We start from the raw sequence: 72,089 nt of genomic DNA, 5'->3' as shown, positions 1-72,089 counted from the left end.
ACACACCTCTGGTCTGGCACAGAATAAACTTTTTCAATTTGTGCATTATCAAGGACATTTTCTGCTAGCCTGTTCAATCAGCCCCGCCAGACAAAATCTACAAGATCACTGACCTGTAAGACCTGTTTTAGTACAGCTCCATCAGCTCCTTTTTGTTTTAGATTATCAGGGAAGATATTCAGGGAAGGGACTGTATCTTCCACTATGTTTGTCCAGCACTTGGGACAGGAGGCAGCCAATACGAACTGGCAAGTCTATGAAGTAGTTTACTTCATCTTAAAAAAAATAAAATAAAAAAATAAATAATTAAATAAAGAGAATGATGAGATTAAAGAACAGACACTTCACCATCAAAGCCCAGCCAAATTTGGAGAACTGAAGAAGGAAAAGTAGCATTTTGTCCTGGTTTGAGCCAGGATGAAGCCACTTTTCCTTTTATTGATTTTTTTTTTTTCCTTCAGGAAGCTCTCTTTTATTCCAGCTAGTGACCTGATAATGCTGGAATGTTTATGTTATTGCTAGGACTCCAAGGTCACGTCTTTGCCCTGCTTGCTCAGGCACTACCGGGCGATCTATGATCCCCCTCCTGTAGCAAAACTGGCCAGAGATATTCCATTCCATATATCTATGTAAGCTCAGAGGAAGGTCAGAGATCACAGAAGACAACTTCCTTTCTGCTTCTTCTTCTCTTCTCTTCCATCCATGGCCGGCGTCCAGGGAGGACTCCGTCCATCCATCACCATCGACCCCCAGGCTTGAGCTCTCCTGACCCTCATCACTCTGCAATCTCTCTGGCAGCTCTGGGACATTTTGGGACTGTTCACAGCTCAGGAGGTGCTGTGGGAGTTGCTGGGGGCGGGGGGCAGCAATAGGGTTTTGCACATACCTGCACACATTTGTATATAATTGTACATATTTTCTTTCATCATTAGTGTTTAATTAAAGCTGTCTAGCTTAGTTTTCAATCCAGAGATTCTCTCTCTCATTCTCTCTCTCTCCTTCCCTACCTGGGTGGGAGGGGGAGGGGATCAAGAGTATTGTTGTTGCTGGTTTAATTGCCGATCCTGAGTCAAACTGTGACACATTTTAACTTCTAAACGGAAGAAAGTTGACTGTTTACATCACTAGCAACATGTACAGGAAATGCAGAGAACGTTTTTACATAGAGTGTCACTATGCTTTAAAACTCAAGCTTGTTTTAGCATTGCCCTTTTAAAGATCACAAAGAGAATCAGCTTATTGAAATGCACTAAGACCAGTGGTTTTCCATTAACTACTTCCAATAGGATGAAAAAAGTAACTGAGAAAAGGAAATCTCTTGTAAGGAAACTTAAGCCTGCTGCCCAGGGTGTCTGCCTGTTCACTGGAGAATGTTTAGGTATGTTGAAACTGGAAAAAGTTGAAAAATACTGCTAGGACAGTAGGCTATTCACCTGAGAAAGGCATGCAGAGATCTTCAAATTCACTAAATATTCTTAATGCTTACTTTTTTAAGCCTTAAAGCACTTAGAAAGATAATGAGCAAAACCTTTGGGTCCTTACTTCTGTGATTTGTCTTAGATACCCCATTTTCCAAATTAAGAGCATCCAGAATTTGCTAGCAGTAGTGGGGGCTTCAGCTCATCTGACTGCTCTGGGGTAGGTACTATCTTCTTCTTAACTGTCTTCTGTAACATGTCCTGAGTTTGCTGCCCTTTCAAGAACACAACCTTACCATAGAGTTAATACTTGAATGACTAACTCTTGAAGAAGATGCTAAAGACACAGCAGGTTTCCAAGCAACAGACTCTCCTCTGAAGGGCACCTGTTTTGGTCTTGCTTGATGGCTACAGTCTTGTGGCCCTAGAACTGGACAGATAACACTTGGCACCTGACTCTATATTGAAAAGGGCTCAATCTTCAGATATGAAGGAACAGCAACCATTCCACTGAAGTCAAACACGGGGTGCTTGCCACTCTGGATGGGCATTTTTATGTTATTTTACTGTGAGGGAGGTGAAACACCGGACCAGAGTAGTTGTGGATGCCCCATCCTTAGAAGTGTTACAGGCCAGGTTGGATGGGGCTCTGAGCAACCTGGTCTAGTGGGAGGTGTCCCTGCCCATGCAGGGGGGGATGGAACTTGATGACCTTTAAGGTCCCTTCCCACCCAAACTATACTGTGTGTCTGAATCTAGCTAGCTGGACTTTTAAAGATACGTTAATCAAATGTGTGTGTGGACCATTCAAAGAGAAAGCATGTGATTCCTGCAATATTGTCAAAATACTTGCAAGAAGACCTCTAATGAATTTAAGCTCCCATGTGTGTCTTTTTTTTTCCTGAGGCATATTAACAGTCTTGACAGGATGTGTCAATTTGAACCACAGAGAAGGCTTTATCTTTCCTCACAACTCCTCGTAAACTTAAAAAGCAAAGTATCAAATATGAATTATTGACGGGTTGAGATTGAGCTGTCACAAGGGCATTAAGAATGTATTGCTTATTTCTGAAAAGAACAAACAAACAAACAAAACAACTAAGCAAACAAACAAAAACCAAGAAAAAAAACCTGAACAGGCTACTTTTACAGATGACTAAGCTGCTTTTGTTTTGCCAAAAGAAGAAGAAAAAAGACAAATGCTCAATGTACAAAACCTGCCATGAGACTGCATTTCTCTTTTCTCACTTTCTCATGGAAAGGACAGTGTTAAGCTGCCAACCACCAAAAGCAACGATTTTATGCTGAGGTCTACAAGTCAGTGAATTTACATTTCGTAAGAACACCCTGAGGGGCTTTCAGCTACTTTGCTTAAAAGGTAGACACATTTACAGCAGTGCATGCAGAGCTCCATGTGCTAACATGGCCACATAGCTGCAGATTCACTTTCTGGCACATGTGTGCTAGGGGTGACTTAGTTCTAAGCAGGTAATGCATCAGGACACTTTTATGTGCTGGCTGGGAATACAGTTCAGTAAAGAATGTGACTGTAATTACCAGTAACGAGGGTATAAATTTCTGATCCCTGCTTTGCTGCCTGAATTTTGCTAGTGTTTCTAAGCATTTACATTTTACAATTGCTTTATTTATAGCCTGAAATGTGGTACACTAGTTTTTCATGCATGTGAAATGCTTTTTATTGCATGTGGTAGGAAACTACTGCTTTCACAAACCAGCCTTTCATAAAAATATTACAATCAATTTAGTTTAAAATATGTTGATGATATAATAATAAATTATCAGAGATTTTTAGTTGGAACACATTCATCCTGTAGAACATTTCTGATTGTGACTAAATAAAAAAACATATAATTGTGTTCAAATTCATACAGTTGCTACAGAATAATTATTTGTACACAGCAGAAAATACATCTTTCTGTGTCGTCCCCCCCAAAACTGGGTAATATCTGCTACGGGGAGTTACAACAGGAAATCTGGCATATTAGTTCACTTGTAGATTGTCACCCAACATGTAAGACAGCAGTTTTCCATTTCCACTCCAAAACCATTCAAGCAACTTGCCTGTGCAAACAGTTCCATCCATTTCATCACACGGGTAGAGTGAACAGGTTTTGGGGAGAGGCTGTCATTCAGAGTGCAACATTTTATAAGATGCCTTTCTTTGATGGTTGAGCTTTCCAAGACTAGACACTTGGAAGGTCTGCAGGTTGCTAGGCAAAGATATCTGGACACAGAATAGGTAATCTCCTACAAGTATTGTAATTTTGAACTAATGCCTGATGTTCATGCCTCTGCGCATGGAAAAGTATCTGGGACAAAACTTGTCATAATTCTTTGGGTTTTTTTCAGCACCTACCATATTTGGATCACAGGCCAGGACGAGGCTGTCCAGCCACTGCAGTAAAAATGCATTCCAAAGCTGCTACCTTCTGCAGGTAGAGCAATGTCTGTCTTCAATAATATTTTGCATCCTTTAATGAATAGCTGGAGTTGACCAAAGTCAATGCTTTAGGGGGTCATCTTGCCTCACTAGTCAGCTCCTAAATCAAATTAGCAAATGAATATGTACCTTTGGTGTTGACTTGGCTCTCCTCAATGACAAACAAGATCCTTTGTTGGCTCTTGTTTTCTGAGCCATAAGAGAAAATTTTCAGGCCTTATTTTGGTTTTAGCTCTTGACTTCTGTAGAGTTGCACTAGAATTATACAAATATCTGAGAGAGCAGAGTTTGCCTTTTCATATTTTTCTTTGAAAACAACTTAAGTGGAAATGTCTAAAGGTGGATCTTTGATTCTCTGTTTAAGTGGTTTATCATGAAGTTGTCAGTGATATCTGACTCTCTTGGAAATACTTCCTGCAGGGTCCTTAGGGAGGAAGGAGAGGAAAAAGCAGAAATCATAGCTCCTGGATGAGCTGTTTGTGGAGCAACCTCTTACAGCAGCATGGCCCAAGAAGAGTCTGCTTGTCTTCCCACCTGCTTTAAATAAGAAATGGTATGAAATGAGGCGAAGAGGAAATAGACCACAGTCCTGCTCCCCTCCACTTTGATACATAATGGAGTGAGAGTACAAGAGGGTGTTCCAGACCTGTAAATATGGGTTAAATCATAACTATGCATTATTAATTATAACATAATTTTCATTAGCATGCTACACAACTCAAACATAGCAGAAGCCAGAATCTGGCATTGACTTCAACCCTCTCCTTCCTGTCTTCAAAATGAAGCTAACTTTTGGCTTACACTATAGACATGACAACAGCTGCTACTCCTCATAGAAGAATCTGCACCATCTACAAACTGTGGGAAAAGCACATGAGCACAAATGAAGATACTCCTTGGTAAGCAAGATTTCCCCCTGTGCTCACCCAAACACATAAAACCTTCCCCCTGACTGCTAGTAAGGTCTGCATTTAAACCATGCATGACTGGATCTAGGCTCTGCTGGACTACAGCCTGTTTCATTTTGGTTCTACCTGATGGACAATGCACTTGAGAAGCAATGTCAGGAATGAAACAACTTAATTTCAGAGCAATTAGAGAATAAGTCCAGTTTCAGAGCTGACTTTCATTCAGGTGTCAAATGGTAATGTTTTTAAAAGTGAAAAAGTTAAGAGGGACATTTGGACATATCCACCACTGAACTGCTAATAGCCAGGAGGTCAAGTTGAGTTTATATTAATTGTTCTGCCTTTAACCCTACTGGGACTATGGTCTCTGTCCCCTGTGATGGATACTAGGGATCTAACCACTGGCCTTCAGAGTAACTCTTGGGACCAGAGAATGGTGAACCATTAACACAACCAAACACCTCTGACAAGACTGAGAGAAAGTGGGAGAGGCAGGGAAGTAAGCAAAGGAGCTCTGCTTTCAGGCTGGACAGTACATGGGGTCACCAGTGCCCTAGGTGCTCACACTATTTCACATGTAGTCATTGTCTCTTCTCTTACTTTCCTAGAAACTCCAGCCTAGTCCTAAGAAGTTTTCTCTGAGAAATTTTCATTGAAACCATCACATACCTAGAGGAAACATTTTGTATTTTTGTAAAATGCTGTATTTTGACAGAAGAATGTTTTCTGGAAGGTTTTTTTCAAACAATTGTCATGAGAAGCTCTAATGGATGCTAGGGGTGTTTTTGACAATCCAGATAACAGAGAAACATCAGCTCAAAAAGCAACATCAAATCTTAGTGCCTGATTCTGGTAGAACCCATTGCTCATACTGGCACCATGACTTCCTGCCTCAGCACAACACCTCACACCACGCCTCTGTCATTTTTACCATGTAATAACAGAGAGTTTGGGTTAAAGGACACCACCCTTCTCAGCCATCACAGTACTTTTAAAAGCCAAACTGTCATCCTCAAAATACTTCACCCAAGAATGTAAAATTGATATAAAGAACAGAGAGCTAATGGTCCTGACCACATGGACTACTCCAAGATACCACAACCTACCTACGAGTAATACATTTCTGTGGTACCAGCAGCTGTGTTCCCCCAAAACCTAAGGCACAAATCTGAGGAAGTTTAGAAGGGACAACCTTTCATGCAGTAAAGAACTTTTGAATGTAATACTGGAAACAGAAATCCTTTGTTTTCCTCAGATCTCAAGACAGTGGCTTTTCAACCTATGTTCAGTCAAGGTGCAGCAGAAATATTTAAAAGGAGAGAAGAAAGGCTTTGTTTTTACACAGCCCTAAAGCTGGTTCTCCCTCCTCTTCCTCCCCTGAACTTCTGACAGACATCTAGGCTCCATAACACGAAGCAACCTTTATTAAACTTGGATTCACTGCAATTTTGTAGGCAGGCGCCTACCTTTAGAAAAATCTACTGTGTGCAACTTCACTTCAGTGGATGTGACCTTCTTGAAAAGTCAGATTATTGTCTTATGCTTAATTTCCATGTGGTTTTCACCAGCAGAAGTGTGATCAAAGTGTAATTTGCAATAATCTGAGCAATTTTTAAAGGGGCAGAAACAGCCATATATAAGCTTCCCTGGATTTCAAGTTGACTTTAGATTAGCTTTTTGTGCAGGTATTCTAGGTGTTGCCATTAGTTAGATATTCTAATTCTTGCTTTCTAATTATATAGTCCAGAATTACTATCACCTTCCATTCATTTTTGACATGACATGATCTATTTGTAGATACATTTTGGGTACTCCGGGAACTAGAGCTCCAGCAAGGTATGATGCGACACAAATTGCGTGTTGCAAATTATATGTTCAGGCCTCAGGAGCACAGTTTCATTTGTCAGCTTCCCAGGGGGGCTTGCAAAGTGTAACAGCAACAGTCACTCACCTGCTTGGTGAGAAAAAGGTATGGAAGCAGCTGGGTCTCTTCTGCAACCAAACAGGGGTGGAAGCCCACAGTTTGATGGGCTGGCTGCTGCTGGGAAAGGGTAACACAGGAGACACCTTGAGAAGGCCCTTTAGCTGGGGGAAAAAAAAAAAAGGAAAAAAAGCCAATTCTTCCATCTTCAGTGGTGAGCTGAGTACTAGAAGACAACCATGACCCTCATGAGTGGTGGCAGGAGAAGGGGCAGGCAGTGCTGTGGATACCTTGTCTACCCAGGGCTCCAGGGTGAGTCAGCCATACAGAGAAGACTTGCAATGTCACATCTACACAAACAACATTCAAAGTACTTCCCTCCTCGGGCATCCTGACTAAACACAATATGCTCACATCTCAGGGAATTTTGCTTGTTATTCTGGCATCTAAATAGTATAAGTTCTTGAGGCAAAATGCTGCTATTGCTTACACAGGCCCCTAGCCACCTTCATAGAGCCAAACTACCAATGAAGCAGCATGTCTTCCCATGTGGTAAAGAAACAGCAAGTGCTGCACAAAAGTACAGCTCTGTAATGCTTGCACTTAACATAAATACCAAAATTTAGTACCCTGTAGGCACTAAAAAACACCTCCACGGGGTGACAGAAAGATTTATTCACAGACAGCAAAATTAAAAACAACCGAAATAAAAATTTACATTATTTCTTTTTCATAATAAGTTGGGAGCAATTAATCTCCTGAGATATACCAACACATTTACATCTCTAATGCTGTGTAGTGGTATTGTCACTCTAGAGCATGGCTAAGAACATCAGCAATTTTTTTCCTCAAAAATTTTTTATATTTTTTTATATTTTTTATATTATTTACACCTTTGCTGTCTGAAAAAGTTCAGCTGGGAAAACAACTGTGTACAGTAGTGCAACACCTTATTTCTATTTTTAAATAAAATTGGAACAATTTTTAATTTGAGAAAGCCTTGGCTAGAGATAAGCATCCTTTGTGCACAATGTATCAGTGATGTATTTCTGGTTTTCTCTCCCTTTTTCACTTATAGAGCCCTCTAATAGAGCAAGCCCTTCCTAACTAATTATTCTAAACCTCTTAAAGACATACTATGAGACTACTGTTTACCAGGACTCAAAACAGACCAAAGGACAGCTCTATACAGGTGAATGTTTAGATGCCTGACTCCACAGGTTTCAAGATTGTCTTTAAGGATGCTATTTAAAAGTGACAGCTGTTTTGCAAGAGCACAGATGACTCCCTGTACATCTATCCCGTTCTGCTTTGGTGCAAACAATGCTCAGGTGCCTGAGCACTGGGTGTCCTGAGCGGAGCTGCACTAAGGAGCAAGGCTGCAGAAAGATTCTGGCTCAAACCTCACTGTCTTGTCTTGCTGCTGTGGTTTGGTAGTGCCAAATGAGGGGGTACTGGTTTACTTTAGAGTCATCTGACAATCAAATGAAAAAAAAAAAAAGAGCTGGCTTTCAGTCTCAGGTTGAGCTCAAACTTTTAAACATGCTAACTGCAGGCTCTTCTGGGATCAGGAGCAAAGTTGGGAAGTAGAAGAAGAGGAGGGTAAGAGGACAAGCTCCGTGGGCCACTCTCTGCATACTGTCTGGATCTTCAGTGAATCCAACCCAGGCTCTCCCCAAAGTTAACCTCCATATCTAAATGGTTGCTTAAGAGAAGCAGGCAGGAACAACACAGAGTCTTAGTCATGTTTCCAAAAGAGAATCCAGCCCACCTTGAAAAATGAAGCCTGGAATAAACCAGGTTGTAGCAGAGTGCTATGGATTATATCTACACTGGAGATGTACTGAAAGGAATGTATGCAGCTTGACCAGGAAGGAGGAAGGAAGTATAGCATACATGCAACAAAACATGTAAAAGACCATGGCAGCGATAGCAGGAGAGTTTAATTATCTAGACCTCAGAATGGATTACATTAAGCGGAGGAAGCAAAGCTTGATCTGGTACGGGATTGCTTTCTAATTTAATGCGTACATAAACCAGCAAGGAAGGGAAGAATGCCAGATGTGGTATTAAGCAACACAGAGAATATGACATTAAGGTGTGTGTGTGTATATATATAAAACACGGTAGAAGGAGCAGTGACTGCTAAGCTGAAACAGAAACAGCTCCTGCAGTGACATTCTCTACTCCAGCTACAAGATGTGCATACCCTCCAACACGGAGTGCATAGTGATGGTCCTTCAAACAGGCTAGGAGACCTTTCAGATAAAATACGGCAGTTTTACCTCACCTCTACACTCTCTTGATGTGCTTAATGATCTGCAAAAGCAGGCAAGCAATGCCTGCAGGCTTGGGGGCCTGTTTATGTTTTAGCTGCCTCTGGAAGGTGCTTTCCGGGTCACAGAGCTGTCAGGAGTCACCTTGCTTGCACACAGCAGAAACATCCCTCCCAAGGCAACTCGCTCCATGTCCTCCCTGTATACACAGAGCCTCACAGCAGGTCTTTGCAGTGCAACATCTGTACACGTAGAAGGAAAAGTTCATCAGATGGGGACTCAAGCTCATAATGGCAGCAGGATGGAGCAAGATGCAGTAAATCAAACACAGCCATGTAATCAAACACAAAAATGTATGGAGGTGCTGCAAAATCTCTAGCATAGACATACAGCAATAATAGCCTTCTAGGAAAAAAAAACAACAGGATTTATTTCAGAACAAGGTCAGATTTTTTTTTTTTTTTTCCCTGGGGAAATCTAAGCTTTCCTCCAAAAGGTGTTCTGGCAAGCTTCAGGTTTCTCTGTGAATGCCCTACAAAACACTATTTAGAGCTCTTAACACCAGGCAGCATCGCTGCTATGCCGTGCTAAAAAGCCTCAGGTAATTTATGAGCTATTTCATGTACAAGGCCAGATTCTGGTCTCATGCCACATACTGTAAAACTAGAGCCACTTCCACTTCAATATATCCAGTTCCAGACAAGTTCACCACTAGGGCTCATACCATGGTTTCAGTTTCCTCTATTGCATTATTATTATATTACTTAGCAGGTCTGCCGATGGCATTGCCTTCGAAACAGAGCAATTATAAACACTGGCAGGAAATGCTGGGGTAGCAAATGCTTTTAAAAAAATGACAAGGATGTGAGGAAATTCAATGGAGATCTTTCACTCGATATATGAAAGGCAGAGGACCAGGGAAGGAATCACTGGGGCCATAAAAGGGAATGAGTGAGAAGTCAGTGACAGATGAGACTGATGCTGCGTTGAGACTGAATTAATACCCTTTGCCTGAGTATTTACAGAAGAAGCTGAAGGTCACATCCTGGAAACAAGGATCCATTTTCTTGAGGGGGAAAAAAATTAAATGTTAAAAGGCTTTATGATCCAATCCGGACAGGCAGTTAGTTAATTAGAACTATTAAAAGTTGTCAGGAGCCGAGACTTAGATTAACTGCATCTCTGAAGTTGGAAGGAAATAGAAAGGGAAATTGGCAAATCTTTAGTACTACTGGTTGATAGCTTCCTGAGGAAGGTATATCTGGAGATGCCTAGAAGGTAGCTACTCCAGTTATACTTTTCAAAAACAATAATATAATAAATATATTAAAAAAACCCACCAAACTATTTTATTTTTCTTTTTTAAATCCAGGGAGATTTAGGAATCCACTCACTAGTAATCCCAACTGCAGCCACAGAACAGTTATTGGAAACATTAATACAGGACGGGGTTATGCAACACCTAGAAACAGTCAGCCTGGGGAAGGAGAGGCAGCTGGATTCATGTCATAGCTGTCAAATGTGCTTTAAGTTCTTTCCGTGCTTTCCTCAGTGGAGAGGCAAAAGTAAGGAGACGTGCATAATTTATCCAGATGGAGGAGATTCATTTGGTATCGCACCCCACAAAGAGATTGATCTGTGGAATCAGTAAAGCACGATATAGAAAGTGCAATAGCAAATGGCTTCAAAATTAGCTGTAGGACAAGAAGCAGGGCATCAGCAAAACGGCCTGTTCGGGGTGACTAGAGGGACAGGAACAAGGCAGTTCTCCCAAATTTCAGCACCGTATCCACTTTCATTCAACTTTTATATAGATGGCCTACAGGGAATATAATTTTTTAAGTGGAATTTTTTGCTGATAGCACATAAGTGTAAAATGGTGCACAGAGCAAGCAAATTTAAAATTATTTGAATAAATTAGGCTTATGGACAGATAAAGGACACATCCAGTTCAGTGCAGCAAAGACATAATCACTGCAAGGCATCAAATACTACCACAGACAGGAAAATGGGAGAAGAGGGAATACTGACCAGTGAAGAGGATGCAAGGTAATTACTGATAAAATACTAAATTAATACTTAGAATAACCAGAAAAACACAAAGGCAAATTCTTCATGCTCAAAGAGACAAACAAATTCATCATACTACATGCTGAATTGTCTCCTCAGTAAAGCTGAATTGAAACACCTTTTCTAGCACTCTAAAAATACTGAGATAAAAATCCAAGAATTTTAAAAAGCCACATTGTCTCAAAAAAGATACAACATGATAGGCTTCTAAAATATATTTTCCCCTCCTCCCAGCAAACAAATTACTTTCTTGCACTTTGAATGTTAATTTTGGGTCTATCTCTGTAAAAAAACAAAACAAAACAAAACAACAACAACAAAAAAAAAAACCCAACAGAACAAAACACAACCAACCACAAATAAATGGAAAGGTAGTTATTACCGGTGAAAACAGCCTTTTTACTGCAAAGGTTATGACATTAACCCAGGGAAAAATTCATGAATATTCACAATCACCATTTGTCATTAAGAATCATAAAATGCAAAATGTTGAGTAGGGCTTTAGAAAACTCCTCCAGCCTACTAAATTCCCTCTACACTACTTGCTATTATGCTAGCATATATGCCACCTTTTTTTTTTTTTTGGCAGTGCATTTTATAAACCAAATTCTTGCAAGTTTTCCTTATCCAGGTCTATGAGGAAAAGGGAACAAAAATATGAATCACAAAGACCTGCAGAAACCTGTTAAAATATGAGTGACTAAATTCAGCCAAGGACCTCTTTCAGGTGTTTGTAACCAGAGCCAGAAATTCCCCCAAAGAAATACAGATACTAAAAAAGGACAAAGATATTGGGTTTACCCCTAAATATCTCAGAAACTATCTAGTTTTCACATTTGCACCTGTCGAATTTGTTCGAGCCACCAGGTGCTACACAGTGTGTGCGCAAACAGCAGATATTGTTTTGCAAGGGAATAAAAAGTCTGGAAACCTGACTGGGGGAAAAAAAAAATAGGAGGCAGATGTTTCCCAACCAGAAGCAGCCACAGGCAGGTAGAAGGACTGAATAAAAAGATGAAGCTATGTAAGGCACTTCAACTACAGTTTCAATAGGCAAATGGCTTTGCCAATATTCTGCAAAGCAAAGAAACGACACAGGCATGGAACATAAAAAGCGGGGGGGGGGGGATATTTACTAAGTGTGAGCAAATTCTGCAGATGAAGGCTTTAACACTGGGGGGAAGGGATGAAAAGCCACAGCAACAAATCAAGAGCCATGGCTAAAGCAGAAACCATATGCATTCAGTAAGCAAAGTGGTCTCCCACGTGGACTGCTGCAGACATCCATGTGTAGATACATGCACAAAGAGACACAAAAGTTTCTGAAAGGTTTAGGAAAGCTCAACTGTTTATCTACATACCCATTCACCCTCATACTATGAAAACCAGTGTGCCAGTGCAGGCCTGGCTGTCAATCAGCAAGGAGAATAGCTGTCCCCAGCGCTAAAACATCCCAGGCCATTTGCATGTTTACTGCACTCAGTGGTTAACACACTGACAGGGTGGCAGGGCCAGGATAATCCACAAAAAGAGTGCAGCTACACAGCAAGAGAAATGGGGAAGGTACCCAGGCATTCAGATGGAGGGGCAGGAAAGGGGAAGTGCATTCCCATCTGTCCCCACATTTTAGAAATAAGGTAAAGCCCAGAGCAAGGAGTTCAAATCCTGGAAATCTGAGCTGTGTCACAGGAGCTGAGAAGGGCAGGCTGAGCTCAGCCCCTCCAGAAGCCACAGCAACCGCAGGTTTGTTTAGCAGAGGGAGGGGGTAGCTCTCTGCTGTGGAGCCCTGGAGAGCCGCCAGAGCTTTTAGAGGCTTCTGGCTGCGGGCTGCTCTCTAACCCCAGTCAATAAAGGCCACTCTGACGATATGCTATAACATCTGTCCCCAGCTGTGGCAGAGGCTCAGTACCACTGGGTGTTTTTGCAATGTTAGTTTCATGCTACCTAGTCCCACCACTCCCATCCCCTGCCCTGATCCCTGGGTACCTGGGCTGTCCTTGGGATGCACATTTCCAAAATGCCTGAATAGCCCTTTTTCCCCTGAGAAAGTGAGCAGTGCAATTAGATGTCAAATTCTCACCCGACATCCACATATTGCTGATGATAGAGCTCATCTCCGGTAGCTAGTGTTCCTGTTGCATTCACATCTTCCCTATTAATATATACAGGCACTTGTGCTCATTGGCATGGTGACTGTGCTTATGTCAGTCATGCTTCTTTGTATTCTCCCTGCTTAGCCACTTGCTGTTGTGCAAAGGATGTGTGCATCAGGCTCAACACCTGCTAGACACCTCTGAGCTCTCTGTGCCTTTCCTCTCTTTCCAAGCACTCTGTCCTCATACCAAGTATTTTGTATTCTTTTTCCAGTCTCATTCTCATTTTTATTACTTTTCTCACTCTTATTTTCCAGCTATCTGGCTTTCTTGATATTTCTGCCTTTGTTATACTTGCTGCATGACTCAGGTTTTGTTACATTTGAATTGCAGCCATTCAGAGCCATATTAATGGACAAAAAATTAAAAATAATTTTAAAAAAATCTCAGCTTCTCTTCACTTTTGCCTACCTCCCAACTCCCCACAAAAACAATCAAACAAACAAAAGCTAGCATTCTGCAAGAGCAAAAAGTGAAAGACAAGCAAACTGAAATTGTTCTCTGGCCTGACTCATCAACATGATTAATCCTGAAAGCACTTACACACAATGGCAACCGGACTCATAACTACACCATCACCTTATGCTGATGAGGGTCCTCACTGCCACCATATGGGCAATAGCACCCTGCCCCCTCCAAGGTCTTTGTTCCCACTTGTCCTCTCTTGCTGGGAGCAGCAGTCATGCAACAGCACAAGTAAACCCAAATCCTGATCCAAAACCTGATCCCGCTTAAAATCAAAGCTGATGGAAAGGAACACCTATTTTCAGCCATATCCAATTCTTACCACGATCTAGACCTGACTACAAATGTACCATCCTCAGTCTTGGATAACAGGAATTCACTATGTCAGTAAAAGGATTTTGGCAAAGCCCTGACAAAGCTTAAATGCTCTGCAGAGACATCCAGGATTTTGGCAGTGTTTAAACTGGGAAGGTTTCTGGGATTCAGGGCAGATCCTTGGGTTACTTAAAGGAAGACTCTAATTGAAAACCTAGCCCTTGCAGTGTAAAGCAGATGTTTTGAAATTAAATAACATCAGGAAAACACTACAGTAGAAAAATAAAAATACATTTCAAACCCTTACCACTTATTTTGTACCCTGAATTCTCTGTTCCCTTTTTCCTGAATTAACTCAGGTCCTGAAAGGCACAGTGCTACTGATACGGTTTTATACAGTATATATTGTTATAATATTTATTCCTATTAATGTTTAACATCTATTAACTCTCAAAGGAGAATATGCCCTACACCACAGGATTCCTTTCTCACCACAAAAACAAGGAGCACCTTGCAGATATATCCCTGCAAAGCTTCCCCCCACACTGCCCCTCCAAATTGCCTGGAGAACAACAAGGAACCACAAATCACAGCCCAAGGTTCAAATCTTAACTTTCAGGAATTCACTTTGCACTGCTCCTATCACCTTGAGGAGAGCTGCAGAGGACTGCCCCCCACCCCCACCATTCATAATTTCCTCTTTCCTGAAAGATTTTTCTTTCCTTCGCTTGCTGCGTTATTTCCCGGAGGACTGCTGCTGGATTGACTGGGCTTTAATTGCTCTGCCCTGCCAGGCTCAGGGTGGAATTTCACCTTCGCTTCTCCCCCCCACCCCCATTAGTTTTCTGGAGCTGCCACAGCTCTCTGTGATTTTTGAGAAACAGTGATTAGTGATTCACTAAGTTTGTCATTTCAATACCTTCATGTGGATATGCCTGATGCTGGCCAGTTGATTTGATTTATTCTCGCTATCCCCTCTCTGCTTTCTAAGAGCTGTCTTCCCAAGACCTGTATTACTTTCCAGTTGTTCTTTATTTTAAAATAAGTTTAGCATAATTTATGACTTTACTCATCACTCCTTTCCTCCTCCTCACTTATTGTAGTGTCTATTGTCCTGCTGGCGCATGTATATGGTCAGTTCTCACGCCCCAGACCAGCTTTAGCCAACTTTGCTACTTCGCCCCATCTCTACACACAGCTTTATCCAGGCCATCCTCTTGCTTTTGTCTGCCTGCTTCTCTGTTGACAAAGGGGTACCTTATGCCCTCACATATACAAGTCATCCTTCACGTGTCTACAACAGGTAGAAATTTGTTGCCACATGAATCTCTGGCACAGAGGTGTCAGGAAAACAGGTAAGGTGAACAAGGAGTATATGCATTATCATAAGCCCTGATCCTGATGCCTTGGCAGGATCAGTCAGAAGTTGCTTGTATGCTTTGCTATTAATCATTCCTCACACTCCTCACAATCAGACCAAGTTGGGGGCAAAGGCTCTGCAATGGGCAAGAAGGTGCTCGTTGTGGAGAGAGGTTCCGCTTGTCCTGCCCCAGGACACAAACACTGCCCAGTGACTTTCATTCTCCCAGTGCTACCAGCACAGCATCTCCAACACAGGATCAAGTACGTTCAAGACAAAGGTAACCCCGTTGTGTTTTAAGTTTTCTCATGGTCTCAAAATATGCAGCCTTTAGCTGGAAGCACAGCTTACAGTGTAACTTTGGCAAGATCTTCTCAGAGGGCATTAGTTTCAGTGACTGTCTGCGAGAACTTGAACCTCCCTTTGCCAACTCTTGCCCTTTCCTCTTAGTTTTCCTGAAAGCTTTATCCTCTCTGTGAAGGTATACTGTGCCCGCTAGGGTACATGGGAAAGACACAGGGAAGAGCTCTAAGAACAAGGGCACACCTAACATCAGTCTAACAAATGAGAAGACCAAAGCAAGGGCAAACGCCTCCTTCCTGAGTTTAACGAACAGCTTGTCACCTTTCTGTTCTCCAGTCCAAGCCTGCAAGTTCCCTCATGTAAGGGGGAAAAAGATAGACACTTACTGCTCATGTCCAAGAGGTCTGTGCTCCAAGGTCAGCCCTGTGCAGAGCAGTCTCACTTCCCTGCAGGAACACAAGGGTCTTATGGTTGCACTTGAGAACCTAAGGATGGCAGCTAGATAGCCAAACCCTGGTGTCGTCACATAAGGCTGCATCTGTCACTTGTGTTCAGTGGAGCAGGGGAAGTAGCCAGTGAAGATAAGGAGTAAATAGAAAAGAAAGGCATCTGAATGAAAGCAAAATTCAGCTAAAAGACCTCCAGAAGGCAAAAAATACAGGCTTTGGCCTGCACAGCTTCTGCTGATGAATTTGTACAAAGGGTTTCAGTGTGCAGCAGGTATTCCAGCTCTGTCATTGTGCAGATAATTAAAAACAATAATGAAAGGGAGGTTTTTTATGCCTGAGCTCTAGCCACAGCCACAGCTCCTGAGCTGTAGAAGCTGAGTGGTCCCTCTGCAGCAACATTTGCATTATTGCTAATCTGTAATTGGGATCCCTACTTAGCTCTATGACTCTCTCTGACCATTTTCAGACCTTTACCATTCAAGTCAAGAGGCTCCTTCCTCTAGAAATTACATTAAGATTTGAAAGCACATTTCCTAATTTGTTTTAACAGGCTGCAATGATTTCAGTTCATATCTACATGAGTGCAATATTTTCCCAGCATACAACTGAAAATAAAACAAGAACCTTATCCACTTAATAATTCCTTCTAAAATCAGGTATATAGGATTTTAAAATGTTGATATTGTTACATCTATCTCATCTAGCACCAGAAAGCAATTATGAGGTCTTGCTTTCTCCCTCATACAGTAAGGACTGAATTCACATACAAATCTAAGTGAATCTGAAGTATTCCACCTAAAGCAAGCTATCTGGTATAAGTAAGCTACCACTTACTTCAATTTCTATCTTCCTGCATCCTTCTGATTGCTGCCTTTCTTGCTACACATCTCTTTCAGCACCTTATCATGTAAATTATTCCATGTTAGACTCCTTCAGATTCAGTTAGACCAAGAGGATTAATTTGAGAGCTGATGAGTAAGAAGGTGTAAATTCTACATTGGGGTGTGAGAAGGGAGATTTTCCCTGCAGGTTTTGGCTGTCCTCCTCCTGGATTTACACAAAGAGGAATCCCAATCCCTTTATCATCGTCAGGAAGAGGCTGAGGAATCTAAAAGTAGACAACATAGCAGCTTAGATTTATTCAGGCTCATCTCTTAGTTTGGGCCTGATATGAGTATTGCATACATTTGTCCCTTCCAAATTAAGGCCTTGAATGGAAATGGTAGGAGAGCATTTTCTTAGGGAGGTAATTCTGCAGTTAAACAAGCAAACAAAAAGGACAGATAAGGTTATACTGTTCCCAGTATAACTGAGGACATACTCAGATCTCTAAATGCAAGCCACATGAATGTCCAACGTCACCTAACTTCATTTTTATTCACTTGAATGGGAAGTTCCATAATGAGAGCTGCTGTGTGGCTACAGCTTTTACTAAGCTCTGTCTGTTTACAGCACTCCAGGGAAGAGAAAAATCAAGCCATTTATTTAGGTGACTTCCTATAGATGGAGGTTTGTAATTTTAGTTTTGCAAGCCTGAATGTTTGCAGATGATATAAAAAGATGTGAAACAGATATCGACTAAAATCACCTCAACATTTATATAGTTCCCAAATGTAATAAACTGTCCCTGCCAGAATAGATTGGTTTTCCGTTGGTGCAAATCCAGCCTGGAGATAAACAGGCACAACTTCAGAAATGCCAGTGGAGTTAGCCCCAAGATAAATTTGGACCTGTAAATCCAGTCAGAACACAGATTCCCACCAATATTTCAGACCTTCCCCAGCCTTGCTGAAAAGACCATCCCTTCTGCTCTTATGCTTCACAAGGAAGCGAAAGAGGGATTGCAAACCCTCAGTCTGTTGTCTCAAGTAGAAATTCTCACTGCAATATTTTTGAAATTCAGAAACTTTTTGTCCATTTAATATGCTGGAGCATTTCCCCAATGGGCAACTGAAAGTTATCACCACCTAATGATTATTCAGTGACATCTGCAAAATAAGTTTGATGTTTTTAGGGCCAGTTTCTGTTGGACAGATGTCAGTATTATAAACTCTGCTATTGTTGGCACTAATTGGTGTAATCTTTGTCAGACAACCTGCAGTATGGCAAAAAAATAGAAGCAGCACTTACATTAAGTTTCCCTTTTGCCTTTTTCTTCACATCATGGACACTTTCTCTTACCTCAGTTGTTCCTGTACCTTCAAAAAACAGAAGACTCGCTAAGGTAAAAGCTCAGACTCTTCAAGGAGCATTAAACCCAGTGTTCTGCATGTGGGTCCCCACAGAGAAGACACAAACATTAAATCTCATTCCAAACTATGTTTACGCTCAGTAAATATTTCTTCTTGCAAAAAGCACTGCCATGGCATTGTGCAAAGCTGTATAAACAGCTGTAGTTTTTTTCTCACTTTTTGATCCTTGCAGCTTGCGTCCAGGTTGCTGAATTGTTCAGTTGTCAAGGGCAGGTTTAAAAATTTTATGCATCAGCATGGCATGTGATGTAAGCTCTCGTGCACCTGACATCTCATGCATGAATAAGTCAGGCATGGCCAGTGATTCAGTGTTGAATTTAAAGACAAGTAAGAGTAGCTTTCTGTGAGGATACAACACAGTGAGCTGAATTTTGCAATTAGGAATTAAAAAATATTTTTTATTTCAAATTAGGTTTTATTTTAAAAGTGTTCCCTTGAACACTGAAGATGTGTAACTTTCTGTGCAAATATGTGCACACTGGGTCCTTTGCCTATCATAGATGTGCTGTAATCTACTCCTGATTGACTTGGTTTTCACGTGCCCCTGTGCTGGTTGTGGTGCTCCTTGCTCTTTCTGTGCTAGCCTCATATAATCCTCTTATGTCACACATTAAAGCCCTGTCACTGTGATGAACTATGATTTCTCTTAGGACCTTCTAGGTCTAAACTGGGTATGGTGCTGCAGGACAGGCCAGAAATTCAAAAGCAGTTGCAGAGAAGTTAACACCTGCAGAAAGTTATCAGTTTAATTTCTCCAGGTAAGCAGAAGATCAAAACATGCAGAAAAATTATCTACTATACAGAATTTCCTGGTTCATATTTTTCTGTCACAAAGCTGTAAACAAAAGCATGAGCTAACTTCAGACCTTCAAGCAGCACCCTGTCCACTGCCTTCACAGGAGGCATTCACATTTAACTGTTCAAGTTGGCAAAATCCGGGCTTTGCTAATTTTTCCCAGACAAGCCTCAATTTTGCTCTTCCTATCCTACTGGCTTCAGTGTGAATTATATAAGGATTTCCAGAGGCAAGATAAGAGCCACAATAATTTTTCTCTTTTCTCAGTTTCCAGCCATTTCTTTTCATTTATTCCACACCAACAGTTACAAAAAGTGGTCTGGGAATTGCAGTGCTGTTTGGGCAGTGAGTAATAGGGAATTTGGCTTTGTTAATATGGACAGTCTTCAAAATAAACAGGTAAACTGAAAGATACTGGAAGAAAATTATTATGAGGGGTAAAGAGGGATTTCTGTCTAGCTCTGACAAACTGCTAGTACCAGCTCTCTGAACCAAGCAGTCCACTGCACTCTGTTCCCAGTTTGTTTTCCAGAGAGACATTTCAAGCCAAGCCTCCCAGAGAGACAATCACTCTCCCAGAATAAGAGACACGAAGGATATTAGAAAAACTGAAGGCTGATTGATAAGGAAGATTTTAAAGGGCAGCCAAATTGCTTCCTGTGGCAAACTGGGCCATAGCCGTCATTTGTGCCTCTTTTTTTTTTTTCAATCATCTCTTGAGCTTCTAGTTTAATACTTTAAAAAAAAAAAAATCAGTCTAAGCAGTGAGGATGAGGTAAAGACATATTCATGTCCTTCAAAAAATGTAGTAACACAACGAGTTTCCAATTACTCTTTAATTAAAATATTAATTAATTAACAAAGTGTATTTATGGAATAATTAAATAATTTCACACACCATCGATCATATTTTAAACAAATTCATTTAATTAAGTTGACATGTACACTGCATGCTCTCTGTAGAGTTATTCTTAGAAACCAGTGCATGCCTGCCTTTAAGAAGATTCAGACTTCACGGGGGAAGTTTACAATGGCCCACAGTGGCATTCAGAACAGAAATGAAGCCACTTCATACTTTTAAGTAAATTTAATACCAGTGACTGTATCCCCAAAGGCACAAGTCCCCGATCTGCATAATAGGCAGTGGGAAGGCAAGAGAGGCACAAGCTTTCTCACTACCAATATCCCTCATCCTGACCTGGAGGGGCTGACTTTAATAAACGGTTAATCATTATCCTCTTTGCCAAGCTTGTTAAGCAGCTTAAAAAGCTTGGCATTTCTGCAGTGGGACTCAGCTAAGGCTACCAAATCATTTCACACAGCATGCTGAAAGCCATCACATGCAGATAGCGCAGTGTGCCAGGGCAGCGTTTAAGGAGAGCTCTGGGAACATTTGGCAGACTTCCCCTTGGAGTCACTGGTTTTGTTCTCTCTCCTGCACTCCCATGGGCTTGTGATGGGTTGTGGCCCCAATTCAGGGCACTGTTGCCTTGCTTTTCCTCCAGCAGCTGCAGTCTAGTCTGCCTCTGCATCCTTACTATTTTTAAGATTAACTCAGGATCTCATAACACCCCTGTTAATAGTTTGGGTCTCCTGACAGCCATTACCATCTATTTTTGAACAAAGGATTCCAAATTACTTGTGTGACTCCTAAGTCTTAAACGTGTTATAAAGTGTTTCCCTTTCTCTTGGCATCTCATAGGAAACTAGTATTGTAGCTCCAGAGTTTCATGCTTTCCAACTGCAATATTCCTCACATTTCTGCAATAGTTAAGCAACAGTTTCTTAATTCCTCACTTAGCCTATTAAACAACGTTAGCTTGCTGAACAAGCCGTGCTAATAAAGCTACCTGCCTGTTGCTTTTGCTGTCTTTCAGAAGCTCCACTCAGCTTCATTAAAAAGCGTTTGCTGAACTTCTTTTGGCATTCAGTGCTTTCCAGGAGAACCTGTTTCCTGCTGTTCTGCTGTGTTCTCCACTCACAACCTTCTTTTCCACGCCTCCCCACACAGGGCACCTCAAAGTGTCCTTTGCTGCTTGGTTAAGGGTTACTCTACTCATACTTGGCAGTCTTCTCACTGCACAGCCAGCATGATAGTACTTGCCACCAGCTGCCACCGAATGTCTGTTTAGTGACAGCAGCAACAATCTAGGAGAAAGGGACCGTGAGTAGACTGACCCACACACAATCCAGGAGATGGTCAGTGAACTGCTGCACCACATAGGTATACACAAGTCTACCAGGCCGGATGGGATACACTCAAAGGTGCTGAGAGAGCTAGGGTGGGGACGATCACCAAGGCACTTCCCATCATTTATCAGCAGTCCTAGCTGACCAGGAAGGTACCAACAGATTGGAAGTCAGCCAGTGTGACACCCATATATAAAATGGGATGGAAGAATGATCTGGGAAATTACAGGACTTTCAGTTTGCCTTTGGTGCCGGGGAAGTTGCTGGAGCATAATTCTGAGTACTATTATACAGCACACGCAGGATAACCAGGTAATCAGGCCCCGTCAGCATGGGTTTATGAAAGGTGGTTCCTGTTTGACAAACCCGATTTCCTTTTCCCAGAATCACAGAATTGTCAGAGTTGGAAGAGACCTCTAGAGATCACCTAGTCCAACTTCCCCACTAAAGCAGGAGCCCCTAGAGCACATTACTCAGGACTGCATCCAGGTGGGTCTTGAATATCTCCAGAGAAGGAGACTCCACAACCTCCCTGGGCAGCCTGTTCCAGTGCTCTGTCACCCTCACCGTAAAGAAGTTTTTCCTCATACTTAAATGTAACTTTCTATGCTTCAGCTTGTGCCCATTGCCCCTTGTCCTGACACTGGGAACTACTGCAAAGAGTCTGGCTCCATCCTCCTTGCACCCACCCTTTAGACACTTACAGGCATTAATAATAACCAGTTTCATGACAGGGTGGCCTGCTTATTGGATGAAAGGCTGTGGGTGTTGTCTATCTTGACTTTAGTAAGGTATTTGACACCATTTCCCACAGCATTCTCCTGGAGAAAATGGCTTTTCGTGGCTTGGATGTGCACATGCTTTGCTGGGTTAAAAACTGGTTGGACGGCTGGTCCAAAGAATTGTGCTCACTGGAGTTAAATCCAGCTGGTGGCCGGTCACGAGTGGTGTTCCCCAGGGCTCAGTGCTGGGGCTGCTCCTGGTTAACATCTTTATTGATGATGTAGATGAGGGGATAGAGTGCACCCTCAGTAAGTTTTCAGATAACGCTAAGCTGGGTGGAAGAGTTGATCTGCCTGAGGGTAGGGAGGGTCTGCAGAGGGATCTAGACAGGCTTGATTGATGGGCCAAGGCCAATTGTATGAGGTTCAATAAGGTCAAATGTCGGGTCCTGCACTTCGGCCAAAACAACCCCCAGCAGCGCCACAGGTTTGGGGAGGAGTGGCTGGAGAGCAGCCCAGCAGAGAGGGACCTGGGCCATGAGCCAGCAGTGTGCCCAGGTGGCTAAGAGGGCCAATGGCATCCTGGCCTGCATAAGGAACAGTGTGGTCAGCAGGGCCAGGGAGGTGATCTTACTCCTGTACTCAGCACTGATGAGGTTTGCAGTTTTGGGCTCCTCACTACAGAAAGGAATTGAGCTACTAGATCGTGTCCAAAGAAGGGAAACAAAGCTGGTGAAGAGTTTGGAGCATACGTCTTATGAGGAGTGGCTGAGGGAGCTGAGGCTGTTTAGCCTAAAGAAAAGGAGGCTGAGGGGAGACCTTATCACTCTCTATAACTACCTGAAAGGAGGTTGTAAAGGGGTAGGGATCTGTTTAATGAAGTTACAAGTGATAGTACAACAGATAATGGCCTCAAGTTGTGCCAGGGGAGATTTAGATTGGATGTTAGGAAGAATTATCAGGGTTATCAGGCATTGGAACAGGCTGCCCAGGGCAGTGGTAGAGTCACCATCCTTGGAGGTATTTAAGAGTCATATAGACGTAGTGCTTAGGGATATGGTTTAGTTAAGGACTTGTCAGTGTTAGGTTAATGGTTGGACTCAATGATCTTCAAGGTCTTTTCCAACCAAGGTAATCCTGTGATTCTGTGAAAGTTGTGATGAATTGAAGAAGGGAAGAAAAACAGCCTTCTAATTTCCCTAACCAGCCCCATTCACTTACCCCACTTCGGATTTCTCATGATGTCAGAAGTTAGAACAAGGAGACTGGCTAGAATTTTCAAGAGCCTCTAAATGCTTCCTGGATTCTTTAGTTTCAGCTCAGTCACACATGTCACATTCGGAAATGCAAAAATAAATTACAAGAGTATCAACATAACACAGATGAGAATATAAGCAGTATACAAGCACTTCTCACAAATGGGCAACAGTTTTCAAATAATGCATTAGAAACCAAGATGAAGCTGATTCATAACTAAAAACATTCAGACAGATTCTGTGGTAGCAAGGCTTACAAGAGCTCCACTAACTTTTTTTTTCTTCCCCAATATCTCAGATTTGCCTGTTTTTAAGAATTGATAACTGATATAGTAACAATATATTACAGCAGTAACTCATGCCTTCTGCCATCCAGGTAAGCCTTCTGAATTCCAGACATTTACGCCAGCAAAGGAGGTAGACCAAGCTCCCTGCTTAATTTATTTTTCTTTCACATGTGGAGTTGTGTCCTTAAATCCATATTTATATACTGAGATAAGTGGCCTGAGATTCACTATTCACTATTATCACTATGCAAAGCTCTTAACACTGCCTCTTTGCCAAAGGCCCTTTCCATCTCTCACTGTAGATTTCTGAGCATTTTGTCCACAATCAGACTTTCCCAGCTGAACGATCCTCAGTCCCTCAAAAAGCACGCACATTCTCTTGCTCTCACAGTTAATCTCTTCCTTTCACCTCTCCTTTTTTCTCACAGCCTCTGCCTGCTGATTCCAAACCAGCTCTTGGAATTTCCACACAGGTCAGCTCCGACTGGCCCAGCTTTTCATCTTAATTTATTATCCCAGGATGGCGATTACCTTTTTTACTGTACTTTCCATTTCAGCCCCTTTGTCTTCAGCCTGGCCCTTGAATGCTGCTGTTTCCCCCCTCTTGTCTGTTCACTGTTTTTTCCCTCTCTGCCTTCTCTGGAAGCCCTTAATCACACCTCTGTGTACTTCTTTCTTGCTTCACCTCTTTCCCTTTCTCTTTCCCTCTCTCTCTTTCCAGTTACAGCTCTGCAGGCAGGGTTTACGAGCAGGGATCTCTAGTGATGTCCTACAGGAATACGCCTTGGCACATTGTCTGGACTGTTCAAGCCCTACTGCACCCTCGAGTGCCACAAAAAGCTCTATGCAGAGAGGCAGAACAGAAAAAAATGTTTTACAGCCACTTTTTTGTATGCTATTTATTTTCCTCTTAGCATCTAAGGAGATTTAGAAGGTGGTGGGGGAGGAAGAAGCCTAGATTTACAAACAACGATCAAGTAGGTAAATATTCTGCCATTTAGTTGCAGTCAAGGGAATATAGAGTGTATTTAAGGAAGAATAAGCCAGAGTCCCCTATGCTTATAACACAGCAAGCAATTTCAAATTTTTCTGGTGTGTCACCAAGTTACCTCAGTACTAATAATATCATACCCAGAACGCACTTAGCCCTCTTTAGAACTAGTATTGTCTAGCCCGGTCCAGGATGATGAGCTGAGCATCTGCTGAGAGATGTTCAGAGTTAGGGCACCAATAGCATCAAGTCCCACCACTGAGACCACACACACAAGAAAATGCGAAAATAAATAGCCATGCTCTGCTCTCAGCTACATTTTCTTTGCTGGTTGATTTTAGGAGAGTACTGGTGTCACCAAGAGCAAAACTTGGAGCAAATATTAATACTGATCATACCTGTGTAAGAGGCACAGCTACTCATCAGCCCCTGCAGGGCATATCTCTCTATCCCTGGTGCCCCCAGTGGGAGAACCTAGACTGGGTCAAGCAGAGATAGACTACTTCACTGAGCTGTGTGATCAAGTCTAGTCCACAAGGCACAGAATGACATCCATGGTCTTCCCTCCTTCCCTCACAGTGCTGGTTCCTGGTAAGACAGAAACCAAGAAGGAAAGAGCACATTTTTCCTAATGCATTAAGATATCCGATGCATTAAGATGTCTGCCTTACTCCCCAAAAGGCTTCTCTTACCACCACAGCAGGCTTACCCTTCTCACAGCTCCTTTTAACTTTAATCTACCATCATTGTGCTCAATTTGGACTTTGAAAAGCTAACATTTATTTCTAAAGATTGAGACGTATCACTTATCTTATGCAGCTTCACAAAGCCGACAAAAGCCAAGCCCAACGTCAAAGTGAAGTGGAAAACGCTGGAGCAATCTAGATGCCAAAGATGTACAGAAATCAGGAAAATTTTTGCTCCCAGCAAAAGGCAGTTAGAAAACAGAAACTCTGTGTACCACCTTCCAGACTGAAATTTTTAAGTGTGCTTTACATAGCACTACTTTGCTCTAAAGTATTTTGCATTGCACTGCAGAGACAGGTGGTACTGGCCTGCCACCCGTAGCTGAGCGACAAAAGGCCCTTCACAGTTTACAGAAGCACCCTAGCCTTCCTCCCCTTATTTATCACACTCTCTGAAGTTGTTAAAGATTCATGTGGAGTGCAAAGAGGACAGTTGTTTTGTGTGGGAAGTACCAATGCTGTCATTACAACAGCCTGGAAACTACACCTCCTAGTCACATACACCCATGTAGCAAAAATAACCCGTGTGTTTCCATATGAAACCTGAGAGCCAGCGAGCTCTGGCTGGCACCAAGGGTGGCACTACCCTGCACCCAGCAGCTCTCCTGCCTGCCTGCCTGCATCCACAGTAACTGAGCATCTATCCTAACAATTAATTACCAAGATGAAGATACTGAACCTACTACTTCTCTCCCTCATAATGAATTCAACATTTCTCAGGACAATGAGTCTTTAAATTATTGATCACACAGAAGGTTCAAAAGAGTCCATAACTTATAACAAATAAAAACAGTATAAAAAAATATACTGAAGCCTATGATTTTCTTTTTATTTTGTTTTCTTTCTGGTGACAATACAAGCCACTGGAACAACACCTAGAAGGAAAAAAAAATAATAATAACCCAGCTGTACACTTAAAAGAATTTTATGCAGGGCTTTTTTCCTTAGTAAGTCATGGTTAGCAAGGGAAAAAAGTGCCAAAACCTAGTATTTTAATTAAATGGTGTACATTTCTTCCTGGTTTTGTTTGCTTTTCTGCATATGAATTCCTCTAAGGTTCCTAATGCTAGCAAACCTTAACACTTTTAAAGATGTTCCCTTGCAATATGTAATGGAAATTCCTTAAAATATTTAGAGAGTTCTAGGAGGGAATGTTCTGTAACAATAAATTACTGTGGTATCATGATAGCAACTTCAATGGCACAGCTGAGAGGCTACAGTAGTTTTTAAATTCCTATTCTTAGCTACTTATAATTTTGTCTGTATGCTGACATTTTTTAGTATTAACTCCAAATTGTACCTTTGGAATGCTTTTTTTCTTCCCCTTCTGTTTCCTAATTTAGTTCAGCATTCTAAGCCAAAAGGAGTTTTTTCCTAAAACTCCAAATTTGTCATGCCTAGAACCAAATGAAAAGGGTTTGGTTTGTCTTTTTAAAGGAACAGAAGTTTGAAATATCTCTATCAGGTAAGAGTATTTCTGTACAGCTTGAATGCTTTTGCTCCAGCCTGTGAACTTTTCCAGGTTGAACTTGGATGTGCCTTGGTCTAGCAGGGGTCACACTCTTACCCACCTAACAGAGTAGGAGTCCCACAGAGCTCTACATACGCTCAGAGTCAAACGTTTCACAGGATACAACTCCCATTTACAAGATATTTAATTCATAAGGCTAGACCCCTAGCATTCCTTCTCATTCTGTATTTCTGAGAATAAACCAGTACACAGCCATGCAGAATTTAAATCTTCACTATTATTTTCTGGGCTTATGATTGATGAGAGAAATCTTAAACACATGGAGTGGAAAGTAACTGCTCATCCCCTATACTCATACTCTGAAACAGGAGATCACTTTTTCAGACAGCTTAAGATCTTAGTTATTCGGGGACAGATTTTAAGGTATTTAGGTGCTCAATTCCCATGCAGCTGCTTAATGAGGTATTCAAATACAAGAGACCTTCACAGCACTTAAGAGACCATTCTGTGCTTTCCTCATTTTAATTGTTTTTCAAGTTTTATCTTTCCTTTAGCTCATTCTAGGCTTTTTTTGCTTTCGCTTGCAGATCTTTCCAGGACTTCCCATGATGTTCCTCTATTCCCTGCAATGTGTTTTTATGCATTTTGAAGACTTACTGAGTAGATCACTGCCCTTCATAGGGGGCAATGCCAGCAGCACTGGGATTGCAATAGGGTGTAAAAATGAGGACATACCTTCCATCTTTGGTGAACCATTACCTATTTTGCAAAGATCCCTTCCAACCCCTACCATTCTGTGATTCTCTGAATGTATTCACAGCAAGAATGCTATTGCACTGTCCTTTACTTTTCAATTAGGAGTAAAAATAGAGGGTAGCAGGCATGAAGTGGGTATTTAAAAAAAAAAAAATCAAAACAAAACCTGGAGAGCTAAATGGCCGAGCAGGTAACAACTGTTATTTTCTGCCAAATTTTAAATGATATTTAAAAAAATAAACACACTATGAAGTAAGTTTATATGTATATATGGCTAAGAGGCCTGCAGAGCCAGGAGCCTTACTTTACTGCAGGTAATACCAGCTGGACAGGAAGGGAAGGAAGGCAAGGAAAAGCAAGGCAACAAAGGCAAGCAAAGCAAGCAAAGTCAGTCTTCTCTCATCTTCTAGATCCCTAGGAGGCTGTTAGCAAGAGCACACACAGAAACCCCAAGTGACAAAGACTGCCTGGACTCTCAAAGAGTGTTTGCCATGTTTTCCTCCACACCGCCAGGAGGGCAAGCGAAGGCGTTTTTTGATCAGAAAACGCCGCGGCCAGGGGAGGCGGGAAGGTTTCCCGCAAACAAAGGCGGGGTGGGGATTAAAATCAGTATCTGTATTTCACAATTACTTTTTTTTTTTTAATTCCCCCCCCCTCCCCAGGTCAAAATAAAGTCAAAAGACTATACATAGTGTTTCTTCTTCCTCAGTATCCCATGACACCTCTCATTATACTTAACAGTATCCATAACAACGGCTGTTTCTTGAAGAAATTTTAATTACAGCATTCTTTGGAACTGTTGATTGTTAATTGTGACAAGACAAAGAAGGGAAGAGAAGATTCATTGAGAAACGTGCTTCAAACCAAGTTGAGAAAAATTTTGCTTTGCACTTTTATTTCTGATGCTTAAATAGCCACATTGGGCATAAGATGGAAACAAGATCTTAAAAAAATACCAGGTGCCTCTACCTAGTAAAGCTCTCAGCAAAGTGATCACACTGAACAGATTACAAGGGAGCTGAAGAAGCTGGAACACACTGGTTCCAGATTAAGAAGAAAAGCAGAAGGAAAATGAGTTCTGGAATTTTCTTACTAATACTGAACTAGATTCTTGCACTCTTAACCATGATGAAAATTTATTTCAGGGGTACAAATACTAGAAAAGGGTATTTTTAATGCAAATAAAAGTAAAGACTGCATCACAACATAAGAAGAGCAAACAGAGGTGCAGACTGGGATGCATATTTAAAGGAAAAATAATCCAAGGCAGAGAGAATGAGAAACTGATAATAAAAACATTCAAGGGTGAGTTAAACCAATCGGAAAAATAGGAAAGAAAAGATCAGTTTAAAAGGATGGGCAGATGATTCTTCCTCCCCACCCCAGTAGTGGCACCTGGTAAGGAGAATAAATCCAGCAACTGCTTTCAAAGTGCAATGTCATGGTATCCTTTCTGTGAACAAGGGGTGTAGGCAGAAACCCACATGGACTTTAATGTGTTAACTCCATACATAGGAGCCAGAGTGTGCTCTTAACCCTGTAAGGAACAAACCCAACATGGATAACAGCACAGACTAGAGAAGATACTCAAAGTTATACATGAAAATTATGAATGCTGCTGAATTTATCTGTTGGGGATCACCTACATTTTAAGTAAAGACAGATTTTAGATGACAAGTTCACAGCAGTCCCGAGGTCACTGTTTCACAAAGTGACAGCCAGAAGATCCAGTCATGTCTCAGTGACTTCAGTAGTGTGTCCTCTAGCCACTGAGCCATTGAGTGCAATCTGTAATGTTCAGGCTGTGATGGCTTTAGCAAACTTTGACACCCATCAGAGCAGAGTACAAGTAGACAGAGCTCAGGCACTAAAAAAACAACCCACAAAACAATCCAATGTTCCCTTGTGCCTAACTTTATCAGTGTTAAAATCTCTTTAGGAGTATAATCCATAGGATTCTTCACACTCAAGAAAAATACCAGCTGGGGCTTTGATGTAGAGAACATCTACTCTCCACGCAAGAATCTAGAGTAAGGCATTTCAGAGGGGGAAGAGGCACACTGCAGAAATCTCAGGAAATGGCCTTTCAAAGTGAGGCAAGATCACAGCTTTCCATTCTCCTCTAAGTTAATTACTTAACCTCCTAGAAAAAGCAGCAGAAAAAAATTGCTTACACATGACCTACAAAGAGCAGCCAACATAGGAGTGAAAAAGCAAATCATAACAGAGTGCGCCTTTGCTTAGATGCTGATGGTGGGAGACTCCAAGTTGCAGTGTTTTTAGTGTGGTTAGCACAGTGGGACCCTGATTTCCAAACTGGACCTCTAGACATCAAAACCAGAAAGATAAAAAAACAGACAGATGCTGAGTTTCCATTTCAGAAACAGTCCAGCCACTTCAATTGACCTGCACCATGTTGGAAAGCATGTGTAGTTTAGTCCCCCCCTGCATGCTCCTTGCATTCAGTTTATTTCCTCCTTCATACTCCAAATTTTTCGTTATTTGACTGAATCTTCTTTTCCTGCCTGTGAGCAAACACAGCATTATATTTAAATTCCTGTTCTCATTGGGTTTAGTATTTCAGAGTACACCTCTTGTTTCCAGGCTGACAAGTGTGCTGAGAGGCTAGCGCCGTGGAACACGGCCCACCTACCCGATACGGTGATTTTGAAGAGAGAAAGCTATTTAAGGGGGGGGAGAGAGAGAGGGGAGGGAAGGAAAGGAAAGGAGGGGAGGGAAAGAAGAAAAAAAAAATACACCTATCTTATGTTTCTCATCTCTGTCAAAACTGGAAAACAAGCATCAAAAGCCTTGCCTTGTGTTTTGTGTCAGCACTAATTACATCTGTGCTCTGGGCCAGCTCCGAGTGCGGCTTCCCATTGGGAAGGAGGGGAAGGCCTCCCACCCGGCAACATGCAGACCCCCCTCTCCCGCACTGGGAATGCCTCCGAGGGGGAGCATGCTGCTGTGTTGACAATCCCTTTCTTTGCTGCCTGGCAGAGCTCCATCTCATTTCGGCAAAGGCAGTTATTTCCACGCTCTGTCCTATATTCGGCTTCACAGCATCCCGCACTCTGATACCTTTTCTCATTTTCAGTTATCTCTCATTTTCAGTCCATCCCACTGAAACAATGAAAATGTTAGACCCTAAAAACATTACCAAGCATGGACATGACATCCTGACTTCCCCAAGGCTCACTGAAAATAAGCGGAGTGTGGTTCTCCTCCACGTAAGCAAGAGTGGCAGATTCCGGCCCTTTGGTAGCTGTTGATTTTGAGTAATCCTGGTGGGTACACTTAAATCCTTGTTAAGGGCTCCCACATTCATTAAAAATAAATCCAGTAGTTATTTGACTGTGTAATTATTTGGGATAATTTGCAATTAAGCAATTGGCCTCTGATGAAGGGACAGAAAATTGATCAGCCTGGTTTGGCATTTTAGAATGGGGTGGGGGTAATTAAGTAAATCCAGTCAGCTAAATGTCTGCCTTCCCACTACATCTTTTCCCACCTTTAAATGAAAACCAGACCTCATGCAGCTGTGCAGGCCATGGCAGTCTAAGCCTATTAAAGAAATCTTTTAATGACTGTAAAACTAGCATTAATTGAAATAAAAATATTTTCACACTATTTTCACATTGTGCAAATGGATCAAAAAATAATTCTTAATGCAATACACAGTGCACAAACTGCTCTGCCTGACAAGTGCAGCCTTTAATTTGCACTAATTAGTCCAAAGTGGGGGCAGTGTGAAATTAACATGATTCATTAATTCTGTGGCTTATGTTTTACATATTGTGTGTTTCCATTTCAAAAGTATCAGGTTCTCTACAGCCCAACACACCACACCTGTGAAATCCTTACCAGATTCAAGAAGTTCTCCCTACATCTCTTTGGGTGTATTCAGATTTGATTTCTGAATTCGCAACTTGTTTATTTGTTTCAAAGCAACTGGTTGATTTCATATTGCATGGTTTCTTCCTTTGTCCTAATCTTGGCCTCAGCTCCTTTCTGACAAAAATATTCTTTTGGGTGGCTCAGGTCACTGTGGGATAAGCAGCAGGTGAAGAAGCAATTTTCAAGAAGCAATTTTCTAACTATTTTAGGTTCTAAAAAAATTTAATAAATCTTTCCTATCGACTAAATCTGAAGTTTTCATGATGCTGTTCCAATATTTGCTCCTATAATGATATCAGGAGATGTTCATTAAAGATCTAATCCAGAGCCCAAATAAAGTAAACAGACTTCCACAGGCTTCAGAAGGCATAAATACGCTAGCTTCTATATATGCTACAGAACACAGGAGTCCAATAATTGTAGCACTGGCCAAGTTGTCTTACAAAATAAATTATCTTCATGTGAGCTGTGCTGAAAAACATTTTAAAATATATCAGACACTTCTAAGTATCACATTTCTGCAAATTAAGGTGCAACGGTGTTTACATTGTTGGACATGCAAAGTAAAACTCAGTCCATTGTTTCCTAAGATACAGGTTACATTTCTACAGAGACCCAGAGCAGTATTACACCAAGAATTATTTTAATATCAAATATACTATGAACTTAGTTTACTCATTATTAATAGTGATGGTAACAATGATGTATGTGCTTGGTATTCCACATGAAGCTTAAAGGCATCCCTGTCCCAGGGAGCTCTAAAAATCTGGTTGACACCTTGTAAACATGTCTGCCTCTTGCATGTAGAGGCAGAGGCTGGTCTACCCATACAAACACCTCTTAATTAGTCTCAGAAATACAGTGAAAAGATGCACTGAGATTTACCTGTCTCCAGCAACTGAGATAGAAACTGAAGCTGCTTTCCAAACCTGCACCACAACGGACAAGGTACCTTGAGGCATGAAAGAACAGCTCCTGTAACTGGAGGGAGAATGATAGGGCAGTGTGGCAGAAAGAACACCTGGGTTGGGCCATATGATCGCCTAGACAACAAGCAGACAAGTAGCACGAGATGTCCAGTAGAACCAAGAAGACAGCACAGGCAGAAGACTGGCCACTCAAGTTGGGAGCACAGCAGCAAAGTTAAGAGGGGAAACATTAATTACAAATTGTGAGCTTGCTGAGCCAGAGTTCCTGGAGGAATGGAGTGGGAAGTGGTCATTTGAGACTCCTTCCCAGAAAGGGGAAGTCATGAAATCACAGAATTGTCATAGTTGGAAGGGATCTCCAGAGATCATCTAGTCCAACTGCCCCACTAAAGCAGGATCCCCTGGAACACATTACTCAGGTCTGCATCCAGGTGGGTCTTGAATATCTCTGGAGAAGGGGACTCCACAACCACCCTGGGCAGCCTGTTCCAGGGCTCTGTCACCCTCACTGTAAAGAAGTTTTTCTTCATATTTAAATGTAACCTCCTGTGTTTAAGCTTGTGCCCGTTGCCCCTCGTCCTGTCACCGGGAACTTCCAAAAAGAGTCGTGGCTCCATCCTCCTTACACCCACCCTTTAGATACTTTATAGGCATTAATAAGGTCTCCCCTCAGATTTCTCCTCTCCAGGTTCAAGTGTCTGGAGTGACAGTCACCCCTCCCAGTTTGGTATCATCAGCAAATTTGCTGAGGATACACCATGACCCCTTGTCCAGGCTGTTGATGGATATATTGAACAAGACCAAACTGAGTATTGACCCCTGGGGGACACCACTGGTTACAGGCCTCCAACTCGACCCTGCTCCATTAATCACAACCCTCTGAGTTCTGTCACACAGTCAGATCTCAATCCACTTCACTGTCCCCTCATCCAGCCCATGCTTCCTCAGTTTCCTAATGAGGATGTCATGGGAAACAGTGTCAAAAGTCATACTGAAGTCAAGGTAGATGACATCTGCTGCTCTCCCCACACCCAGCCAACTAGTAATATCATCACAGAAGGCTAGCAGATTGGTCAAGCATGATTCACCCTTGGTAAATCCATGTTGACCACTCCAAATAACTTCCTGTTCTTCAACGAGTTTAGAGAAGACATCCAGAATGAGTCGCTCCATCACCTTCCCAGGGACATCAGTGAGACTAACAGGCCTGAAGTTCCCTGGGTCCTCTTTCTTGCCCTTTTTCAAGACTTGAGTGATATTTGCCTTCTTCCAGCCCTCCTGTTCTCCATGACCTTTTAAAGATGATCAAGAGTGGCCCCGCAATAACATCTGCCAGCATTCATGGGTGCATCCCATCAGGGCCATGGACTTATGGATGTCCACTTTGGCCAAGTCATTTCTAACCCAGTCCTCCTCTACTGAAGCAAAGTCTTCCTCTCTCCAGACCTTTCCCTTTACGTCTACGGCCTGGGATTAATGAAGGACAGCTTTAGCAGTGAAGACTGAATCAAAGAAGGCAGTCAGTAACTCTACCTTCTTGTTGTCTTCCACCACTAGGGCGCCCACCTCATTCATCAGCAGGCCCACATTTCCCCATCTTTTTTGATTGAAATACTGAAAAAGCATTTTCTTGTTGTCTTTAACCACAGTGGCCCAGATGAGTTCTGCTTGAGCTTTGGCTCTTCTAATTTTCCCCCTGCATAACTTCACTACATCTTGGTATTCCTCATAGGTTGCCAAGCCCCTTTTTCCAAAGGCCATAAACTTTCCTTTTGCTCCTGAGGCCCAGCCAAAGCTCTCTGTTTAGTCAGGCTGGTGGTCTTCCCTGATGGCTCATCTTTCAGGACCTGGGGATGGCCAGCTCCTGTGCCTTTAAGAGTTCCTCCTTGAAGTATGACCAGCCTTCCTGGACTCCTTTGCCCTGCAGGACTGTTTCTCAAGGGACACTCTCAACCATGTTCCAAAACAGGCCGAAGTCTGCCCTTTGGAAGTCCAAGGTGTCAGTTCTGCTGGCTCCCCCCTTGCTTCTCCAAGCACTGGCATGCTGCTCCCAGGCTCCTCTCTAGTAAGCCTGGTTTTATCCCCATCCCCCTTCAAACCTAGTTTAAAGCTCTTTCAATGAGCCCAGCTAACTCTTGTCCCAGGAGTTAGTCAGGAGGAAGATTGTCCTTTAACTGTTCTCAAAAGACAACAAAAGAGAAGGGAGACATTTTTAATGATACAAGCCTGACAAGAGCTAATGTACTCAAAGTAACCTGCTCATGTTTACAAAAACCACCTGAGGATGAAAGCGGTTAGATTTTGGAAGGTTCATAGGTTATGGAGTGAAAAAGAAGAAAAAAAGCAAAGCAGTTAGAAACAGTCACTTTGAGGGCAGCTTTCATTATCTGTTTAAATCTTCTGGGTTTTTTTGGTTGGTTGTTTTTTTTCCCAAGCCTAAAAACAGAGTGGATTTTTGGTCATCAACCAAAGTCAAGTAAGGACTAGGAGTAATAGGCCTATTTTCTTCCTTGTAGACACAAACTAACCTCTGGCTGGTCCCATGTTGCAGATCATGATACAGCCACATCAGTTACCTTGTTGAGAATAACAGGGACAGACCAAATGCTTGTACATGGCTTTATTGTTAGCAAATGCTTCATTAAAACAAAGACTTAATTTTAAAAGATAGAAAATTGTTTATACGCAAGTCCCATGGTTAGCAATATTTCCTGATTGGCTGTGCATCTTTACATAAATTATTTGTGTCAGTCTGTTTCAGGATACATCTGGGGCATGCAATGTCATCAAGAAGTGCTATTTGATTACAGTGCAGTACTTTGGGTGGCTTTTAGAAAGCAATAGATTATAGCATTACCATGTACTCTGCATAAAATCTCTATGCCACTTAGCAAGCACGAGGCCAAAATGAACATTCTAACCTTGAAAATACATTATTAAAGTGCTGCCTGGTGGATTGATATACAAAATGGCTAAATTTAGTGATCTCTCAAATTCTGGCTACGTGGTGAGCACAAAGGGTTCTGATGTACAAGACTGTGTCAGCCCCTGTGCAGGGCAGTAAAGGATGCAATGCTTTCAGGAGTACTTGGGCTATCTGGAGTAGGAAAGACACTTTGAAGAAAAGGTAAGGAGCAGACACTTTCCAGCATAAATGTAAACCTATTCTTAAAAGTTGTATTCAGGCAAATGTCCCTACAGGAAAACAGTATGGTACTGAGAGATTCCAAATCAAAGCTGGGCAAATATGCAAATGAGACTTCTGCCAAAATAAGAAGCTCTCTCATACTGTCTTTGTGTCCTAAAGTCACTTTTTGTTTGAGTAACACAATAGTCACTGACTGCAATGTGCTGTTTCTGCAGGTATCATAAACATGAATGGCCTACTGCCAAACACTTCCTATAATACATTAAATGAGCTACGTGATCAAATGATATCTGGTTTGTTTTCGTGTAGATAAACTAAAGACTACATTTGTGCACTATTCTGATTCTATTTAAGTCTGCAAAGAACTTAAATCTCTCTTTGGTTTTTAACTACACAATGACTTGGTACCTGAGGTGCCCTTTTACCTTTCAAGTGCAACTTTTAATCCAAAAAAGTGCCTACATAAAAATGGATGTACTTTATCTGCATATGCAAGGACATATTTTATGGGCAGTAGGCTATTACTGTTATATCTGCACTTCCATGTATATGTGTGCCTGTCTGTTTCACTGCTAGCAATACAGAGATGGTCTTGTGTCACGGCCTGCTTGAGACTCAAAAATGAGAAAAGGGGTGTATTCAAATCTGGTATTTGGGGGGGGGGGGGTGGGATTAGAGGGGTGGTTGTAATTCCATACTATCCCCATTTAATGTGAAACTTGTCAAACCTCAGTAGATAGGATTTGCCCAGCTCTAATAGAAATGCTTGACTAAGATGGATGCATCTGAGAGTGTCACATGGCCTTCCTGAGCACAAGTTGTGTTACTAAATCAGCATATTGATCTGGGAACACAGCGTCCTGGAATCCTGAAAATGTCAGGCACAGTCTCAGTGCTTCACTTCTTTAAAATCAAATTAATTTAGCCAGCTTACTCCGGAGAAGAAATTACTATGTCAGATACAGGCAAACAGCAGGGCATCAGGAACTGCTTTTGATTGTTCTGAAAGGAGCCACCCCAAAGGAAATAGCTGGGTTGCCATCTAGTTCTCCCTTGGTGGAAAGAATAACCACCACAGGTAATGTGCATCTTTGCTGACATGAACTCAAGCCTCCCAGGGCCTGATAACTCTCCAGAGACCTTTGGGTACCTTACCCATGGGGTACATTTGAGATTGAAGGCTCAGATAGTCCATGCTTTTGTACTGTGATCTCCAGTTCTGTATGCATGTATATATTGCCTCCTCCATGGAAGTGTTCAAGGCCAGGTTGGATGGGGCTTTGAGCAACCTGGTCTAGTGGAAGGTGTCCCTGCCCATGAAAAGGGGAACTAGATGATCTGTGATCTTCAAGGTCCCTTCCAACCCAAACCATTCTATGCGTTTTTAATCAAGCATGCTAATTTACAGAAGAATGGTCATGGTTGCAGCATCTGGTATGAACACTTTCAGCAAGCATGGCTCATCAGCATGATTAACTTTGTAGGCATTAGCCATATACATTTAGCTGGTAGTTAGTTACTGGCACAAATTGCTCCTGGGGAAAAAGGGACAGTCTGCCAAAACATACTACAAAGTGGACATTTCCTTCTTACCTGACTTGACAAAAACATGTAAGGCAAAAGTACGTTGTATGTAAGGAAAAGGACTGATTAGAAAGTTTCAAAGAATGAAAGTGACCTATGTTCTTGACTAAAAGTACCAACACATCCTGTTTTGACTGCACAAGACATCACACCTAGCTTTGATTCCTACATCACAAGGACCAGGTGCAGCATGGGAGCCCCAAAGAGAGACAAACTCAAAGCCTGCCTGCCTGTACACAAAGAGTGGGGCTGGAGAAACTCAGCTGGTAATCAACCCTGCTGAACATAGTCCAGGTCCCAGGCAAAGGAGAGGTCCCTATGGCAGAGGTCAGCTGCAGAACAACCACCCCAGCCTCCCACAGCTTCTTGTGAAGGTTCCTGCCGCCTCCTGACTTATAGGATCACCTGGTCAATGCTATTATAGACATCTTCTGGGCTTTGCTGTTCTCCAGCTGAACACCCCTTTCCTATGTTGAAAAGCTCACTAAAGCTAAACAGTAGCCTCCAACTAGTTCACCATATGCTGCTATAGAACATTGTAACTAGCCATTTTTCACTAGAAAACTCAGAGATGATACAGACATCACTACAGTGATCCAAGGGTCACCAAGACAGAGACATATATCAGGAAGTTGCAGCCAGAGAAAGAGACCTTGCCTGACCTATATCCTTTGGGGATAAGGTGGGCAGGCTGTTGTTACCTCCTGCAAGTGAAAAACGCACAGCCATAACTTGCTGATACCACAAACTAGCAGAAGATGAGGGGAAAAAAGCTTGAATACATTCAGTTTCTTCACTAGATTTCAGCAGAGAAAATCTGTACAAAAGAGAGCTTGGCAGCTGCCCTGCCCTTCTTCTCTAAGGCAATGATGAAATATAACCACCCAAATTTGCTTGCTAGCAAAACTGGAGGATTCATATTGTTCATATTTGTAATAGGATTATGCAAAGGAGAGCTGGATGGAGAAGGGGGAAAAGCAGTTCTAGGTCCCAGCAGGCCAAAAACTCCTTCAAAATAATATAACAAAAGGTGAGGATGTTTTCTCTGGAAAACATTATATATGGTAAAATTCTATTTAGCATTTACAGAAACTGAGCAAAAGGGAATACATATTCTAGGAACTTATTAGGTTGAGTGGAGAAAGCGGGTAGCAGGCAATAAAGAACAGCATAGCATGCAGCACAAATACCTGTGCCCATTGTGGCTAACACAAACAACTCCCTCACACACCAGACACTGCATTTCATTTGTCCCTCTTGCCCTTCATAACCTCCTTTTGGCTTCAATAAACACTGACAAGCCTTGATATGCAGCAATAGTTGTTCTTAGTTTCAGCTCTCTGCTTCCCATTTCTCATGAAAGTGGGAGTGCTAAAGGACATTATCCAGGACGCTGATACTTCTTACCTCTCCTTTCCTGCATGAGGGACAACCCACAGCCCCACCACCTCTGCTATACTTCATGATGTTCCTCCACGTCTCCCCTCAGCTAAGAGTAAGACAACTCCCCAGGAGAAGCTTCGTCTCTACCACCAGGAACATTCTCAGTTCTGGGTCCTCAGGCACACAAAGATGTTCAAGAATATAATTAAATCAAAGCTAATCAGATGTCTCCCTGTTCATCTCAAAACACTCTTCAGACTTCTTCATTTAAAACCCTGCATAGATTTGGTTTAATCTGCTTCACAATTTTTTCTTTTCTGAGTCCTCCACTTATCTAATACCATTTTTTCTTTGTCATTTCCCATGCCCTTCCAACACAGCCTTCCTGTAAGTTTTCACCTCATCTCAGCATTGATTTTCAAGCCCTGTGTGAGGATGGATTCCTTTTCTCCTCCGTGTCTTAATTTCTCTCCTCGAAAAGCAAGATCTATTTCAGCTCTGCTGCCTCTTTCAAGACAGGGAACAAGGCAAGCATGCTACAGTCACACTTGCATCCTAGCCAACAAGGGTATTGCTTACAGGATAAATTGAGATGCCACAACACAGCCGTTCTCCTCTGAAGCTTTATATGCTCCTCGGGTGGTCTTGTGCTGGACCGTCTGCACAAGCCAGGGTTTTACAAATTGCAGATAGGTTGCTTTTGATGCTACATTGCTTAGATCTCATGTTGAATATGAGAAATCATTCCCATCCCTTGGTCCTGATTATTTTCCCTCCTATATTGCATAAAATAAGCTGGTATTACTATAAAAAATTTAATCCCCAGGACTGTATTTAGTATTCTTTTTCACGCCCTTCCCCCACACACACTCACACACTGAACATCCTTTGTAGGCAGTCATGGGTTTCTATCATCTGAGGATCAGAGCGCTAGGCATCCATCAAGAAGTGTAAAATATTCACAGGAAGAGACTACAAGATGAGAAAGAGGTCCAGAATGCATAATATGTGTCAGAGGAACAGATGTACACAGAAAATAAAGTTCTGCAGACCGCAATAAAAACTTACTCCATGACAAGAACTATGCATTTTTCCATGGCTGTCATAGATTTCATGGAACCAGTGAAATCCAGCCATTTTTAGAAATCCCATGAAATTTACCTTTTCACCTGAATACACATGAAATCAGAATTTTTCCATAAAAGCCCCCATAAAATCCACATATTTCCTTAGAAGTTCCCATGAAATTATATAGAATATTGCAGTTTCTTTTAGCCTAGTCTCTCATTGCACATCTTAAAATTACAACTTTGGGTACTGAATTTTTGGCATTTCTTCCTTTCAGAAAAAAAAAAGTTATGCAAAAATATAACAAGAATGAAAATACTTTTACATAGGAGAGAAATTAAAACCCCTCATAAATAGAATTAGCACAGAAAGTTTTTATTTATATGCAGTGAATTGTTACTAGTTCAAGACCTATCTCAACTGAATGTGCTTCTTTTGACTATGGAGAAACTGACATAATGGAAAATGTCATGAACAAAAATGTACACCTAATGATGCTCCCTACTTGACTTTTTTTAGGGAAACAGATAAAGGATGAAGTTACTGTTCTGGTATTGGACCAGCAGTGAAGAACTGTAAACGATAAAGTGACATCATAAGCAGTGTTAGGAGGTAAATACAACATGGACAATTTATTCTCTAAGCATAGTATTTGTTGAAATAAATTTTCAGCTCTAACAGTGTAGCCCAGGTGTTCATTAACCTCCCAAAGTGACAGCTGAGATATTTGTTCTGGTGGAAAATGAATGAATACACCAGTTCAAACCCTGTCTTACACAAGTTAGTCAACAGGAGTCCCAAATCACAACCCACCACAGGTCCCATTACTGCAGCTCTTAATTTAACTCAGGGCTCTCACAGTTCAGCAAGACTACTGTCCAAGTAGGAACCAGAAGTTGAGGCTCTTCCCATAGCCTCCAGTTAAGCCTTGATCCAGAAGCAACACAACCATTGATGACAGCAGGATTAAACTCTGGCAGTTGACCTAAACTCAAGGGATCTCATAGAAAGCAAAAATAAAAAGTCTGGGAGAAACTTCTAAAGGACATAAATGCCAGTGCAGACATGGAACAGAAGACAGTAGCAGGAAGATAATGGCCTAAAAAGAACAGATTAAAATGCCCTTAAATAAATTAGAGGTCTCCAAATTGACTGGGCACAATGGATTTCAGCTCAAGATTCTTAAATAGCCACTTACACCACTTACACAATCTCTGAATCACTGGACTGCCACCTCTGAGAATGCAAGAACAGAAGAGGAGGTGCCAAAAAGCTGGAAGAGAGCAGAGTATCCAGCCCTACAAAGAGGTGGGGGGGAAAGGGGAAAAGCAGAGCTAAGGAGTTATCAGGCAGTCAATTTGTCTTCAATCCTCAGAAAAACACCAGAACAAGTAATCAAACAATTTGTAAGCACCTAGAAGATAACATGGAAGTGAACAGCAGCTACTATGGATCTGTAAAGAATAAATCCCATCAAATCAATTTAATTTTCTTCTGCCATAGGGGAATAGGCCTCATGGCAGAAGCAAAGCAGGAAATGTCACGTTTCTTGATTTAGTAAAGCTTTTGGTGCTGTCTCACATGTCACTTTCACATGCACACTAACAAAACACAGTCTGAATGAAATGGTTGTGAGACAAGTAGGAAAATGGTTGGGCATGACGTGCAGGGAAAGCTACCATTTGCTCATAGTCAAAGCAAGTCATCCAGGGAGGCTGTGTCATCCACTCTGCTGTGGATATGACTCTGTTCAGTAATTTCATTAATCATATGGCCACAAAACAGCACACTTACTGTGCTTCAGACTATACACATGGTGTTCACAGGCCAACTGCAAGTATGGAGGCTCAGAGTCTGAAGAGATGTTGACAAACTACAGCAGTGTCAAGAAAAGGGCTGAAAGTCAACAGGGTATGGAGAGGAGAAGAGTAAAAAGCAGAGATGGACTGCCCCAGCAGAAAAGGAATGGAAGTGACCAAAGGTCCAGAAAATATGTTCAGCAGAAAATATTTGAAATTTTGGGGTCTTCAGAGAAAAGAGTTCTTAGAAATGCAAAGTTAAGACTCTGAATGTGTAAAAAGCTTGTCACACACAGGGTTCTTGCATATTAGAGGGTTCAAGCAATAATGGATACAGGTCAGACATTAGAGAAAAACATTTAAAACAATTAAGATAGTGAAGCACTAGGATGGATCCTGGAAAAGCTATAGAATCTGGAATCTCCACTACCAGAAGTTTTTAAGAACAGCCTAGAAGAAAAAAATTCTGCCAGGAATTACATACATAAAACCAATCCTGCAGAAGGGGGACTTCTTGAGGCTTCTTCCAGCCCCATTCTTTTAAATGCCAAATGTCCTCCTATGTTTCAAGGCCTCAAATCACCAGAGTATATAAACACAGAAGTAATCCCATTGACTTCAAAGCAAGTACACATGGGATTTAAGCATATATTTAAGTAATTTGCCAGATCAGCATAGCCAAAGGAAGTATCTTGCAAAAATGGCTGCATTTGTTTAAACTGCCCTAAATATAAAACAGCATTACATTTACAGTGAAGGTCTACAGAAGGAGAACATTACAGATATGTACTACAGCCTTCGAAACAATTGCTCATTAGCATGAACCTTATTATCAGTGCCTGTATTCACTGAAGCTGGTGAGAATGGGGGAAAAAAAAAAAAAAGTCCAAATGGGGAAATAACACAGTAAGAATGGCAGTATTTTCTACTCATGCCAGCACTTCTTTTTCTGTACGTCAGGTTGCATACAGACAGTTTCAATATGTAGTACCTGTAATGTTGAAGACACTAGATTATAAACATGCACAGAAAAGCAGAAAGCTTCTGTCTCCCACACCTCCTTCCATATGTCTTCAACAAATGTTTTGTTGTATGCCAATTTTCAGCACGTATCATTGGAACCAACATTTATTTAGCATACAATTCAGTAAGATTTGCTACAGATTATTAACCATCCTCCTGTGTCTACCATATTTCTATTTGTTTTTTTTAACTGGGGGGGGAAGGAAGTCTCACACATCAGGTCCAAGCAATATCAAGTACCATTTCACTGTGGTTTTATGCTATTTCATTTAACCACTGCGTTGGAGTTAAGACTGGCACAGAAAACTGACGGGTACTTTGGTGTGCTGGTAGCCTTAAGAAAAGGTTGAACAGAAAAACCAGGTGAGAGTCTGTGCCTTTTCCTTGCCCTGGCTGTGTAGCGGCTGTTACCATTTATTTTGTCATTGATTTACACAATAAACCCGCCTATATAAAGTGCACATATTATAAGCACCTAAAATTATATATACCTCCATCTTCCTCAGAGCTGGAAAGAAATTACATCCCCTAGCAACAACACACCTCTTCCTAAGCAAACACCTGATTAAAGACAAGGCATCTCTCTGATGTCTGGAGCCCTGTGCAAACCATCTCTCTTGGATGGGGAGGGAGGTGGGTTTCAAAGTATGGGATCGTATAAATACACTTGCACAAGGAATACATCCAACATTGCTTCCCTCAGCAGGCTGAACTCCTGGCTACTGTTAGCACCAGGAACACCAACATGCTGCTCCAGATTTGTAAAGATATCACACAGCCAAAAGGCACATCAATTAAGACTTTGAAATGAAAACATAAAATCTGGAACTGCATTTGGAACCGCATCTGGAACCAGCCACTAGGGTTGCTGAAATACTGCTCTTGTGAGTAGAGAAAGCCATAAAAACAGAAACATCAATGCATTTCTGAAGTTTTCTTCAGGCATAGGTCAACACAAGTTTACCAGGAAACCATGAATTCCCACAAAGCTGGGAAGAAGCTTGACTGAAAAGAACAACAAGCTGATCCAGGCACAACCAGAGAGCAAAGGAAACAGGACATGGGGGGGAAAAAAAGCCCTGCCTGCATCCAGCCAGATCCCACGTTCTCCACCTGCTCCTTCTACCTGGGCTACCTGCAGCTTTGACTCAGCTTCTCAGTCCCCAGTAGGGGAAAATAAATGAATAAATCAATCAAACAAACAAACAACCAAAACAAACTTTCAGCATTTCTTTGTCAGGTTTATCTTTATCTGAAAATAATGCCTGTTAGAAGTACAGCCCCAAGCAGAACACCTTCTGCCACTCACACTGCCCTTAAGAGAGCTAGAAAATGCTTGAAAACAATAGCCTGCCTTGTACTTGTGCCCTGACATAAGAATTTTTTTGTTTGCTTCTAGAAATGATTAATTCCAAGACATTTAAGTGTTTGCTATCCATTTTGAAGCAGTGTACTTTTAACATATTTTATTATTATGACTTACAGTTGAGATGCAGAAACAGAACAGCCCACAGAGCTATCATTTAAATCCACTGATACTTCACATTTCTCACAATCTTTTGACCTACAAATCCAAATAATGTTTAAAAGCTTGAATGGCAAGAGGCTGCCTGCTCAGGGCTGCTGATACAGAAAGTCCCTGTATAAATCACAATATCACAGAAGTCACAAAAACTGTGAATTTTGGTGTCAGCTGTGAAAATATTCCATCTGGTTTCTGTCTTGCAGAAAAATGTTAAAAATCTGTCTAAGTACAGGAAGTTTCTTTTTGCTTCATCAGTGCAGCAGAAGTAAGCAGTGTAGGACTGCTGAATAGTGCCTCAGAGCCTTGCTATTGCTCCAGGTGCTTGCGAGGTTTGCAAAACAACATTTCAGGTTTCATTCAGACATCCAATCACACTACTACTTAATTTCATACCCTTATTATAGGCTGAGCAACCCACCAAGTGGATTTGTAGTATTTGCTTTTGAAAAAGCATAGCAAAGGCAGTTGGCCCCACAACATCAATGAGCTGAAACTGACTTTGACAGCATATTATTTGGGGGGTAAATACATCTACATAAATGTGCATTTGCTTCCCTCACACCTTAGGTCTCCATTACTAGTAAGCCAGTAGTAAAACCAGTCAATCTAGCTCAATACCTGCTTGCAAATTTAGGCATTTAGGCATCCAATTTCAGAAGGCTGGGACCCTGACTCTTTTTACGTAGCTCTTGACAGGGACTGATTTTACGCTTTCACTTTATTTCTCTTTCTCATTTAGGTCATTTATCTATTTAATGGAAACTGTATAGAAAAAATTATGATAAAAAATTACACAAGAGATATATTACTTTTTAAATCCCCATCACTATCATTAACCTATCCCAGCCAATGTGGCATTCAGGAAAGAGCCCAATATTAATTATTTTTTTTATAGTGTGCCACTTCCCTGATATTTCCAACACTTGGAAACTACATTCTATCAGTGAGACTTAGTCTAAAAAGAGAGAGGAAAAAACAGTGCAAGTGAAGACTTCCAAGGACTAGGCTTTTCCAAGGCACTTAGAATTGACCTAGAGCTATTTTCAAAACAGCTGAGAAAAGACCAGTGACCAACAGGATTTGCTTTGCTTACCCTCTTTACTTTCTTTCGGCCAAGAGCTTCTTTTCCTCCGGCAGCCCCAGCAAAGGCTTTAAGCATGTGCTCAGGTGGAGGGGGCATTTAATATCTCATGTGAGTGGTGGTTTGGATGGAATAGCTTGATAGCCCCATCTGCACCAGTCACCTGGGAGTGAACTGTTTGGGATGAAAAGGAACTTTTGAATGATTGGATAATTTAATAAAAAATTGAATTACCTTGGTAGGCCTTGCCAGTCCTGGTTTCCTGTACCATAGCAAGACCTTTAAAACAAAGTATAAACTCCCTCCTCTTCAATCTGAAAAGGCTCCCACAGGAAAAGCTCATCACACATATTTTAATCCATGGGTAGAGGTGCTTCTTCTGCAGCTCCTTAAAAAAAAATAACTATCCTGTTACTAATCCTCCTTTGTCTGGCTGGCATTTTCCACACCTTCCCCAACTCTAGTGGGTGCCCTGTTCTCCAGGGAATTGTTTTTTCAGAGGACAAAGAGTGGATGGAGTAGGCAGGAGGCACCTACCACAGTTGCTATTCTTTCCCAGGTGGTCCCAGATTTTTTTCCTTTCCCTACTGCACTTTGTGTGCAGGGCGAACAAGGTTAAAGAGGCCCTTAAAAATGGCAGGAAACTGCCACAGTGATTTCAAGATGCAGCATGCAATTGCTATTTTTGATTGTGTTAACCCAGGTGTAATTATGTAATTATCCACAAAAATTTAGTCAGAGTTTTGCATATCTAAATCATTAACTTTAACAATTGACAGGCTGCTTTGATTAGTATTTTCACAGACTAGCATAGCATACATTTGTCAGCTTTCCTATGATTAGCTGTAATTTGGAATTTGTTGATGCAAAATGTTTTTATTGCTTGTTTGGGAGGCAGGGAAAAAAAGGAGGGAAGAGAAGACGTTTATCCTGCTACAGAACTTACTAGGGTTGCTGCAAATGCATTTTTGCTGTGCTTCAATGTCACTAATTTGGTGAAATGACATAGCAAATGTTGGCTTGTGTTTGTTAATGGGGACAAGAAGTCTGGGTGAGCACCTTTTGCCATGCAATGTCTTTGATTTTTCACTCAAAATTTAAGTAAATTAATTCAGAAGCACCTAGCACTTAGGCAATGCCACATTTTAAGTCTATTGCCTTCCGAAAACAATACTGATGCACCATGCAATCAGTGTAAACATTTTAAAATGCTGCTTGTGTCAAATACTGTAACTCCAGCTCAGCCTTTTTATTCAACACTGTAATCGATATCATAATTTAAGATGCAGTTTATTAAGCCAAGCAATAATAAATGATTCCATTCTGCACCTGCTGGTGCATTGGTTTTTGCATTAAGCTCTCTGAAAGAGAAATCTGAAAGCCACACAGTTCACTCTTCACAGAGCAAACTTGAATGTAGCAGAATAGAACTGACATGAGGAACTGCAAGGACTTTGGAATACCATGGTGTGGAGTCAGGGGATTCCCAAGTTACCTGATGGAGGTGAACTGCCTGAAAGGTTTTCACTTTTTTTTTACTCCACTTCCCAAGTAAAAGCTACATGTAACGAAATGCACCTTAACCAATGCATTCCATACCTCTAGACATTTCAACTGGATTAGTGCCACCATTTTTCAGTGGCTGGCAGACACAGCTTTTTCTCTGGTTGGCAAGGAATTCAGGAAAGATCACGGTTCTTGCCTTGCACCCTCGTTACGACTTCCGCATCTTGAAACACTAATAGTCTTTGAGTTATCCTCTTTTGTACAAATCATTAAAAACATCGGTTAAACTCACTGCTTTTTGTGAAAATTCTTCCATCCAGCAGCCTCCACCTGACTAGTTCATCAGCATTCACATTACTTCTGAGAGGAGCAAAGGAAGCAAGCTTTGACTTCATAACCAATGACAGATTGTGATTTATGACTTCATCAGCCCCATGGTAGCTGCAGTTTGGTAATTGCAGTTAAAACTTGCCCACTTCCTACATGATCCACAGAGACCACTCTGATGGGCATAGCATAAATCCCAGATTTGCAAATCCCACATATGTCTAATAACCTCACCTAGTTAGGCTTCAGTTTTCTCCATCAGAAGAGGTCTTCTTCAGAGACTCATTAACAATGTGGAAGACACATTAGATGGAAAATTTATTTATTTATTAATCCTAAATAATGTCATTCATATATATATAAATAAATACTATACTCTTATTAGTACATCTGAGCCCCATCCTTCAACACTCTCTGTTCAGGCACCTGATGCTTGGTTTTTAAAATTTTGCTTCCTGGGTATAGCTGACTGCTGGCATATTCAGTGCATCAGCTCTCAAAAGGCTGGCTCGCTGCTTGGAATTCATGGGGAGCAGCCCCGTCTGTCTTTGTAGGAATTTTGGCTGCACGACTGAGTACATGAAAATCAGGGAAGCCAAAAGAAAAGAATTATCTGTTACCTGAGTTTCTTTCACCATTTGAAATCCACTGAAAGAGAGGCATCTTTGTAGCACAAGCTGTTGGCAACTCCTCTCTCCAGAGCATATAATCAGGCCCAGGCTCGCAGTCTTCTATTCTTTTAATTTTAATTGGTAGCTCCTGCCTAGAAACCAGTTGGGAACTGTATTGCCTGTGTGTTCCTGATGCTCCAGAGCAATTGACTGTATATTCTGCGTGCCTTCAAGCACTTGCCAGCCTGCTCCTAGTGCTTCCTAGTAAATGCCAGTTATCTGTGCACTGGTGTGTAAACTTACAGTACTTGATTACGTCAGGAAAAAGAATGGCAAAAAATGCAGCATATGCTGCTACTTTCACCTTACCTCAGTATTTTCACCTTACCACTGTGTCCCAGCTTTTGGCTTCAGCACTGTGAGAGCAGCTCAGCTGGGGGTGAGGGAGGGGAGGCATTTTTACAGGCCCTGGCTCTGCACCAGTTTATGGATGGCCCCAAGGAACATCCTGGAATTCTCTTACCACCCATCTCTACACCTCACCTGCCCATCCTGCTAAAGCTGATGTTAGGACAGCGTTGCTCTACTATCAGCCTTACAACAGGATTAACATCTCACAGACAGTTCTCTGCTGCAGGCTCACTGTTTCCCCATGAAGCTGAGCAGGTCTCAGATCCTGCCTGGAGGGGAAGGGCACAGTGCTGCTACCCAGCCCTCTCTTCTCCTTCAGCCAGGCAAAGACAGAAGTAGGCTAGGCTGGGTTGCAGGGATGAAGAAAAGCAAATAATTAAATAGCTTGTCTGTCCCTTCTAGAGCCACTTGTTATGGACTCCATTTCAAGTCCAGTTGTTTCTTCTGTATTAAGTGGTATGAGCTAGTGCAAGAGAGAAACATGTATAGGATGGGAAACTGCATTCTTCTATAATGTGTTCTCCCTACCAGCACAATCCCCAAGCAAATGACAGAAAAATAGCAGTGACTCACCTCCTCCAAGATTAGACCAAGAGGGAAGAAAATGTTACTCTCCAAATCACCAATCTGTGCAGAGCTCCTGTCAAAATAAAGCTCCTATTACACATCACCCTGGACTGAGCCTATAGCCCAGACAAGCCATGCAGTATCAAAAGGATATTTCTAACATTTGTTTATCGGGAGCTGCACTTGTTCACAGAAACCAAAGTAAAACAGACTGCATAAGTACCTGTTCAGAGACTGCCCACCAGACAGGAGTCGCTGTGCCTCAAGCACTTTTCCATTCCAAATCAGAAAGTTGCCCAGAGTTCTTCAGTCTTTTATTTGGGCCATGGAGATTCTGTTGTCTTTTTCTCACTCCTTTTCATCTTTCTCTACACAATACATTTATACATGACCACTCAAACAGCCTGTCCTTTCAGTGGACAAGGGAAGAGCTACGGATGTCATTTATCTGGACTTCTGTAAGGTCTTCGACACAATATCCTTCTCTCTACACCGGAGAGATATGGGTTTGATGGGTGCACTATTCAGTGGATAAGGATTTGGCTGGACGGTCACATCCAGAAGGTAATGGTCAACAGCTCAATGTCTGGACGGAGATCAGTGACAAGTGGTGTCTTGCAGGGTTCTGTACTGGGACCAGTGCTGTTTAACATCTTCTTTGATGACATAGTGGGACCAAGTGCACCCTCAGCAAGTTTGCAGATGACACTAAGCTGACTGGTGCAGTTGACACACCTGAAGGACAGGATGCCATCCAGAGGGACCTGGACAAGCTCAAGAAGTGGGCCCATGTGAACCTTATGAGGTTTAACATGGCTAAGTGCAATCACCTCTATTTGAGCAGCCCTGAGAAGGACCTGGGGATACTGGTGGATGAAAAGCTGGACATGAGCCAACAATGCTCGCTGCCTAGAAGGCCAACTGCATCCTGAGCTGCATCAAAAGTAGCATGGCCAGCAGGTCAAGGGAGGATTCTGCCCCTCTACTCCACACTGGTAAGACCCCACCTGGAGTATTGTGCCCAGTTCTAGAGTCCTCAGCACAAGACATGCATGGACCTGTTGGGGTGGGTACAGAGAAGGGCCACAAATATAACCAGAGGGACAGAACATCTCTCCCATGAAGGAAAGCTCAGAGACTTGGGGTTGTTCAGCCTGGAGAAGAGAAGGCTCCAGGGAGACTTTATAGCAGCCTTTCAGTACCTAAAGGGGGCTTATAAGAAGGATGGGGACATACTTTTTAAATAGGGCCTGCAGTGATAGCACAAAGGACAATGATCTTAAACTAAAAGTGTGTAGATTCGGACTAGATACAAGGAAGAAATTGTTCACTATGAGGGTGGTGAAATACTAGAACAAGTTGTCCGGAGAGGCTGTAGCTGCCCCATCCCTTGAAATATTCAATGTCAGGTTGGACGGGGCTTTGAACAACCTGATATAATTGTAGATGTCTCTGCTCGCTGCAAGGGATTGGATTAGGTGACTGTTAAAGGTCCTTTCCAACCCACTCTATGATTCACTTTTCTTACCTCCACCTCAGTTGCCTTCTGACCTATCCTAGGTTCCTGTGCCATTAGCATCCCCATAATTAATCATTCTTTGACCTGATGGTGAGCCACACACTGCCTGGTCTCATTCAGTTTAAGAGGTGCCTGTTTTGAACCCTCTTCTGCCTTCTAATGCCTAGAGCTTTTCTGCTTTATTGTACTCAGAAGACCTCAGGAGGACCAGTTCTCTACAAAACTCCTTCACCCTCAAGGGCTAACCTCATGACATTGATTGTATTTTTCTTTATCAAGCAGCTCCAATGGGCTATTTATATTTAACCAAAGGTATTATCATAAAGAGATATACTGGTCAGACTGTAAATCTCTACTCTTTATGTAATCTGAACCTTCTGGAGCCATTCATTAACTGTTATTTCCAGTGCAAGTCCAAATGCTCTTCCTTGAAACCAATTTGGCCCCAGTGGGCTTGGTTTTGGTTCAATAGTGACTAAAGATGGTAATTCCTCACTCTGTATTGAATAACACAGTAGACCCTTGAACAGGCAGGCATGGGTTGTGTGAATTGCAGCTACTTCACCTCCCAAACCAGTTATCATAGAATCACAGAACCATTAAGGTTGGAAGAGACCTTCAAGGTCATTGAGTCCAACTGTAATCTACTACTACTACAAACTACCACAACCACTAAACTATATCCTGAAGCATCCCACCTAAATGCTTCTTGAACACCTCCAGGGATGGCGACTCCACCACCCCCCTGGCCAGCCAGTTCCAATGCCTCACTATTCTTTCAGTATTTTTTTTTTTCCTAATATCCAACTTACACCCATTTCCTCTTGTCCTACCACTAGCTACGTGGGAGAAGAAACCAACACCGGACTCTCTACAACCTCCTTTCAGGTAGTTGTAGAGAGCAATAAGATCTCCTCGAACCTTCTCTTCTTCAGACTAAACAACCCCAGTTCCCTCAGCCTCTCCTCGTACCACATACCCTCCAAACTCCTCACCAGCCTCAAAGCTCTTCTCTGCACAAACTCCAGGATCAAGATGTCTTTTTTATACTGTGGCACCCAGAACTGAACACAGTACTCAAGCTGTGGCTTCACCAGTGCCAAGTACAGGGGCACAATCACTTACCTACTCCTGCTGGACACACTGGTTTTGATACAGGCCAGGATGCCATTGGCCTCCTTGGCCACATGGGCACACTGCTGGCTCATTGATTTTACTGAGTGGGGAGCTATTTCACCCTGCTTTACAGAGCTTGCTACATCCTTTTATTTGTTAGGATAAGGCTCCTTTCATTTCCTGCCACTTTATCCCCCTTTGCTCACAGGAGAACAGCATTTGGCATTTCTGTAGGTATGCTGCTGCAATTTTGCTGCTTCTCCTCCCTGTGACACAAGGCTTGCTGAGAAGAAGGGATAGTACAAAACCAGACCTACTTTCCTTCACCCATCTGCTTACCCAAGTAAAGACTGGCTGTCCTCTTAGGCTTAATTTTAGCATGACTGGGACAGCCTCTGTAATAAGTTACAAGCTGCTTCTTCATTTTTGCGTGGTGCATTACACACTAAAGTAATTCAAATTTAGTATCCTTTTTTAGCCATCCTTTTTAAAGGAAAACATATATAAACTTCTTACTTCCATCTCCTCCTGCCTGACCCCCAAATTCCTGTTCAATTACACTGCAACAGAGTTAGAAGTGTAAAAACAAGGCACCTTCACAACAGGTCCTGAGATGGACCAGTCCATAACATAATTTTGGCAGTACTGTTGCTCAGTAGCTGTCTAACTAGTTTACAACAGTTGAAGTTCTTGAATGTATCTGAAGGAGAATATAACCTTTAAAAAGAGGCATATGCCCATTTCTGTGTGAAATGCATCCTATGACCAAAAAAAGGTAGATTAAACTCTGAACCACTGGCATGTCACAGTTGGAGGCCCCAAACAGTGAGGGGGTTAACCTGGCATTGCCAGCCAAGCTGCTCTCAAAGTAGCACCGGGCTTTCAACCCTTCCTCTTAAAAAACGTGGCTGAAACTCTCCCAGTTTCTAATGCACTGACAGAATTCTCTCCTCCTTTCTCTTCCAGACACTTAAAAATAATTGTCTTTTCTCTTCCACGAAATTCAGGAAAGCATATGTCTCTTCTTGCCAGCAGGAAAAGCAGGAGCTGTCAAGACACCTAAATCTGATCATCTTCACACACTAGCAGGGCAAGGTTTTGTTGGGTGGCTGCAGTAACACTGTATAAAAACCACATCAAAAGGAGCCATTTAAACCCATGTAAATCATGTTCACTGGCATATAACCACATCCATCATTCCTAAATGATATGCCAGTTCAAAAAGTGGGGCACCAGATCCTTGCGACATGCTCAAAATTAATACCCACTTATCCTCTTGGTATCTTCAGGGAGTTACAGGCCTCTCAGTTTAACAGAGGTCACAGAACAAGAGCCTTTGGTATTAAGCAGAACCCACCACAGGACCATGATGGCAATGTTTGCAATGTTCAGATGTTCCACTCTTTATAGTGCCCTTCACTTATAGTTAATGATAACGTGACAGCCTGTTCTCCTGGCGTACCATCTAACCACATGCAAAATTCTGCATGTGCCTTAAGACTAGAATCCTATTTTTATCGGCTTTAACCAACAGCTGAGACAAGGTTTTAGCATGAGATTTTCAAACCTGTCTCAGGTATTTAGAAGCACAAATTGCAATGAAAGACTAATTGAACTGTGCTTCTAAATACCCCAGGTGCTACTGAAAATCTCTTTGTTAAAAACTTGGAATCTCCTAAAGAATAAACCTCATCGAACTTAGATGGATATGAAGATCCTAAGGTTAAGATTTTGAAAAATGTTCTGTTCTGGCTCAACTCCCATTGACTTCAGTGGGAACAGAATTAAGTTGACATTGAGCCTTTTTGAAAATTCCCCTCCGGGTGTGTTTTCTAAATTTGAATTTGAATTATCTGTTAACTGCTGAGATTGCTTTTTGATTTATCAATATAAAGAATTTTACAGGAGTTTTTCTCCTTAATTCTTGATGAAATGAGACTCAAAAAACTGTAGCATATTGTCACAAAAACTCTATCTGCTAAATCAGAAGGAACTATGTTAATTTTCTGTATGTTTATTATTACTACTAGTGGTACTAGTACTTCAGAAGCAACACAGGAACTGAAACCACAGACATAACTGTGGGAGGTGTTTTGCACAGTCTCTTAAAATATTTGCACAATACACGGGCAAGCTTTCTAACTTGATACTAATAGCCAGACTCTAGAGTAACCCAAGAATCATAATTAATATCCCCAGTAGGTGTAATTATACAGCAGCATTTCAGTTACTACTTCACCTCCTCGCAGACATTTTCAGGAGACAGGGATTTCCTTCAACTCCCCTGAATGTTTTAGTTTACCTTTTAAATTAGCCCTGCTTATAAGAATGAGGAAAGATATTCTTTAACGTTGGTGAGCTCCTCACTACAGTTTTGCAGGCTGCACTCTACTCTCTGCGATGCACAAAACACAAACTTCTAGGGGTACAAACTGTATTCACTTTCAATTCAAAAAACATATCAGGGCTCAAACTTTGCTTCTAGGATGCAGGCTTTAATAATATGAATAAAAGGAAACTGGCAGTAAGGAGCCCTCTATTTTGCAAGTGTCACTGGGGACAGACTCTCCATGCCCCAGATTCCTTGTGAGAAAAAATAGCTGCACTAATACCACTTGCAAACAGCACGATAACCACTTCTTTGTTCCCACCAAAGATACAACAGCAGAATCCTGTAAGAGAAGTCATCTGATATGTCAGCTCATTAAATTAGTCAGAACGGGTGAATGGGGAAGAGGAATATACCATTGTAAATGTATGTTAATTAACAAATGCTATAAGAGAGCCATTTAAATTTATGAACATGAATATTAATGAGATGAAAACACCTAATTATTGTGCATCTAATGGTATTATCCAGAGCATCCAACAGAAAATGCCTAATTGTCATGCATCTAAGGCAACAGTGCAAACCTGCAGAGACAAAGATTTAGTGTACATATAGATCACATTATGACTTTAAGTACAGACATTGCAAAATATCTGCACTGAAACTTGAATTCCAAAGGATTTTTAAAGTTTTATTTGATTTATCAAAAAATGTTACATTTCACCAATTCCTTATATCTTTGTTCCCCTTCAAAACTGCAGGCTTCTTAAGTGCTTCTGAAACATTACACTGAAATGCTTCCATATTTCTGCAGGCATATTTCCCTTTTGCAAGAACATCGTTAGACAGTGGGCTGCAAACTGTCCTGGAATGAAGTTCTGAGGAATTTTTCATGAAATTGCATGAAGCAAAACTCAGTCTGCATGAAACGCCTTCCTATTCAGAGGGCTACCTACCAAAGGAGAATCCTGAGTTAAAAATAATATGGATTCCTGGAATTAAAAACTGCCTCATAATACATAAAGGAAGCTGAAATAAAATTATACAGGTCACTTGAACTCTATTATTTCCTAATTACTCAGTGATTTGGTTTACAAACTTAATGTTCTTTTAACGAAAGTTTTTCAATGTGGTTTTTTTTCTTAAACGTAATTGCAGATAGAGAGCCCATCTCTTGACCACAGCTGGAAGGACACAGGGAGTTTTGCTTTATAGAGAAATTCCAAAGTGGCCCAGCGATGCACATATTCCCTGTCTGAGGCTCTAGGACATATGACAGGGACACATTTAGAGACAGATGCATTTTAATGACTACTCTCTGCATACTATTTGTAGTCCTAACAAGACTAATATAATTCACACATACAATCAATGAAGTCTTAATCCTACCATCAATGCAATTAATGAAAATAAATCACATTAACTTACTCTTGGAGTGAGAATTGATTCCTGAAAGACAGCACGCTCCTCTTTCAAAATATATATTTAAGTATCAATGTGACAAGCACTTTTTATATACTTTGACATATATATTTACTGTTACTCAAAATGACTTACAGTCCATAATATTTTATAAATTTCCTATCTTTTCGATGCTTCTAATTTTCTTATAGGACTGTTGCATGGAACTGTAAGAAAAAAGTTCATGAAATGGAGACACATTCTTCTGGTGGATTTACCTTATCCACTAAGCTTTTCATCCTATCAGGGAAAGAAATTAAGTTAGTTTGTATGATTTATTTTTAATAAATCCATGCTGCCATCTATTTACCACCTGTATTGCTGTAGTTGCTTCCAAACTGATTGCTTTACTAATAACTCCAACAATGTGCTTGGTACTAAATTCAATTTAATGCACTGGTTTGAAATCACCAGATCTTCTCCTGTTCCCATTTGCAGATAAATGCTGTTCATCCTGACAAACTTAACAATTCAAGTAACAGTAGCAGCATATGTAACATTACTGCCTGTGTAAAGGTTCTCACAGGGATTTCCGAACACCATACCTACAAACCATCAAAGTGCTTGTGCTACCACAATTAACAGAGGGCAGAACCAACGTGTCAGCAGTATTTTGCACGGAAAAAAAAGAAGTTTCCTAGCAGTTACATAACTTTGAGTTAACAACCCCTAAGTTAGGATTACTACAGGGAAGTAAGCCATGTTGTAGTGCTGTGGTTAAGCTATACTGGGGAGTCATATTAGCATCTGGTGTGTGATTAACCCAAGTTTTTGCCTATACTCTCCAACCATGCAGACTTCTTCAGTAAAAGTCACTAATGTAGTGTGCTTCAGTTAAAACAGCTGAGGTTAAAATATTAATAATCATATATTTGCCTGTAAGTAGCTACACCTCTCATTATTCTTCTCTCATGTCTGAATCTATACCAATAAACTGTATCAATATGGCTTGTGGAATCTCTTTGTGCATTTCTTACATACGACTTTTTTGCAAGCAACTAAAGTAACCCTAGAGTGCCAGCAAGTCCTTCAAAAAAACACAAGCAAATCCTTGCACTTAATGGTCTGTAAAATCTGCATACTGCATGGGACAGAGACAGCTGCCCTCAAAAGGATAAGCAATAGCACCTAAAACTAAAATTTTGTGTCCAGGGAAATTAGCTGTTTCAGACCCAGGAAACTGTGCTGTATGGTGGTTAGCACCTCAACCTGAATGGAAGCCAGTCAAAAGCTGTGGTAGCCCAGATTTTACAAAAGACACCTGGTCCCTCATGCACTCTCAAAAAGCAAAGAACCACAAGAACACATCCTCTGTAGAAAAATGTGTAAATTCCACCTGACAAAAGCAGAAATATATTTTTAAATGCCCAGTTCACAAAGAAGCTACCCCCTTTTCAGAAGGTTTACATAGTCAATATTAAACTACTGTGCAAAAGAGCTGAAGATATTGATAGCCAGTAATGCAAATGAGATTGCAGTTAATTCTTAACATCTCCTGGGCTACATTTCCTATGTCCCTGCACAGATGATGAATAAAATTATTTACCTATTCAAGTAATGAGAGCTATGCATTTTGATATCCACATACACTGTAACTCAGACCTCCTCTGAGACCCCTACCTGTAATTAGGAACAGATGTAGGATCTTGTTCCTGAATTGATAAAAACAGATTCCAGCCCTCCTATGATATGTGGCTTAGTGGCACAGCTAATGGGAGGAAAACCTCTGCAGAAGGATGCCCCTCCAGGCACTGGACATCAGCAGCTCCCTCCTGCCCAAGAACCCTACTATTCTAGATATTTTTCAGTGCTCTTCCATCACTGATATGGGACACTCACTAAAGCATGTATAGGTGACATGGCAAGTGCACTGTAAGAAAGTGACATGCAGTGTTTATATGGCTTCACCTCTGATGAAGACAACCATAGATTTGTACCATTCAAAACCATGGAAATTCTGTAACATGTACTGACTTCGCCACGGCGAAGTCATTTAAAATTAAGAATATGCAACACTATGTGCCTTCAGCAACAATCCTCACACCTCACCACATGCAGCTGGGGAATACTCTTCAAATTATTTTGTGGGGGAAACTCAAGATGACATTCAGTATATTTATTCTCTTCTCCAAACATCACATTACTGCAGGAAAACATGCCTACTGCAAATGTTTCATGAACTGCAAGAAGCCACATTTCTTACTTTTTACCAGCAGGCTGAAATCACCCAAGGGGAACAGATACCTGCACATTTTCTTGCTCTTGCACATAGGTATCAGTACCAAAGCCCAGCAGAGAGGAATGAATGCTCCAAAGGGAATCTGCCATCTAAAGATGCTGCAGGCTGATCCTACCTTAGTTCAATGCATCTCTTGGACTGCCCTCCATGTGCTAGCCCCATGGGATACTCTCACAGCAACAAGAAGACATTGAGGATCTATGGCAGCTCCAACCCATTCACAGGACTATTCTGAAGACCTTCAAAGGAGCTGCTGTGATGATTGTCACCAAGTGAGACAAGTAAAGCTGCCTTCTTTCATGTTTCTTCCTTGACCACTAAATGCCCTTCACTTGATTTACCCTGATCCAGCAGAGCTTTTATTCCAACTGGCTCTACCAAAATGATGCCTTGTGAACAAAACAGAATTGCAGCCCCTCAGGCCTGTAGAAGAGAGACAGAAATTTGTTACTTACTGAGGTCATCTCAGTACAAGAAAGTTTCACTCATTTCATTTAAATCTGACTGAAACAATTCAAGTTAAAATGATGTGAATGCCTTCATACATCTTTATTTAAAGATGTTAAATGTGAGTTTGCTTCATTTCAAAACTAATCCAAATCTGAAAGAAGCAACCAGATGAAATAAGACTGTTCATGTCACATTTTGCATTGGTTTAACTAAGCAGGTTTACCTGCAATCTTGGTGCAACTCCTCATGTATACAAGGTCTGAAATTACATTCACTCTCCAGCACTGCCTTGCTTTATGCCAAGAGAATTTGCAGCTGGAAAAGCTCAGGGGAACCTCAGTGCCTAGAAATAAAAGAATTGTAGGGGGAATCATAGCTGCTGTACTCATGAGCCCTCCATGGACATTACCTAAATTAAGGTAATTAATATAAGAGAATGTGTCTGGGCTCCTCAGCAGTTTATAAATGTTACAAAAAGAGGAATGTTTTATATGTCCCCAGATGGGTTTTAAATGTTAATAAATGATGTGCAAGGAGATATTTTACATCTCTCCATTTAACAGTGAGCTGACTGCTGCAATTATAGGCCAGTCTCTGACCCCAGCAATCCTTCCATGAACCTGACGTGTAAATGGAGCAACTTGTTTCCAGAATAACAAAATGCATCAGGATGCTGGCTCAGCATTTTGACAACCAGACACAGAACCAAGGTGAGACACCTGGGAACCCCCTTCCACAGCAGTATGCACTTCCTGGTCACTGGTACCTGCCTACCTTGTCACCAGAAACCCACTGCCACTCTTCCTGTAGTAGCAACAGCTCTTTATCTTATAGGTTCAGGAGAGGGAATGCAGCAACCAGCCAATTACTTGCTATGTTGCTCCTCTGCTGTGAACTAGCAAAAGAACTGACTGCACCTGGCACATCCAGAGCAGCAGAAGTAGACAGGGGTATGGCATGTGTCACTGCATGCTCCTGCATTCTGCTTTTGGCCAAAAAAACTTTCCTGGTACCAGGTTTCTGTGCCTGCACACCTATCTTCACCAGTATGGACAGACAATAAGGGGCATACCTATCCTTTCAAAAGGTAGCAAAGTGACTACTCAACAATATGTGCCCCAGCAGAAAGCCCCACTAGTTTTTAGTAAGCTCTAACTACTACCCTTCTCTTCTGCTCTGCCCAACCCTCACCAGTGGAACACAGTCTCTTAGAAGTTTAAGGAAGCTTGAAGCAGTATTTAATTTAGGTACTTTTCAGGTTGCAACCTTTCTTGCAAGGTAACGGCAGAGGAAGAAGAATCTTTGCTTTGTGCCAAGGCCCTAAAATATGCTCACAACCCTGTTTTCCTGCACACCTGTATATTATCACCTCCTTTCTCTTATCTGCAAACAACCTTTGGTCTTGATCCTTAAACTGCTTGTGTTCACTGCTGTTAGTGAGCACATTCATTAATCCAATTAACCACTGAGGTACTGCCTAAGGCAGCACACAGCTGTTCTGAGGCACTTTGGTCCATGCTGTATGTGCTGTTTCACTCCACAGGAATTGCACCCCACTGATGACAACAGGCAGCTCAGACACTGAATGAAACCAAGCAGAACTGTGAGTAACATCATGCATTTTCACTACATTGTCCCAAAGGCAGGAGAATGGGTTTTACAATTCTATTAAAATTCCACAAGGTAGTATTTTTGCCACTGACAATCTCTTGCTTCCTTTCATTTTAGAAGGACAGAAGCCTACAGCTTAATACAACCGATTTATTAGAAAGACTGCATTTTTTATTCTTTCCCACCCCAGGTCTGTTTTTTTTTTTCTCTTTTTTTTTTGTTTTTTTTTTTTTTCTCATGAAGGGCTGTAAAGTAACTGATTTCTTTCCTCCAACACTTTCTAGTGTTGGACAACACTGGTGACAAACGGGCTTGTTCAACTATTAGAATAATACCTTTCTTTCTATTAGTGGTTCCACAATTGCACCTCAGCAAAGCTTAGAAGAAATCTTAAATGGCAAGAGCAACGTTTTGTTTCAGATTTGGGACAGAATTACATTAATATTTTCATGGTATTCATGCTGTATCCGGTTACAGCCAAACACCATTTGACATCTTTTACTTATATATTCCTTCTGCTCCACACAAAGATTTCTCAACTGTGTTTTAAGGATGGATCTTGTGTACCCCTGTTAAATGCAGACCTTTAGTACAGAATTTCTGGAACTAAGTTACAGCTTTTCTTCAACTCCTGTTTACATATGGTTACACATTTCTTCTGGTTTGCATTAACTCGTATAAAAATGACTGTGACCATCCTTTCTTTCTTCAGAACTTTACAGTTTCTGATGATGGGTTTCCAGAGCTTCTGAACAGTGACTGCATGTCCATACAGTTTATCCTAGGCATCATGTTCATCTCATTCTCAATGGCACATGTCAAAACACATTAATATTAAGTCAAATAATAATGATGTGGCTACTACAGCCATTATTTACAATGAAGCATGACAGGTTATTGTATTTATCTCTCTGGTTATTATAATTGCCTGTTAATTAAATGTAGCTAGTGAAACAGGGATAGAAGCAGCACTACCATATGGCAAGTCACATCTCCATGGAACAATGGCTATAGGTACTAAAACTTGGCTTGAGAGCTGACAGCCACAAGTCTGTGGTAAAGGACTTCCAACAGGAAACACCAGAGCTCAGGCAGAGCCAGGTATGGGAAGCTGTGGCACCAGGAGGGACACCTGCCTGACCCTGGCACCCTGCAAAGCCAAACCCCACAGCTCCTGGAGATTACCCCCTTGCAGGGCCCCTCACTCAGCCACACCTATGAGAAGCATCATTTACAGCTCCTGCTACTTTAATACCTCTAATTCAAGGCACAGAAAAACAATATTGTGCACACCTCCTTGAAAGATTGCCAGTCCCTCCAGTTACAAGGTGAGGTAATGAGATAAGGAAGGCCAACAGCAGTCCAACAGAGATCTTCTTAGCCCTTGTTAAATGTGCAGACCCATCTAACCAGCTGCTGTTCTACTGTCAACTACAGCTGATATTCAAGACCAACAAACAGAGATTACACATCCCTTCTCAGTTAAAACCTATTTTTGTGTTACAGCATCTCAGTGACATTCACAGCTTATGTCCTAAAAGTGTCTCACTCCTGTGCAATCAAATTAAAGTAATTCAGCAATGGCTCGGTTGCTGAAACATGGGAACATTGTACCTGTCTTGTATTGGAAAGAGTGGTATTTTTCTCCAGGAAAAAGTTATTTGCCACAAACTTGACTGATTTGGCAACTTCTTTGTTTATCAATATCCCACAATTCTTTCACATTTACAAAACACAGTAATAATACCTACCACCTTATGAGCTGCTGCAAGGCATTATTCATTACTCCTCCTGAAGTGCTCAGAAATTCTCCAAAAAATGAAATCTGAAAAATAAAATTATCATTAGTACACATCAGAGATTTAATATTAATCTCCATTCTCCTTTACAAAAATGGCTGGTTTTGGGGTTTGGAGTTTGCTCTTGTGTACATAGGAGAGCAACAACTTACCACATTTTGGTATACCTCAGTGGTACCAGGAATCACATTATTCTTACCTATATTTCTGCTTTTATATTCATTTATCTAAAACTTTTGTATTCTTTTCTCTTAACTATTGCTTTCCGTTGGCTACCAAGAGAACCCACAGCAACAAAGATCACTACACACATAATTTAGATGCCTAACATTAGGAGGTGTCTATGTGCAACAAAAATCACAAATTCAAAGCTACTTCAAACTAGATAGAGTACTTTCAGAGAAGCTGAATACCTCCATGGAAATGTATTCCCAAACTTTGCTCAGACTTGAAGGTGAGCACATTTCTAGCCAGGAGCACTGAGCTGGATTTCCAAGTCTGTCACACGACTTCAGTATGACCCCAAGCCAACTCCAGATAAGAGATTTTTTTGATATCCAAACCACAAGCAGGGAGCTTGCATCAACTGGAAGCCACCACACCTATCTGCACCTCTGAAAAACTCTTTTTAATCTCTCTCTGCCCCTGGGAAAGAAGGGGTAATGGTTTTTTTCTCCTTTCCCAGTTTACTGGCTGCTTAGTCTGGGAATTCTTGTGGATTGTGTTTGTCTCTCCTATAGTGTGTAAACAGGGTGCTTAATACAGCAGGCCACTGATCTTAACCTTCTATGCACCAAGGGAAAACAAGCACAGTGATGACACCTCAGCTGTGGCAACTGTGTATCTACATGCTGTTCACACAGACAGAGAAAAGCAGTCTACTCTCATCTTCACAATATACTCTCAAATACACAATTTGAAGTACCAGACTTTGTTGAACAGGCTTGCAAGCTTAAAAAAAAAACCCTTCTGGGCCTCCATGTTTCTTGTCCTTCAGAAATTTCAACAGTTATATTCACTACAGGGAAATCAGGAGTGGAAGAAGGGGGGGTTAATTAAGCCCTCCCGCTCTACAGTTTTTACCAGAAACTTGACTGAAAACAGCTTTTTCATCTAAGAATTGCATTGTATTTTTTATTGCACACTTTATGCATTTTAGACCTCACCTAGATTAGAAGAGGATGAGGCAAAGTAAACACACATGTGCACATGCACAGAGTGCTAGGTGTGTTTTTCTGTAAGAGGGAGAGTTTGCTTTCCCAGTCTTTCTGCATCTGTAAGCAGGAAGGCTTGAAAACCTTGCAAAGAAAAGTGTTCCCATGAGAATTGCTGCCTTGCTGTCTGCGGATCCAAGAGGCAATCTCTGGCTACTGTGCATGGGAATCCCAGTATTTTGGCACGGTTTTAACATCAGCATCATTAGAAACACTGGCTTATTTTAATTGTCACCTTGCACCCTGCACTGCCAAATGCAGTCAGAATATTAATTCTTTATCAATGTAAGCTGTTGACATGGAAACAGATCTACTGAAATGGAAGCATTAAGAAAAAAATGTGTTACTCCTCCAAGTTATACTTAAAAGTGGTAAATCTGTGTGTGCTACAACAGATTTAAATACTCAATAAACTATGCAGAAGAAATAAACAGCTATTTGGGATGACACCCATTTTAGTTGTTTACATTGTAGACTGCATTTAGAAAATATCCAGTGTTACTATGGTTACTGCTTTTGCTTAAACATAGTTGTGGACACACTTTAGGTATGATCTAAATTAACTGAAGATGAACAAAAATGGGGAGCAACAGCTGAAGGAGCGACTGGCTGCCTTCTATCAGCCCATCCTATCTGCTGCACACACTAACAGGATACAGTCAGAGCACTGTGTAGCACAGACGCCTTGGCTCATCCCCACCTAGCCTCTCAGAGAGGAACTGAAGTAGCCAACAGACTGCACTAGGTAGGTTTACAGCTAACTGAGAGACTCAGAGCTGCTTATCAGCCCCACACAGCTTGTAGAGCATCCCAGAGCTGCTCATTCTTTCCCTCTGGTCACCAGAGAGGTGGCAGGAAGAGGCAGACAAGAAGAGGAGCCTGCAAGAGGGGCCAGAGGTCTGCTTTGCACCACTGGCAAAATTTGTGGCCTTCCTCTTTGAGATCTCTCCCAGGGAAGACAGCAGAGCTGCAGAAAGGCAGGCCTGCAGCACAAGCCTTCTGCCAAAATCTGCAACTTGCCTCGCTATTAACCTCACACAGCTAAAAACCATCCTAAAAGCTGCAGTGCAGACCTTTGACCGGCACTACATTTCCACTAGAAAGATTAAATCTCTGTGCTGGTAAAGCTAGTTCATAGTCATGGGGAACAAGGCCAGAGGGGGCACTGTGATCTGCTGTTCTTAACAGGGATTAAAGGAACCTACGGTCTCCCGCACACCCGCCTCCAACCTGAAAGCAAAAGACGGCGAGATCGAGATCAAGATCACTGAGCAGAAAATAGAGGGAGAGGTTCCTCTGCCCTCTTACCAGGTGCTAGGGCAAGGGGCAGCAGAAGGAACAGACACATTTAAACCCACTTCTCTAAACAGGATCATGGAAGCATTTGGAGTCAGAGACTGCTCAAAGCCCATGGCAATACTGTGAGGCCATCCAGTTCCGAACTTGCTAGGGTAAACCAGCCCCGCTGCTTCAACTGTGATAAGACATCAAGGCAGGGGATTTTTTTTCTTCTCTTTCTTGCTTTTCACATTTCTGCATGATTACATTAGATAATGACACAAACCTCCCAAAAGTCTGTGTATCAATTAACAAGGGAAGGAAGGACACACATCATTAATTACACACTGGCCTGTGAAACACAGACACGGGACATGGCATAACATTCGAAAAATAGCAGGAAGGCCTGCCTTGTTTAAGTCAAGTTTTATTTGAATTCCCATAATAAAACATCTGATATTAAACAATGAAGCAGAAGACACAACACTGTTCAGCTTCGATGGGTGTTACAGATAGGTCTGCTATAACCTAATCCATACAGCAAAATGCAAAGCCAAAGGATGTAAGTTTATGTAAGCATGAGATAGAATAGTGCTTAAACTTATACAGCATTTATCAATCCAAACGATTCCAAACTACTCTACAAACCATATACTAACACAAATGCTTCCATCTGTATTGTTATCTTACATATCTTGCTCCATCTGTATTGTTATCTTAGTGTGCATATTTTGGTGAAATTCACAAAGTGTTGTGTTAGATGCTGGGCCAAATTGCTGATACAGCTACATGCAGTCAGAGATGAGGAGACAGGTTGATGGCTGTCGTAGCTGTTCACAGACATGGTAATATCGAGGAAATTCTGCTTTTCTCAAATAGGGATGAGGGAACAGCACTGGATGAGAAAAGGACCTGAAGTGCGTATCTCTGTAGGTACAACTGCTCCACATCTGCCTTGGCCAGTGAGTGGGACAGTATTTCTAGATCATTCAAGCATGGGTATTGGAGGCATACATTCTTCTTGAATAAGAGACAACCTCTGTCTAAATCTGCTTGTAGGCTAAGTGGAATAGAATGATGAAGAAGGCAGAAAATCATCTAGCTCATACCAAATTTCCAGATAGGGAAGTTACTCGACAATCACACAGGAATGTTGCAGGGAAGAATTTAAAAAACCACAGCTGCCCCCAGCATAAATCAAAAGCTGTTTACGTGAGCACACACACCCAACCCCCAAACTTCTCCATCCTCCACTGGAGTGGACTGTGGCTGCCAGGAAAACATTGCAAAGAAAAAACCAAAACAACAGTGGATTTATTAGTGCAAACTCTTAATTTTTTTTAAGCAAACCCCACGGACAACTTGGTTTTCAGTTACAGTGTATAAGATTGTAATTTTCAAAGCCTCATCTGAAAACACAAATTATGATCTTATCCTATACTGACAGCAATAAAGGCAGCAATCTTCTATCTACACCTCCATCTCCAATATTAGAAACCAAAGGTACTGTTTTCTGATATCCCTAATACATCTGAGGAGCAGATGGTCCTCTGAAAGGCACAGTCTTTTGATCCTATATAAATTGGATGCTTTTGAGAATGTCACCCAAATTTCTCATGTCAGTCCTAGGAAAACATAATCTAAAACAGAGGATAATTTTTATTTTCCTCCTGACTCAACAGATGAGGAGATAATTACATATGGAGAATGAGTTATCTTGAGGGTAAATATACCTTGCCATAATCCTACTGCCAAATGAGTTAAGGTTTGCCTGCTGCAATAAGTCATATATTAACACAGCATCTGGAGGAAAGCGAAGACCTGTCAGATTTCAGAAGTCAGTGGTGGTCCTTCCTACATTGTAATTCAGCATTTTAGAGCAAAGAAATCAATGAACAGAGGAAAGAGGAGAAACAGATAAAAGGGACTAAAGAAGGAAAAATATTTCTTGTCTCTGACTGCTCTTACAGACTGGTAACATGAAGCAGCTTGTTTTTTCAAGAGTTCTTCAGCCTAACCATGACTTCCACCTCAGGAGCTGGAAGAATCCCATATGTCAAGTAAGCAAAGATGGGTTATCCTTCTGCAGCAATAGCTCAACACTGATTGAAAGTCTCATTTGTCAGGGGAAAGAATTGCTGGTTTTCTTTTTAAATTAACCCAGAAAAAGCACCCAGGTGCTTTTTCATTCCTAAAGCAGCTGCTAGTTTGAGAGCATTTGAAATGGTTGGCCTTTATGAAATGAATTGGTAATCACAGCCCTGTGCCTCACACACTGTAGACTGAATGATTCAGGGGGCTGGTAATAGGATAAAGCCTTTCACCTCACAGGCTGGGGTTCAAATCCACAATAATTCTTAACTTCATAAACACCATCACTGCATGATGGGCATTTGACTGTTATCATACAATGAATCAGGTGTTTTTCCTAGTGGAAAAGTATTCATGCCATAGACAATATATACTAATTATTGTCAGTAACTAGCAGCACTCTTGGTAGCGGCAGTACAGGGCCCTCTAGGAAATTACCCATACATTCATCCCTTGGAGGCTGTCATTTCAAGGCAAAGGGTCAAGCCCTCCAGGTAGTCACTGTTGCGATTCTTGTAGCTCTTTCCCACCCTGGGTATGTTTTGCAGATAAGCCGAGTTCAGCCTCCAGAGCTGTCAATCTACCACTTTTATTACAGCTAAATTACTTTTGTTTAAAGTGCTGGAGGCAACTTTGAATGCCGGGTCTAATTAGATTGTAATTGTTGGAAGATCTGAGCCACTGTGGCAGATTGGGGTGGAGACTCTGGTGGCTTATAATATTTGTGCAAATAGGTTTCACAAGCACAAAACCTACAGCTGCTTATAAAAGTGGGCATTTTCTTAGAAAATGTATACTGCTAACCCTCTAAGCCAGACATGAAAAACTTTTAATTTCCACATGCAAACTGAGTGATCTGCAAAAGCCATCTGTCAAAGCAGACAGCTTCACGGGCCAGGCAGCTTTCACAATCCCAAGATGTTTTGGTGCAAACAGAAGACGGTGACATTAATGAGGAACAAATATTTTTGTACAAACAGAACAAGGTACATTGACCTAAGCAAGAACCAATAGCAAGAAAGGGGTATATATGTCAGCATTTTTTTCAGATAAATAAAAAACCACAAACTAAAAAGAAAATAAATTTCAACTATATGTAGGAGTAAATCCTACCATTTAGCACTAGAAGCATTATCTTGCCCAAGAGGAAAAATACTCATGAACAGTCCAGGAACTCCATGCCCTGCTGCTGAATACCATTTTTCCTCTGCCTTCCTTCAGGAACCACAGACCACTCAACACCTCCACCCCCTGTAATATAACAGTCCAGAGATCTGCAGAGAAATCCTGAAGGTCTGAAAGTGAACATTTAAAAAGGTCAGGGAGCTTCCACTAGGAGACCCTGTGTTTCCACATTATCTCCTGAGGTCTACCTGTCATAATGACAGCATTACCTCTTAGTGCATCTCCAGGGAGAGCTGTGCAAATATTGGATTATCTGGTTCAGTGGCCAAACAAAAAACAATCATGGGCAGAAAAAAAATCAGCTGAATCTACTTGAAGTAAAAGCCAAGGGCGGTGGTTTTGGCTATGGAAAAAAAAACACCTAAGGAAGAAATGTTTGCTTTTAAGTAGTAAATCCTCAGTTCTCTATTTTTTACCTGAAAAGGAAAACAATTCCCACAAAATTATATCATTTTAGAAAAACCTTCCTTTTCTCCTTTGCTTTGCTTTTGGTTTGGTTTTTTCCCCCTAATAAACCTTCAGCAAATTTCATGTCACACCTGGAAAACTGGTTTTCTTCAGCAAACCCACTGCTTAAAAACACTTTGCTGAGGTCTAGTCTACGAAGAGCCATGCAGTCTGAACTAGAGAGTGATCCAGATTTTTGTTGAAGAGCCGAGTTTTCAAGTAAGAAAACTGACCTACTCAATGACTGTGGATCAATAATGTGATTTTTCCCATGAAAGAAGATGACCAAATACCATCCTTTGCAGGACATACTAGCAGCCTCAGTGACTTAAGTACTGACCCCTTTGTTTTGTTCTTCTGGAAGTAAAACCACAACCACAGTTCTTGACTCAGAAGCTGTTTTTGTTTGTTTGTTGTGGTTTTTTGTTGTGGTTTTTTTTGGTGTTTCTTTTTGTTTGGTTTGGTTTTTTGTTTGTTTGTTTTGTTTCTACTTTTTTTTCCACCCTCCTGCTGGAGTGCCTATGTGAAATGAAAGGTACAGATGGATTCCACTGGTGGCAGTGAAGTCCATGAGATACCATAACCACAGTCTCACAAGCTTCTGCAGCTTGTTACTTACATATGCAGCTGGCAGTGGACACACTTGGAAACCACTCTGGTTATTGGTTATCCTACACGTCTATGAGGACTGGCTGGGTTGGTAGCTGGCTCCTTAACTTCAACAGAACGAGCTAATTTGGATAAAGGAGCTTCTGCAGCTGAACTGACTTTGGTAAATATGAAGAGATACTGTCCACTACATAAATGCATACACCAAAATTAGAATGGAATTTGCTCAGAAGGACAAAAAGGAAAAAAATTCTGAAGTCTGTAGAACTGCTGCTGGCAAATACAGGCAATAACATTCACTAGAAGAAACAGATAATGTAAGCGTATATACACCAAAACCAGAACAAAATTTGCTCAGAATGAAAAAAGTGGAAAATCTGTTCAGAGCATTGTTCAGAAGTCTCCAGATCAATCCCAAATCATCAATTGCAGTATCCCAGACTGTACATAAGTCACTGCTGAAGACAGTAGGAGACAGGCAAGTGCTTGTTTAAGCCTCTTTCCTCCAGACCCATGGTACATGCCAAACAAGGCACTGGCCAATATTTATACTATATTCTACCAACTAGTATCCACAACGGAGTTTGTTCCTGCCTTGGATCATAAGACCACAATGCAAATTGTTCTTTACTAACCCATCTCCACAGACCTTTCCTAGACAGCCAAGGCTTTAAGGGTCAAATTATTTAAGCTACAGAAAGACACAATTACTGAATACAGAAACCAGTGCAGCACTTGTGTATGTGTTGGAGGAGTGTAAACCCACACCTCCGAGCAGCACACTATCGAAGATGTACTATTCCCAGGATGATACTCAGCTTGTTCAACATTTGCAAGTACAAACATTCCAAAGAACAATAAAAAACCTTTTACATTGTAGTGACCAACTCCAGGTAATACTCGGCTCCAAACCAAAAAGGCTATAGGGCATGGGTAAACTAAAAACCCCAGAAGCACAACTAGTAGAGACAGCAAGTCCTTTCAAAGTTTACCAGCAGCTTTGCACAGGAGGGAAATGGCTAAAAAGCAAAACTGTGAAAAGGAACCTGACAGCCAACATGAAGAATCTGGAAGACACAATGAGAAAGCAGAACCAGGACTTCAAACAGGCATAGAATGAAAAAGAAGAAATTCAAAAAGAACTCTAGAAGGTAAAGGTGGGGGCTAAGGGAGAGTAAACAAAAACTTGATGGATTTTGAAAAGAGAATAGCTAAAAAGGTATTAAAATGTGAAGGGGCTGGGAGCACAAGATCCAATAGTAAACACACAAAAAGGGAAAATAAAATTCTTGACAGGGAATGCAGGATGTTCTTTGACAATTTAACAGTAAAGATAAATAAATACATCCTTGCTCTCCATTCTAGGTGACTAAGATACCAGAGAAGAAAGCACGCAGGTGTTATACGGGGAAGAAAGTCAATGCAAAGAATAGAAAAGCTATTTAAATACAGAAAAGACTTAGAAACTCCTGTAAAGCAAACCTTTTTAAAGCATAAAATAAGCAGTCTTTTCTAGGGGGCCACAAGAAGAAAAACAGAATACAGTATTCTTAGAGGCCAAGTTTACCTCAAGTAACAACAGAGGAGACAGACTAGATATCATGTGTGTTCTGGGCTCACATAAAGGTCAGAGAAGCACTGTCCCTGTTCAGCACATTTTCTGGAATCACAGAATTGTTAGAGTTGGAAGAGATCTTAAGTGAAAGGACAAGAGAAACCTTCATCAGTCCCACTAATGCACAACAATACCCTGGGCAGTACAGCTGCCCAGTCCTTTCAAAAATGGCACTCCTTACCCGTTTTAAAGGGCTGAAAGAGCCTTTTACATGTTACACTACAGCATTAGCAATCAACACAAGGCATAATGTATGGCACCAGAGCCTTCAGGACCCACCTAGGGATATAAATCTGTCCCAGGAGAACAAAGCTGTGGAAGAATACGTCCATTAATCTTGCCTTAACAGCTTATGGTGCACATGAGAGAAGATGGAAAGGCAGATCCCTGTAAAGTCAATCCATGTCTATAACACATCTGGTAGCGTATCTAATATTGCAATTCTGCATCTAAGGATCAGATTGCAGGGACTCTGCCTCTAAGACATCATTAAAGTCTGTATATACGTTCATGCCTCACACAAGCTTCAGGGGACCTCACTGCCTTCTCAGCCACTTTCAGCTAGAGACCAGCACTTGCAAAAGAAAGAACAACTGCTTCTCAGAAACTCTGCTTATTATGGCTGAAAGTAAGGTGCCCAGCTTATTCACAGCTACTTCATTATTTTTCTCTTTCTCTGACAGTCGGCTGTATCTGTTCACAGACAGGCACAATGGTTTTGTGCTGCACAACTCTTCCTTAAGCAGAGTTAACTCTAGATTTACATCTGCTTAAAACCAGGGTGGAAACAATCTTAAGAGTCCAAACTTTAAAACTGAGCTTGAACAATTCACATTTCCACTTCTGGCAAACCTGGAGAAGCACACAGTCCCTAGGAAGACTAATTTGTGTGCTCACGTGGAGAGGAAAAAATGGGTACCTACATGAAAACAGTGAAAGTGCTTCTCTGGTAATACTATCCTGGAACAGCAGAACTGAGAGCAAGTAACCCTTGGTAACTGTCCTGTCCCTCCCGACTCACACACACACACATATTCCATTGGCCCTGAATATGAGCTGCACAAGGTCCAAGGGACCCACACAGCCCAGGAGCAAAATACTACTTTCCTCAGGTAGTGTGTAGAGCAAAAAAACCTCTACCTCTCAGACAGGCCCTCAGACAGATAGGATGGGAAAGAAGCAGCTTCTCCTGCTGACCAGGGGTGACACTGAACTCCACAGCTCCTTGCCTACACCCAAGGAAGAGCTCCAATGCAACCTGGAAAATCACCTGCATTATTACTGGAAGTACTGGTACCTATGCACATGCAGGTTTAAGGCCTAACTAGCTGCTCAGTCATTTTTCCTCAAGTAACTGCTCAGCCACAGTCTCTCCAGCAAAATACTTACTTACAACAGCCTAGCAGCACAACTGGCCTGCGCGGCACAAGGCACGGCATGACCTTCATTTCAGGAAGGCTCCTGTGGTGCCCAGAGTTCAAACCCCTCGGGCAGCCCTGGGCACCGGGACCCCTCGTGGGGACGAGGCCCAGCGCCCTGGGGGGCACGGTGCTCCCGCCCTGCCCTCCGAGGGGCGGCACCGCGGGGAGCCAGGGCCGGGAAGCGCAGGCCTGGCGGGGGCTGGGCTGCATCCCGGGAGCTCCGCGCCCGGCAGCTCCGCCGTCTCTCGCCTCTGCGGGGGCACCGCCACCCGCACACCAACACCTGGGCTGCCTGCACCAATTACGGACATAAAGGGAACTTCCACCGCTGCACGGCTGACCCCCGGGGCGGCGGGTGTCTGCCCCACGCCGTTCTGCTGCGTCACGCCGGGAGCCGCGGGCTGCGCGGCCCGGCCGCGCCGGGCACAACATGGCGGCAGCGCCCGCGGGGGGAGGCGGGAGGCGGCGCGGCAAGAGCCGCCCGGCGGCAACACCGGCCCTGCTGCTGCTGCGGCGGCGGCAGCTCCCCCGCCGAGCCGGCGGCAGCGCCCGCCCAGGCATTACGAGCCGGCGGGGGGATGTCGGGGGATTATGGAGGAGCCGCGCGTCAGCTCCAATTAGGATCAAGGCTCCCGCCGCCCCCGCCTCACAACGGCGGGGCCGCAGCGCCCCCTGCCGCCCCCCGCCCGCAGCGCCCCCGCGGCGCCGCGACGGGCCCGGGCTGCGGGAGGGGAGGGCAGGGCAGGGCCCGGCCCGGGCTGCGGGAGGGCAGGGCAGGGCAGGGCAGGGCCCGGCCCGGGCTGCGGGAGGGGCGGCAGGGCAGGGCAGGGCCCGGCCCGGGCTGCGGGAGGGCAGGGCAGGGCAGGGCAGGGCCCGGCCCGGCCCGGGCTGCGGGAGGGGGCGCAGGGCAGGGCAGGGCAGGGCCCGGCCCGGGCTGCGGGAGGGGCGGCAGGGCAGGGCCCGGCCCGGCCCGGGCTGCGTGGGCAGCAGCCGCGGCCCCTTGCTGGGAAGTCGGGGGTTTTCTGTGGTTGGTTTGGTTTTTAACGATGTTTTTCATGGCGGTGCGAAGGGGCGGTAGGCCGGTCTCACAGAATGCTTTGGGTGCGGAGGGACACTGGAAGAGCAGCTCGCTCCCCGCCCTGCCACGGGCAGGGACACCTCCCGCTGGAGCAGTCGCGGAGAGCCCCGTCCAGCCTGGCCTTGAGCACTTCCAGGGACGGGGCATCCGCAGCTTCCCAGTGTCTCACCACCCTCTTACCATAAGGCACTTCCTTATATCC

General features: G+C 42.1%; 1 long non-coding RNA gene across 1 annotated transcript; it reads right to left on the bottom strand.

Annotated features, from left to right (window-relative positions):
• Positions 1 to 48,424: 48,424 nt before the first annotated feature.
• Positions 48,425 to 70,840, bottom strand: LOC127383873 (uncharacterized). Its single transcript, XR_007889328.1, has 3 exons — positions 70,778 to 70,840; positions 60,902 to 60,975; positions 48,425 to 48,498 (listed from the first exon to the last, which is right to left on the bottom strand). It is a non-coding gene; the product is annotated as an uncharacterized LOC127383873 (long non-coding RNA).
• Between the last annotated feature and the right edge of the window lie 1,249 nt (positions 70,841 to 72,089).

This window comes from Apus apus, chromosome 4, assembly GCF_020740795.1.
Source record: "Apus apus isolate bApuApu2 chromosome 4, bApuApu2.pri.cur, whole genome shotgun sequence".
Taxonomy (NCBI): Eukaryota; Metazoa; Chordata; class Aves; order Apodiformes; family Apodidae; genus Apus; species Apus apus.
Note: the sequence above shows the minus strand (reverse complement) of the source record. Positions and strands in the feature narration are given on the sequence as shown.